This window comes from Rissa tridactyla, chromosome 9 (genome assembly GCF_028500815.1).
Source record: "Rissa tridactyla isolate bRisTri1 chromosome 9, bRisTri1.patW.cur.20221130, whole genome shotgun sequence".
In the NCBI taxonomy this organism is placed as follows: domain Eukaryota; kingdom Metazoa; phylum Chordata; class Aves; order Charadriiformes; family Laridae; genus Rissa; species Rissa tridactyla.
The window spans coordinates 9,785,251-9,856,714 of record NC_071474.1 but is presented as its reverse complement, the minus strand read 5'-3'; the positions used below and the strand labels follow the sequence as shown (position 1 = coordinate 9,856,714).

The window sequence follows — 71,464 nt, the reverse complement described above, 5'->3', positions numbered from 1 at the left end:
GCAGATCTTGATCAGTGTTTCCTTAAGTGAGACAATTAATCTTCTCTGTCAAAATGTCATCAGATTTCGGTGGATTTAAAAACGATAAAATGTTTTACTGGAGAAAGTAATAAAACAGGACATTTCTATAGCTTCACAGATGTTCATAATGCATTTGAGATTTTGTATGCTTGCTTTAGGAAATTTGGAGCTGAGGCTTTTAATATACCTAGAGTGTATGTCTTTGTCCCATAATATACAAGTATTCTGTCATGATCAGCTTTGAGCGCTCTCATAAACTCTGGCAGGGGACATCAAACTGAAATGGGATGACTGCTGTCCTGGTATTCTACCTTAGGAAAGAAGCCTGTTGGAGGCTTGATAGCTGTGATGATTTTGGGTATCAAGGATCCTAAACAATCACAGAAATCCTTGAGTCTTCCTAGCCAGAAATATGACACAGCCTTGCTGCTTTTCTGAAGCATACTTTACTCTCTGTGGTATCGCATCAGGAGGGACAGTCTATCCATCTCTCACCTCCATGCAGTCAGTTTCCCAGAAATTCCTAGTGAACATAGGTTACAGACCATGCTCCCTGCACTCTCTGCATAGGGAGGAGGAAAGGACAGAGGAGAAAGAGAGGTATCATGTTCCTGTTCTCTTGTAACAAATGGAAATCCCTTGGGTACCATCACACGTGAGCAGCTCCTACGCAGCTGTAGTCTCCATGAGGACCACAAGGACATAGAGAATGAAGGAACAGCAGAGGCCTGTCCATTCTCATTCCCACCATATCCCTGCTACATTTTATAAAACCGGATCTGGTCCGGCTCACACACTGTTTAATTTAATTTAATCTGAAGAAATTCTGGTGCCTGATTCCCTGTACTATCTTTTAACGTCTTGTGCATTGTACAGGACATATTAAAAACACATTCCACCAACTTACCAGAGTTACACAGAGCAAATGGCCAATGGAATTCCTGAGCAGAAGTACACGCAGAACAAGGTTGAGGATTTGGGTCGTTGACAGGTCTATGCTTGAGGAGAGTTTTGTCTTAACATCATGCTCACAGGTCCATTTTTGATTCTGCTGTAAATGTCTTAGCTAATGTTTCTTAATGTGCATCAGTTGACGTGGAACTTCAGAGGCCTCCGATTCCTCCTTTCTTCCCCATGACGCTTTTCCCTCTTAATCTTTCTCCCCCTCTGCTCTTCACGCTGTTCTGCTGCCCTATGAAGTACCTACTACTGAGTAGTGGCATTATGACATAGTTGATAAACTAGGAGATGATGACATCAGAGCAATAAACCACACCTCCCTCCTGGCTTTCTTCTCTCTGCTTCTTTCTTCCTTTTCTACTTGTCTCCTAAAAGAAAGAAGAAAACCGGGACAGTAGAAAGAAGCATCTTCTCCCTGTCTCTCTGCTCCTGATCACCCCTCTTGGAGGGGGTGATTTTATCCCTTTGTTTAAAAATCTCTAGAATTTGTGACAATAAATTTATGCCCCCTCAGTCTTCAATCTTCAAAGTGAATGCATGATAGAGTCTTTTATTCTCACAGTAATGGCCATTTGACAATACTCTGACATCTTACAGGCTTGCAAAATTTTCCCCCCTTTGGAAAATTGCTAATGATCAGTTGCTACAATAAACACATTTTGCAAAAAGAGAGTAACACACCACAGCATAGAGCTCCAGACTGTGGTTGAATTTTTCTTTTTTTTTTTTTGCTTATCAAAACTCTGGTATTTCTGAAAGTCACACTTCCTAGAATATAGTGCCCCACATGTGAAGATGTGATGGGTTCCTGCGTACTTCAGTCATGAGCAAGTTGTGTGTAATTCAAGTTCTTCATAAGTACTGCTTTATAAAATCTACTTTACACTGTGCTTTGCTGCCTAACGTAGCATTCTCTAGAACCTCCTTGGGGATATTCATCTTACCTATTTTCTTGTCCTTACTGGTACAAAACAATATTTACACACACCACACCAAGCTCACTAGCTCCCGCAAAGAATAGCACTTAATATATTGCTCATATATTGCTGAATATGTCAACATTAAGTTATGTCTACATGACAGGCATTGATATGGCTGTTACAGATGTACTCAAACCGCCTTAAAACAAAGCTTGGCCACTGCTACCAGTGTAGCCATTGAGCCATGTGGACAGCAAAACCAATCAGAATAACTCAATAAATATTAGAGACACTAGCCTGTGCCAAATGCTGGTTTTAACAGTTAGAATACTACCGGTAATCAAGCCAGCTCATGAAGACCTTGCCCTGTGTGTCTACCTACACAGCAGCAGTCACAGCATTGAGTCACGGCTCTGGCACATGAGTGCTGGTGGGCTTAGCCACAGAAGGATGAGGTTTCATCATCCCCCTCTGTCTCTGTCTTTCTTCTCCATGAGAAGTTTCCGCCATCATGGAGGGGGTGGGAGAAAGGGATGGTAACCCAGCTTATAACTCAGCTGTCCCAGGTCACAGCTTAAAGCTGTGGTGGAGATGCATTGGTGCCAAGATGCTGGACTCTCAACTGCGGTACAGGCACACAACCTTTTGTGCTACTTTTATGCTGGTATCAATAACATCCAGCAGAAAATACTGGGAGAAGCACTGATCATTTACAACACTACTGCTAAATGTGCAGGAGCTGATCTGCCAGAGCCCTTGCTCTTGGAAGAGAGGAATCGGGAGAAATACAAACCATAAAACAGAAGGTTATCTACTAACAAAACATCCCAGTATAGTTCAAAATCAATATTTAGTCTTGAGTAAATCAGAGAAAGTAAAGCAGAGAAAATCATAAACCTCAAAGAGCTACGTATTAATCCATATCTAACACAAAAAGTTACTTCTACAGGATTTTGTTGCTCCAGTGCTACAACAGATTTTCTGCATGATCTTGGGCAAGATGCATAATTTCTCTCTCCCATGGTGTTAGATAGTTCCCTACCTTATAATAGCTTGTGTTGGGAGTTGCTGAGTGTCACAGAGTCCTCATTAGATAGGATTGTATCAGGTCCTGAAGAAGGGGGAGGGCCTGCAAAAGGCAGATAAAAATGGGATGAGTTCAGTTGTCCTTGGAGTCAGTGGGAGCTGAGGGCATGGCAGATGCTCAGGCATTCTCAGGCTCAGCCTCTTGATAAGGAAGCATCTCCCTAATCAGCATACAGGGAGCAGGTTTAGCATAGGGGCAAGTATTTACACTCTTAATACTCATTGAACAAATTGATTAATTGCAAAAAAGTGTTGTTTGATTCCTCATTGGCACCACTTGTAGAAAATATTTCACTGAAGTCAGGACTGATTCTTCTCCTGAGGACTGAGTTCCTGGTAAGGTTTTGGGAAATATTTGAGTCAACTTTCTAATGAGGCAGGTCCTGTGAATGATGGGGCGACAAAGGACAATACTGCATAAGCTTTGCTTGTTTAGCAAGGCAGCGTAGTTATTAAATATGCAGGGGCTGCACCAGCATAGGGGTCCGTGGTGGTGAAGAGTCTAAGTACCTAGTGACAAAGATGGAAGACGACAGGGGTGAGCATTAGCAGATGGCCAGGCACGTCAGTCCTTGCAGCGTTGTGTATATTAAATTGAATAAGGCACAATGGGAAACACTGGAGAGTGCCAGCATTTGGGAAGACACCAGTACTTTGAATTCATTTGATGGCTGAATCAACTGGCTTTTTTTTTAGAGTGGGTTTTATACCCTTTAAAATGATTTCCACCTGTTAGCAGTGTAATAACTACAGACAGATCAGAACAGCAACACCAACCATTTCTGTGCACAGGCAAGAATCTTCCACCTGCAGTTGAGTTCCCTTCCCTGGCTGTTACCTTTATTGCCTTATGTATACCAGAGAATCAACACTTCAGCTTCGCAGCACTCTTTGTCATGTCCAGGTAATTAAGAGTATGCCACTGCACCTGGTAGAACTATAAAAATGTCCTTATAAAAGTCTCAGCAGCATTTAATATTTTATTCATTGCAATGTTGTTGTGTTTTGCCTGCAGTAAAACAGCCTGATGGAAGTGAGACGCCACCACTGAGGGCTAACAAACATTCTCCCTTCAACACGTTTCTTTAGCTCCGTGGCTTTTTTGTCCTTCCAGTTTTGGCTCCTTGTTTTTAACAATCTTTCTGCTTTCAAGAAAGAAAAAAACATAACCAGCCAACTCTCTTTTGCTAGAAGCAGGGAACCAGAACAGGCAGTGTTTAAGCTTTCATCCCTTTTCCATAGTTGGAAAAGACTGTCTGAAAACTTTATTTCCCAGGGAAATATATTCCATGTTTTAATCTTGTAATGCCTGAATAATTGCTTTGCATATAACTATCTCTCCTGTTAGTGACTCAGGAACTAGAAGGAAAAATAAAACAAAAAACTTAATATATACAAAACAACATTGATAGTTTTATTACAGAAGGTGTAGGAAGCCAAATCGCACAAGCACAGACATAGCTATTAAAGGAAAATTAGAAAGTTGCCGACACAAGCTGTTCAGAAATAAATTTTCAGGTCCCTCAGACTTACAGACGTTTGGTTTTCAAAATACAGGTTCGATGTGTCCTTACTTGTCTTCCCTTTTTGATATGCTGGGGAGTCACATGAAACCAGCTTTATTTTACAAATGTGGAGGCTGAAAACTCTTCGTTTAATAGAGATTCTTGAGTGCTAACGTGACTCCAGAATTGAGAGATTTCAGAAAACTACCACCAAGGCCACATGGCCAGCAGTGACCAGTTGGAAGATTTAGCATCACTAGTCTATTCAATGCAAGCAAACTAACCAACGTTCATCTATTCAATTCAAGCAAACTAACCAATGTTCCCATGCATGTAGTTCCCTGTGGGCATGCTATGTTTTTCCATCCAGCAACCTCGTCTCAGAGAAAAAGGACTCTGTCTAGGATTTACAGGCATCTTGTTGCACAAAGGGAAAGCAAAAGCAAGTTGGGACATCATGAAATTCCCATTATGTTCTGTGGATGCTCAGATCATCCATAAGTACATATGCAGTATGTCTGACTCATCCCCAAATCCTGGATGTGAGTATAGGAGCCCCAGGTGGAGATTGTGCCAACAGTGCAGTAAGAAACATGACTAACATCTATCATATGTAGTTTGTTTTCTTGTCCTTTTTTTTTTTTTCCCAAGGGAAGGACCGCATGTCTTGGCAGGTACTATTAGCGCTCTCTTTGTTTGCGAGAACACAAGCTCTAGGAATTGCATCTAGCACAGGAAGCAGAAGGTGGTGACGTTTGTGTCAGCCACGAGCCCCCGAGGGGATTCGTTATTTACTCTGGGATGGGGCCTGTCCCCTGCCCAGACAAGCTGCACTGTCATTTTGCAGAATCCCACTTATCCGAGGGACGCGGCTGGCAGCTAGGTGTTTAGTCTGAAGGTTTGGGTGATGGGGTACGCCAAGTACAGCCCTCTGAGCATCTTGCTGTAACACTCAAAATTTACGTCGAGGGAGAAAAAAAAAAAAAAAAAAAAGGAAAGAAGGCTTGGAAGAAAAAAAAAAAATCAGAAATACATTCTGGCTAACTGCACCAGGCTGTGTGAAGGTGAAGATATGAAATGAATATGCCAAGCCCACGCCGACTCAGTGGCAGAGTCAGCCACAGGGGACAGTCCGCCCTACTGTGACTTTGATCCAACACCAACCCATTAATACAATATGAAAAAGTCTGAGCAAAAGCAATCTATATTTTCCTCAAGTAATTTTATGTATCCAAACACTAAGTCATTGGTGCTGATGTGAAAAGCAAAACCCTCATTCTACATCGAAAAGGAAAAAAATCACTCATTTAGTTTCACTGAGTACATTCAGTAACAGCACCAGTGTTGCCAATTCTGGCCATTAGGTCTTAAAACATTCCCTGTTTTTCTGAAAAAAAGAAATTATGTGTAGCTCATGAAAAATGAATGCCTTGAATTTCTAGCCTTAATGGCTGCAAAAAATAGGTTGAAAACCTGAAATGGGTGTGCCTCACAACCTTAGAAAAACCCAAAGGCAAGGTGAAAATATGCATTTTATTGTTTTTGATCATCCTTGTGATTTTAAGTCATGCATGACTTCTCGGAGGCCTGACTCACAGCTTTTAAATGTTCTTGTGGGGCTGCAGCGTCCCAGGAAGAACCAAAAAGCGACTGCAGGAGCTGCACCCAGGTGCCAGGTTAGGGGCAACCAAGCGTTTTGTATTTGCCGGCAATTGCTGCTGCGCGTTGGCAAACACGAGGAGTCTGACCCTGCTGGTGTTTTGTGGGAGCAGAGCAAGCTGATGAGGAGCAAGGCGAAGGGCAGAAGGGTTCCTGACTAACTCGAAAATAGGTGAAAGTTGATCCTGGGGAAAAAAATAAACTGAATCTAACTGCTACCGCTGTGTTAATGAACGGTTGGGAAGACAGCGAGGGAAGACATGTGTTTATATCGCAGAGCTGGTAATAAGGGATTCTTCTTCTCATGCTGATTCTGCCACTGACTCATCCAGCAGGGCTAGGCCTACTTCGGTTCTCACTTCAGAGTAGATTAGACTTAACTATAGACCCAGCTGCTGTCACATTTACTCAGGTGCAGCAACACTTTCTTCCCTGGTGACACTATTTGTGAAGGAAGAAACTCCACAGGTCACAGCAGGCGAATGGCTGAGCCCCACTGTAGAAACAGAAAAGAAGCATCCGCAGCACAGAGGTGCTCTAAGGCTTAGCTGATGAGGGCTATGCCAAATGCGACTCTTTAATTATTTGAGCCACATGTAGATATCAGGATCAGTTACTGATCTGCTTCTCTCCAGACTTTCCTTTAGTAATAAACAAGCAGGAACTGAGAAAGGTTTGGGAGTTGGGATTTGCTGTTGGCAAGCCCACAGACTCATCCCGAGTAGCTGGCGAGGTGGCTGAGGGCCACCTAGCCCCTCTCCCATGCTTAACTCTGACCCAGCGACAGAGAGGGGGAAGAATTCACAATATCTTTATGGAGATACTTCTAAACATCCTTGTACTTAAGTCTAAGATGCTCTGCTCCAGAACTGAGCTGCGTTTGGAGCCCTGTTTGTAGAAGTTCTGCCAGCCTTGAGCGCACACGGTGTACCAACACCCAAACTCGGGAGCAACCCCTGACAGCACTGGAGTGCTATTCGCTCAACCCTTCCTGGCAGTATTTTCATGCTTAACCAAATGTTTGATTGAAAAATAAAGTTTTAAAATGCAATCAATCAGTTGAATAGATCCCGGACATCATTTGTCCAGGAAATTATTTGGTTAATATTGATGAGTATTGTCAACATTAATATATATATTATTTAGAGGTGCCAATTAATGTGATATATCTGCTTTTACCAATGCCTGTACTGTGCCATGCCTCCATTCCCCCTTGGAGGCATCCCTTGTAGAATGGCTGCAGATCTGGTAATAAGCACTAGGTTAGAAACTAAGTCTCACAGAAACTACATCTGTTATAATTGTATTATTGTGGCTAAGCTGTTTAAATACAAGAAGTGAACTTTTCTCTTGATAACCCCTCAGACTTCAAATAAACTACATTTGGAGGGAATTCAGGCCAGTGCTTCATTTGTGCTCTTAGAGACGCCCTTACGTTTTTACTTTTGATCAGAAACATTTTGCGTGATCTCAAAGAAAACATTGCCTTGCTACACTTCCCGATTCCTAAATTATCTAGTTCACATTTATCGTCATTAGCCTGGTACACAAAAACCAGGCTGGGCAGCTGAAGATCACCCGCTATTAAATGCGCACTTCAGAACTTACAGCCGCCATAAACCCCTCACCTTTAAGCTTACTGGCCCAAGAACTTCATGCCCCCCCTTTTATTACACATCCATAACTTACAGCAACGTAAAAAACACATCATTGTTTTTCCTGATAATTTTGCCATCCTGCTATTTTATGGGCCAGCCGGTTGGTCTGCGAGTACGCGCACCAGGTACCGTATCTTGACGAAAGGGTTGGATTATGGCCAAATAAAACAGTCGGGCTATTATTACAGCTAATATGCTAGAAGCGTTTGCAATGGGTTTTTAAATAATCCTCTACGTTTGTATTGCGCCATTCATCCTAAAGAGAACCAAGGTGCTGTGGAGACTGATAATGGGTCTTTTTGCTCATTGCTAAACCCTAACTGCTGCTAAGCTGGAGAAATAGTGACCACCCTGCACAAACAGTGTTAGCGAGTGCAGTAGGTAATGAAGCAAACAATAATATTGCCATTTGAAATTGCAAGCTAATTACTTGATTTGGAATTTGATGAGGACATAAGAGCTGATATGCTGCTGCTTGTAAAAATATGCCCCAAAGTATTTTTGGGTTGTTTCATCACTTGTGAGTGTTGGCACTTCCACCAGCGTTAGGTTCCCCGCCATCACACTTGGCACACTATTTCCAACTGAGCTCCCGGACAAGATTGCGACTTGAGCAGTGAAAACTTCATTTCTAGTAGCTTATGAGTTTCTCTAAAACATTTCCTAAGCAGCCCAGCGGCTTGCGAAGCCCAGCTGCCTTTGGCTTAGGAGAACTTGGAGCATACACAGCTCTACTCACTGCAGCCCCAACACAAGATATGCGTGGGAAGGTGCGTGACAGGCAGCCTTCAGCCAGGGACGTGTAAGCACTTTGCTGATGTCTGGGTTGTAATGCAGATAACACCACGCTATTTAACAGACAGCAAATCTTTCCTAAATGCGGTAGGAGGATATGTAGCATTCTACTGGACTTAAGAGAGATGCATCATTAGTGCATTCCCACAGTCTGCTCTGACTTCTGCTTTGGGGCTGGCTCTGCCATGTATACTTGAAGGATAGAAAGGTCAGAATATGGGGAAGGTGAGAAATTCTTCTATTATGTCTTTTTTTTTTTTTATTGGCTGTGTTGCTATATGTAATGATGGAAGGGCTTAGCTATTATCTGAAATAGCAGACAGTTCCTGACAGACTGTCCATATCATGTTGCCTATAGAACCTGTCATTAATGAATGGAATTGTACTGCAAGTGAAGACAACTGATCAGACCTTCCCTGTAAAATTTATTGCCAAAGGCAGATGGGAAGTACCAAAACACCATACACCAAAGCTGAAATCTTGCTTACAGGGAAGATATGGGAAAAATTCACTATAGAAGTATTGGTTTGTGTCCAAATTGGATCCAACTCCAAATTCTTTGCAAATTAAAGATTCCCTAGACCCTTCAGTTGAGTGTCATTTTTAAGGCCAGGAGCCCAACTCAGTCGACAGTCACCCAACTGGACTCCTGCATTCCTAGCAGCAGGATAAAAGCTGGACTCATGGCAGAGGCTTTGGATCCATTACAGTGAGTACCGCTGTCCCAGGACATCTTTATCTTAACACCAGTCTCCTCCCCTCCCTTACAGTACTGGGAACCAAGGCATACACATTGCAGTGCTGTATTTTCTCTTTGGCTCCCCTGCAGGAAGCATAGTGTGTCAAACAGGTTCAGATGGTGCTTGTTCTCGGTGCTTAACCAAAATCATTAGGCAAATTATTTAGCAGGGTGCACAGGGATTTAGCAGTAGGATTCCCATTAATATGGCCAGACATACACGGCTAAATCTCTGCACTTACGTTTCCCTGCACAGTATTGCCTTAATAATCTTTTTAACTTCAATAGTTTGTTCTGTCTACACAGAGATGCCGTAGACAAACTGAAGGTAAGGCTTCCCAGATTTTAATCACTCAAAAGTCAATACTCCCTTTCTTCAGGTTCCTCAAGCCAGAAGAAACCCTGTGATGTTGCATGACAAAAGGACAATGTGCCAAATTAAAAGCACTGTAATAGCTGAAACCAATTGTTATTGATCAGTTCTTTGTAGGCTGATAACTCAACTGCGTTCTGGAAATAAATTTCTACAAATTCCTTAGGAGTCAACACTGACAGATTGAATCATTTACCCACGATAACAAGAGACAGCCTGTGCTGACTCAGCATTGTTGCCAATTTAGATGTGTCAGAGGTACCAAAATTCCAAACTTTAATAAAGGGGGTACGGGGACTAGTGCCATCAATATTAGTTTGTCTAGGGTTAGAGAGTACAGAATAGCTTGTCACTATATCCTGACTCAAGTAAGTACAGGGTCGCGTAGGAACGCGAGCAGAAAGACACCACCAATGAAGGTATTTGGCTTTAATGGTGAACTTCTTACCTATCATTTCGGTTGTTTAACCACTGAACCTGCTGCAAAGCATACCAGTGGTACGGAACAAACTCTCACTCAATATCAAACAGGTACCTCAGGGTGGAAAGACGGTTTACAACATTACTGCACCACCATTCAGAGAGGTCCAGAGTCACGTGCAAGAATCATCTACTGAAGGACAAGCGGGACTGATTTACAGCACGGCAGCAAGAGAGATCTGCCTCCGCCGTAAGGAAGGCTCAGCTCTCGCATCACAGCTACGGCGCTGCTGCAAACCAAGACACTGGGTATTAAGGATAATTTAAATTGGTGTTTGTCCACCTTGATCCGCTGAGCTCCAGGTTGCATAAGTTCAGATTCTAGTTGATGAATATTGGAGCTGCCTTTGCAGGTGGGGGAGAGGTGGGAGGGAAGGACTTGTGAGAGAAGGAACCACAACAGTTGGTTGCAAAGCAAGTCGTCAGCGTGTGTGAATCAGAGCGCCCGTTCTGGATTGTTAGATCTCTGCAAAACCATTAAAAGGAATGAAAGGATAAAGCTGTGGGGGATTCATCTAGCCAGCAGAGCCTGTCTCGCTCGGAGTTACGAGCTTACGCAGAAGGTGGTACTAATTGAAATTCTATGGTTTGTGTTACCAAAGAGGGCAGACGAGATGATCCAATTCAAATAGCCACACATTTATCAGAAGGAAGGAACCTATTTTGACCTTATTCTCATCCAGTTGCAACCTGGCTAGTGTAAATATAAAGCAGGGGCAAAACTCTACCAAGCCACGACTGCAACACCTACCTGGGAAAACGACTACATGGGCTATAGGGCAGCCGACCTAGAGCATAACCCCTTTTTATAGCTGGCAGCTAAGAAACAAATACTGTATTTTTGCTTGTAAACTGAGCACATTCGGTCTGAACTCAGAGAGAGCCAGTAATCCTGCAGCTTGGAAGTGACATTTTTACTGAGTCACTTTTCACAGCAGAACACTTTCAGTGGATTATTAGGGCCATAAACGTTTGTCTCGGCACTCCTGTCTTATTAGTATCACCAGGAATCAGGGAATGAGTTTGCTAAAACTGAAGCCTGTTCCAGAGCGGGAGCTTCTGGACAACACTTTGTTATCCAGCCCTGCTTCCTCAGAAGATGTCAGAAGTTTTCATAACACTTGAGAACCGAGGTGGCAGCTTTGCAGGTTGGATCCTGCAGCTGCGCTACCTGCCTCCACGCAGGAGGATGCGCCATCAGTAAAACTCACTCAGGTGCACATGGGGCTGTGGGACAGGGCTTTAAATCCACAGAAAGGAAGAGAGAGGATTGGATTGCCCAGATGCTTTAGGATGAAAACATTAATGTCTCAGGATACGCAATAACTAGAGATCCCCAGTGCACCTAAAAGGCCTCCTGATTTCACAAGAGGCCGTGGTTAATGTAGACAGCCTTGTCTGGCGAGGAATTAATACAATAAAACCCTAGTTATTTTCTTTGTTGGGTATCCAGCTGGACAGCACGAACAGAAAACCTGACTACATCATGCAAGTGTGCTGTGCTTTTACCTTCTAAGGGAGATCAGCTTCTATTAGATTACAAATTAATTAACTATAAGTGTAGTTTATTGCTATTACAATTATTTCCAATTTTCCATTTGCAAAACATTACATACTGACAAAACTATTTCTTTAGTTTAAACTGAGATTTTTACCCTTTTATGAACTCTATCATTTTAAACTATTTTGGAGAGCTACACAACAAATTAATTCAGTACACTAAGCACTAAAGGATCTGACCATGACTGATTAGGAATCCACTCACAAATTGACTATCCAGAAAGAGTGATTAGGAAATAACAAAGGACAGACTACAAAAACAATGTTGTTTACACCAATTTCCAGATTATACAAAAGTAGCTTCTATCTAAGTGGTTAAAAAAAGAAAAACATTTTCAGAAGCAAGTACCTTGGATCAAAGATCAACGCACAAGAAAACAAACTGCCTCAAAGCGTGGTAACACAGCTTAATAGAATAATTTTACAGCTAGCAAGCCTTACTGTGAAAGAAAAGCGATTTGAAATGATGAACTTGATAGAACTCTCTTTCAGATTGCCTTGCGAGCGCTCAGTCTTTTGTGACTTAACCAAAACATGTGTCCAAAGAATTAGGAGTTCTATATCTTTGGCACCTCCGAGGCAGATCTATCTGCTATCTACAGCGTCACACGGGAGAAGAGAGGTGTATACACACACAGACATATATAAAAATGCCAAACCCAGCATCTCACTCCATAACACGCTACATTAGCCTGTGTATTAAAACTAGCACCCAGGCCTGGCTGGGATGAAGGTCCCAGCGCACTCACTGCTGTACAAATAAACAGCTCCACCGCTTCTAACAAAGGATAGAAGAAAACAAATATTAGGGCTCTGACTCACACCCAGATGGCAAATAACTGGAGTGACGCGCCTTTGAATCAGCTCTTACCTGCTTCAGCTCAGTTTGGCTCATGGCCACACACTTGTTGTCATCCATAGCCTGGACTAAGCCATCACAGCATGACCCAGACCAACCAAGAGAGACACACATCAACTCCCCCAACACACCTCCCTGGGAAGGCTGCTAAATGAGGCAAAAGACACACACCTGAATGCAATTGTCTAATTTCCTCTATTTTAGAAGTGGGGAACTGAGCCACAGAGAGTTTTCTCAAGGTCAAGTAGGAAAGCAGTCGTGTCAGTAGAAAAATGATGTTGTATGTGCTGAGTCAGCAAACCTTTTGGAGAATTCCATCCCGCAGATGGGGAAACCAAACCTCAGAGAACTGAAGGGGCCTGCCAGGCCATAGGAACACCACGTTTTATACTGAATAGAATGACTCTAGATTTTGTGGCTTGCCACCTTTTGTAGAGAGCGCTGGTCCCTGCCAATACACGCAGCTGACAATTGAGTTGTTCTCAAGTGCGACAACAACTCGCAATCCCCAGGAGGCAGCCAGAAAAATGAACTCCCTCTGGAACTGCAGCCGTCATTTATTCGCTCAGGAATATAAAAGAGAGATGTAAAGCAAACTAATTACATTTGATGGGGGCTTTTTTGGATCTGGGTTCTGGGTTGCAAAATAGATTGGGAATGGCTGTTCATTGTCAAGCCTCCAAAAGGAGATTAAGGGCAAAGGAGACACAAGGATGTTGCTGTTATTTACGTTGCTTGAGCACTGGCCATTGGAAATGCGTTTCTCATTGAGTGATTAACAGTTATCCAGCACAAAGAGCAAATAAAAACCTTGTCTAACTCAGTCATCCCATTCTCTCTGGTCTTGCTGCATTAAATCATGTGAAACTGGCTGGTTTATTTACTGTCGCTCCTTAGTATCCTTAGTCTGCTGTGATGTCATGTTTCAAAATCAGGAATAATTAAGAAAACATAAGAGATCTTTAACTAAGGTTCTTTTCTCTTGAAAATCAATAACCTTAGGCTTCATTTAGCTCCCTGTAGATAGATTCACGTCCCTGCACAGATGAAGTTACCAAAATCAATAGAGCTTTGCTGAGGCACCGGGGCTCAGTCGGTGCCGAGCTCCTCTGACTTCATGAGCAAAGCACTTGCTGCTGGGTCCCAGTGTCCATCTGCATTCGGGTTTTAAAAAGTTTCTCGGCGCTAGAATACACTATGAAAGCCCTTGATTAAGTCATTCTGATGCATAATTCCCTGGCATGCCAAGAATCTAGTCCCAAACGGATACAAAGGCAAGTCTGCTAAGGACGAATGGGTGTTCTGGGGTTTTATTGTGAAAACTCAAGGTGACATACACCGAGCTGCTGGTATGGAGTTTGCTTGCTGTTGCTACCGATAGCCAATAAAATGCCTCACAGATTAAATGGAATCGTCCTCACTGTTGCCTAATGAGAGACGATGACGGTCCCACTCCTGCTGGTTTGTGAAGGCCGTGGGCTTTGTGTGGGCCCAGCGCTTCTCCCCACACACAGAGAGCTGGGGGGGAAACTCCCCCGGCTTTAATGGGGGGAACACCCAGCACAAGGCAAACCCCGACTGGGGCATCCTCCCCCTCCGCTCTGCCCTGGTGAGGCCGCATCTGGAGCACTGTGTCCAGTTCTGGGCTCCCCGGTTCAAGAGAAACAGCAAACTGCTGGAGAGCCCAGCAGAGGGCTACAAAGATGATCAAGGACCTGAGCACCTCTTTTATGAGGAAAGGCTGAGAGACCTGGGTCTGTTCAGCCTGGAGAAGAGAAGGCTGAGAGGGGATCTCATCAATTCTGATCAATACCTAAAGGGTGAGTATCAAGAGGATGGGGCCAGACGCTTTTCAGTGGTCCCTGGCGACAGGACAAGGGGCAACGGGCACAAACTGAACACAGGAAATTTCAGCTCAACATGAGGAAAAACTTCTTTACTCTGAGGGTGGCAGAGCCCTGGAACAGGCTGCCCAGAGACATTGCGGAGTCTCCTCTGAAGACATTCAAAACCCGCCTGGATGCGTTCCTGTCCAGCCTGCTCTGGATGAACCTCCTTTGGCAGCGGGGTTGACTAGATGGGATCCTCTGGGATCTCCAGAGGTCCCTTTCAACCCTGACCACTCTTCTGTGATTCTGTGATTTAGGTGTTGCTTTATTGCCTATAACTGCCAGCACAAATAAGTAAGCTCTGCATTGAGGTCCCTTCCGACCCAAACTATTCTGTGATTATTTCATAGAGTCTACAAGAACTCTGCTTTCTGAAAGACAGAGCATTTTAGCAGGCACCGCTATTAGCATCATTGCCAACATGCTTATAGCGCCCATGCTAGATGAACCAGGGGCTCTACCCACAGCCACGGCAATGAAGTGACGGGCAAATGTAATTCAAAGCACAGAGCACTGTAAAGTTACATGATTAAAAAATGAGCTCAAAAGCAAATTTCTTTCTGCTTTGGTTAAAGAATGGCATCAGGTTTGGATAACTAGTCATGGTAGCATCAGCTTCCTCCACACTTACTTAATGGAACGTCATTTCACCTAAAAAGATTGAGGGTATTACACGTATTACACGCTCAGACAGCACAGCGATGACTGTGGTATAAATACCTGGGGAGACAGATTAGTTAGCTATTTCTGCTCCCAGCCTTCTCCTAGGAGCACAGAAATGCCACTTCAACATGCTTTTTTTGGAGGATCAGAAAATCATAATAAACATAAGGATAAAAATATACCATGGGAGTTACAGCTAATTTCTTGCTATAATTTGCAGCAATTTACACATAATCATTGTGGGTTTGAAAATACTGCACAGCGCCAACAGCAGAGTGTCTGCTGGAATGGTGCAAATCAGAAGAATGAGAAATGCAGTTTGGATTAAAAAACCCTCCAAAAGGCTTGGTTGGGATATTAGGTTCTCAAGTTCTTCCTTGCAGTTGGCTTATGCAGGAAATTTCAGTCTCCCATACGCAGTCCGGTTTCTTAGGCTACAGGTGGATGGAATGAATTTCATACCAACTGCTTTTAGACTTCAGAGACGTGCTACCAAACAGCAATGTAGTCTGTGTCTTCCTTGTCTGTTAGATGAACCGCTTTTTTTTTTTTTTTTAAAAAAAAAAGGGCCGCAAAGAGTAGGCACTAGCACCACAACGTCTTCATGCAAATATACATTTGAGGAGGTAATAAAACCGTAGCAAAATTACTGAATTAGCATACAGGAATGTGTTTTAATATAAATATTTATTTCTAACATATGAAAATTACTGAAATCACATTACACATTAATTTCCATAAACATAATTTCCAGCCAAAGATCTGGATTGATTATAAAAGAGGAAAATATCTGTACACTGTAAATTTTTATTTTTGTCCATTTTCGTAACTTAAAATAATTCAAAACGATTTGAAAGGGGAATAAAAACAAACGTGGCCCCAGATTGGAACCCTGTATATAAAACAAACTAAAGATGAGTTATGAACCTCCATGAAGAGTGATTTATAGAAGAAATACTAGTGTTGCTACAACCTTCTTTTACAGGGTCATCAGCAGAGGGGATATCATAAACGGGGGGTAAAATGATTTATTAAAAGAATACGTTATCTTCTAAAGGAAAGATATTTAATCTATGAATCACTAACATTTGACCCAGTGCAGGAGCAGATGCAGCTTTGATTTAAATAAGGGAGAAAAAGTCCAGGAGCAGATACAGGCCTGATTGAAAGGAGGGAGAAGCGCGGAAGCAAGGACGCTCCTGGGAGGGCGCGTGTGGAGGACTGCAGACCTCCGAGGCATGCAGGTAAATTCTACCTGGTGAAGTGAGCTTGGATTTTAAAGCAATTTATTTAAAAATGTGAGATACATAAGCTTCCCTTGGAAAATCAAATAACAAAGAATGTAAAAGCATGCCTAACTTCAAATGGTTAGTGGCCTTACTGAATAGCTGTGATTTTTTTCAAAGGCACATAAAGGCACTTGGCACCTTTATCCTATTCACTCTCAGTGGAAACTCTTTACCTAAATCTTGTTCGTATTTTGAAAATCTCATCCAGTGGGACTCTCTGTATGCTGAGTAAGGCTCAGATGTGTTGCTGACATGCTGTCTCACCACATTTTGAATGTCACCACCACTTAAAGCACTGGTGCAGCCAATGTTGAATGCCTGCCTCTCATAATGGCATCATGTCTTTGGAACCCACGGTCCTGAACCAAAGCTGCAGATCAATATACAAATGGACTTTGCACATGGTCACGTTGCACCTGCCACAGCAGAATGAGCCAAAAGTCAAAACCACCCTTGACTTATGGGTGCAAGGGACACACAAACTTTTGGTTATCATATTGAGGCATGAGCTCTTGACTTCTTATTTCATAAATACTCACAAGCAGACTTGTTTTTGTTTTTTCTTCTGGGAGCAAGTATTTTCACCAATGAAGCTGGCTTCATCAGACAGTGTTTCTGCTGGCATCCACAAGATCTTGCTAAGCTTCTACCAAGATTTTACTTGCTCATGCTCCATTGTCTGGGAAGCCTAGGGAGCCTTACGTTTCTGTGGCTCACTGCTGACAACGATGACTATTGGTTCAAATTCTCCTAATCCTGGATAAACATTTGGAAAGGCTTATGAGAATGTAGAGAACATGTGTCTACACACATGCACATGATGACACATGGTACATGCATGGTGGAGCGGTGTGTTTGGCTGCCTCCTTGACTCATGATGATGAGAGAAGTTGGGATGCAGCCAGGCAGAAGGTGAGTTCTGAGCTGAGATGAGTTACCAGAGGAAGTGACGAGGCAGCAGCTGAACCCTGAGTGACACAGCCAAACCTTGCCCTCCCTATAGTTCCTTTATGTCGCTGGAGTGCTGTGGAGGAGTCATAAGGGGAGCGGAATGGCCTCTCAGAGAATTCTTCTCATGCTTGAGCAATGGAGAGACACAGTGTGCATCTTCATGTGTTCCATCCTCCCAGCCTTTGCTGTGTGCTATTTTGGGAGCAGGAGAGACCTTATGCCATATTGGTCAGCCCTCAGTCATTCTGGGCTGCACCACAGCTCAACAGTAAGTCAGAGTAGCTTCTTGCTTTAGTTTATGTTGGGGACCACTTTGGCTTTCCATTTGGCCCAGAATCTCTCAGATGGCCCAGAAGATGCAAAAACCAGCTACATCCTCCTATCCTTCCCAGAGCTTGTCTTCTGTGCTACAGCTGCATTTCTGGAGACACAGAGAATGTAAGCTGGCTCTAAGTCTCTCCTTCCATTGCCACAAACTTTTGAGATCCAGGATCTTGCTACAGGTATTTCCTATTCTGTCTCCATCCTAGAAAGATTAGGAGATGGGATGAAGTGCTTTAGAATTAACTGCTCCCAAAACTTCTTATGGAGATGACCTGTCCAAGCTTTGGACTTGGACAATTTGGTGCTTCCCAGCTGACAGAGTTCTTCGGGAAACGCGATGTCATTTATTAATTTAGATCATTACCGCGGGAGAGTCACAATGCTATTGTATTTGAGGGGTTTTTTTCCTGCATATAGAATATCAAAGCACAGAAGATCCATGGAAATAAAGGGGGTTTCTCCTTCCTCTGCCTGCAGCCAGGCTGGCTGCGACTAGGTGGCAGCACTCCACTGGGCAAACCCGCCTCTGCCTTCAATACCAGCTCTCCATTTCAGCTCACAGAAAAGCCAGCTCGCATATTCCAATTTTAGGAAAATAGAGGGTAAATAAAAGTCACCAAAGCCTCCTGAAGTCTTATATCAGGGTTGTACAGGACAGCTGGAAAGCTCCAAGGGAATTGAGCCGTTCTTTTGCAATGAAATCCAAATACTGCACAAAAAATCGTCCTGGTTTAGACATCAAAAAGGGAAGAAAACCAGAAAAAAAATCCATAAGAATTTTCTCCAGGCCTCAGACTGTTCCTCCAGGCAAAGCTCAGCTGCCTTAGAGGAGCTCACAGTTCCCACATTCACCTGGAACTGGAACAACTCTGGCAAGGCAGATGCAGCACGAATAGCTCAACGAAGCTTGTGTCATTTTGGCTTAGGTTTGTCTCAAACACAATGAGATAACATCGTCTCTCACAAGTCAATTTTATGAGGATCTGTCAACTCAGTTCCCATCTGTTCTGGAAAATAAGCCTTTTCAGGTTAGGGTAGGATGTAGGATCCACAGAGAACGGGTTTAAATTAAAGTATTTGAAGCCCCTTGCTATGCCAGGTAGGAAGGGGAGGGTTTGCATTTGAGCTTCCATGTCAAGCTGGTTTCTTCTGTTTCAAACCTTTCATTAACACTAATCATTCATAAAAGACAAAGTATATACAGAAAAGAGGAAAAAAAGAAAGAAGCAATACACTGTATGAGAATGCAGTCTGTGCAGCGCTGGGGAGATAGAGCCGGTAGGAAGAAAAGTGGAGGTTCGTTAAGTTAAAGGCATTCACTGACAACTACAAAATGTGAATGAAGTCTGGTAGGAGAAAGGAAGCCCCTTCCTAATGTAGAAAATGAGAATCAGAGCGTTAGAGTGGCACGATACAGGCAAGAGACCCCCGAGCTGATTTCTGACAGTGCTCCGAGTACAACCATTAAACTGGGCTATGTAGATACATAAACTGTCATTGCCACCAAGAGCTGGCTGTTTAGGGGCAGCCTAACAGTCTAACATGGAATTCGATAGAGGTGGGGCAGCTTCAACAGCCACATCCTGGGCTCCGGTCACCAGCGTCCCAGCTTGCCGTTAGAGATGTCTGCTGGGAGCTGCCACCCGCTCCCAGGAGCTGAGCGCTGCGCCTCTCCTTACAGCCCTTCAAGAGATCAAGAGACTGTAAGTGGCAGCACTTGCACCAAAATTGCCAAGGTATTAACATTGATTTCTTTCAATAATGGTGACATAATCATAGCCTTATTTCATTACCCTCCTCCGAATCCTAAATGCGCCACTAATGAAGAAATATCTGCTTCTGCCCGTGCCTCTGCCGCTGTCAATGGTGAAGAAAACAAAACTTGTCTCCTTAGGTATCGTTCACTATTCTCATATTCAACTATTACTTATATTCACGAAGAAAACAAAAAGCTTTTCATTAATCAGTTATCAAGAAAATAAGGAGTGATCTGTAACTTCCCACTGTGCTATGTAGAAAGAGGATTCCTGTGATTTTTCCTCCACCGCCTCTCTCAGCTCTGTTTGCAGCAAGTATCCAACAGGAGGGTAGAGCAATGCTTTCCCTCTGCCTCAGAAGCTTCTGCCCAGATTTACCTGAGTTGGGAAGAGTTAAGGACTGTCACATCCTTTTTTGTTTTTTTTTTTCTTTCTCCATTTGCATTTCTCATAAAATGTTGGCAGTTTGCTGAAATCATTGAACATAACAAAGGCAAAGCCAGAGCAACGGCTCTCTCTGCCAAAGCAGCAGCTGCAGGTATTGGATAGAGGACACCTCTGAACTTCCAAAATGAGCTTTGGTGAGAATGTGCGTGTGTACAGTGGATGGAGGAGGGAAGAGCCAGCTTCCCACCCCCAGCCCATTCCCAGTCCTACCATCGCATCCTTCCCTGGGGGTAACATCTAACATAAGAGTCTTTCCAGCTCATGCTGTCCTCCTAAACCCACTCTCTCCCAAAGGTGAACGCAGCACCAAGCCACCTCTTTCTTTGCCTCCAAGAGAAAGTGAGGGAAATATTTTCCTGAATCGCCGAAGGGACTGATGTGCGTGCTACACTGGTGATAGCTTGAGCTTTCAAACCCCGCTGTGCATGGAAGACTACTGTGTCATTCTGAGACAGGCTCACCACATACAGAAGAAAAAAACCTGCGAAGGTACTGGAAACTACCCTGGTCTATCTAACGGGTTTCTGCAAAACTGCGATGTCAGAGCAGCAGCATACGCATTTTGGGGGGGGCTAGTGAGGCTTAGCAACATACTGCCAGCAGAGCTGTATCACAACCCAGGTATGCTTTGCTCCAGTACGATTAGGTGCCAGTGCTACCCTGACATCTGAGACTCGAGCCCGGTGCTGGCCACCAGACATGCAGCCTTGCCCACCTTCACAGGTCTGGCCATCAGGGAGCAGCCGGGACTGGCATGTGGCTCATTGCCCTCCCTGGAGCAGAGAGCTGTTGGTGTGTGGGGTTGGGAATTCCTTTTGCTTTCCGAGAAGGAAGAGCCCTGGATGAGGGACGGGTCGATCACGATACTTCTTTTGTTACCTGTCATGAAAGATTCAGATGGTATCACACATCACAAGCTTGGCCCCGTAGTTTCCATCCCATGTTCTGACATGCTGACTGCATTAGCATTGTCTGTTACACTAATAATGTCTTTTACAGCAGAACTCCCCGTGGGGGGAAAGAAATCTTTGAAGCTACCCATTCAGATCTTCAAAGAAGGACCTTGAAGAACACTCACAGAGAGAGTGTGGGAAAGTTTGGATCAGGGGATAACGCTATAAAGATGCTATAAAGCTGGCTTTCCCCTTTTCCCATCCGGACTCGCACCACTGTTGTGTTCCCACTTTTTGCAGTTATGTAAAGCTCCCCGAGTGCTGAAGGAAGTTTATCCATCCTCCCATCCTGTTGGAGATGCCTACCAGTTTCTTCAAAAAGTTGCGAACCAGAAATAACCCTTAAACCCGCAACACAGATTCCAGCCTTAACCCCTGGCAATGAGGAGATTGGGGGGGATGGGGGGCTGCATGCTCCTCTAGCATACACTTTTTAGGCATGTTTTTTCAAGCCGAATGCCTAACCTTTGCTAGCTCACACCATTCTCAGCAGTTTGTAAGCCAAATGCCAAACCTCTGCTAGTGTTACATAGCAAAAGTCCCTAGGAAATGCCAATTGATACTGCTGAAGAATGTGGTAAAAGCTGGTAGATTTCAGTTGTGGAATCATACTATTTAGAGAAATAATAAATCACTCAGGACGACATGTTTTCTCCCCTTGAGCAGCCACTTTTTCTTTCGTTTCCGCTGTGACATATTCCACAACCCACACAACCATTAAGTCACTAGGTCTTTACAGGAACTTCTGTGTTAAAAGCAAAGAAATTCCATCAAAACCAGACGACACAAAGCTGTGAGCACGTCCTGTGGCTGCTCATTACTGACCTTGATTAAGAGCGGTGCACTGCTCTCTACGGTTCGTTCTAAATGGAAACTGCTGAGTTCTATTACGTTTATTACTTAGCCCAAGATTATCTGCAGTATGTGCTACAGGAGACACATCTTGGACCAGCCCAAACCAGGGTTGCTCACGTCTTGCGAAACATTGCATCTTCGCTGCAAGATCAAACCGAGGAGGCTCTCAGACCATTCTTGGACAAAATTGATATTACCTCTGTAGCTGTTGCCAAGAGAATTTTCAATGGTGTCATGGAAGAAAAATTTGCTGACGGAAATACTAACTGGGGACGAATTATGACCATATTTACATTTGGAGGTCTTCTCACTAAGAAGCTGCAAGAGCATGGAGTTCAGCTGACTGTAGAGGAGAAGGAGCAGATTTCTTATTTCATCACGGAGTACATAATAAACAACAAAGCCGAATGGATAGATGCTAACGGTGGCTGGGTAAGTTTCTCATTTTCCACCAAAGTCCAGATTAGGAGATTTTGTTTAATTAAGGGAAACTATTGTTACAGACACTGTTAAAAACATTTTGTTCAGGGTTTTATTTGGTGGTTTAATATTTGATGTCTGGAATGTCTCCTTGAGATTAACAGTGAAAGCTTTGCTTCTGCTTTAAATAGAACAATGATAAAAGCTCTCCTTTCAAAAAGCCACCAGCTGTACCTGTAACAGCCACAACCCTGGAGTTAGTCTTGAATCATAGCATCATACAATAATTCAGATTGAGAGGGACCTTAGGAAATCATCTGGTCCAGCCTCCTGCTCAAAGCAGGTTAAACTATGCATGCCATCCAATTTCCCATTATTAAATCTAAAATCCTAAAGCTAGTGCATAGGACAGTTGGTCCAAAATACTAAAGTTCAAGGTAAGAGAAAAATACCCAGGTGTGATCCTCACAGCTGAAGTCAGTACTTTTGCTGTGGATTCCAACAAAGTCATCATTTAATCTCCCAAATCAGTTTTACTTCAACAAATTTGCAGGTAAATGCAACTGGGGTTAAATCTTTTCTGTTTATTTGGACTGAGATAATCCTAGAACTTCCATATATCAATGGTCAATGCTCAGAAAAGCATTTGTCGGTATGTGGATTATTTTGCCAAGCTGCTGAAATTCCCTTCTGCCAGTGGAGGGGACGCCCCTTTTGCTTTGCAGAGTTTCATCACGTCGATACTTTTGTCTTTTGCCATTAGGGGAAGCTGAGAATCAATGACATCAGAGCCAGTTATTTCCTTGGTACTTTTTTCCTTTACCTATATGTAAATGTTACTTTCTCTTTCCACCCTTCTCTCGTCCCACTTCTCTTATATTCCATATTTGCTATTACTTTTTCTCCTCACTTGTTTTCTAGTGTCTTACTTTTCCTTTTTTCTTTTTGCTTGTTTTGCTCCTTCTCTGTCTGGTAGCAATAAAAAAGGTGATAGTGAGTCAGGGACCCTTGATGCATCGGATTTATTGTAAAGGCCTCTCTTTCCATCTCCTTCAAAGAGAGTCAATTTTATTTAAGAGAAGTATCAACTCCTGGCAACATTCTGTCATAACGCGTGGCTCATCACAGTAGAATAGGGAGGCTTAAAGGCAGCTATTTATAAGTATATTACTACATCAGAAACATAGTACTTGTATCTTCCTTGAAGATGTGGGCTCAGATGATACAGTTCAAGTTCATTTTCCATTTACACAAGGAGAGCAGAGTCTTGACTTGGAGATAAAACAAACATTCAGGGAGGTGCAGCTATTTTCAGCTACTGTTTTTAAAGCCCTATTCATCTTTTGGAGGTAGAGCTCTGAACACCTGCCCCTCTGTGCACAATGCTGTAGCGCTCTGTTAATCTGACACCAGCAGAAAGTGGTGCTTTTTTCCTACCCGTTATTTTTCAGCTGTCCCTAACTGTGCCTGTTCTTTTCCGTAGGAAAATGGCTTCCTCACAAAGTTTGAAAGAAGATCACTACTATCTTTCTCCAAAATTACGGCCATGTTCATGGCTGTTTTTTCCTTGTTCAGAGAGTACTACTGAAATAAATGGACCTGCCATTCGTGTATAATCTAGATATTGCCACAAGCTTCATTGCTAAGCTTTCCTCCAAGCAATATCAATGGGAAAGTCATTTTCTTCCATCATTAGTTTTTAATTTATTTGTATTTATTTTGACTAAATACAATGTTTAACATGCTGTCCTAATTGCCAAACCTGAAGATGAGATCCCTCCAAAGAGGAATCGACATAGCAGCAATTCAAGTCACCCTTTCCAGGTGGGACTGCTTCCAGAGAGAGACCGTTCTCCTTATCCAGGCAGCTCTTGGAATCTCTGTTGCACCTCCATGAAAGGACGTTGTTGTACTGAAATACAATCCAATGGGTTAAGAAACAAGTTTAAATGTCATTTGTTTTGTAAATGAAATACTACTGTAATGCATTTTATTGCAACCTTTTTATAAGCAAAGCTGGGGAGGGGGAAGCTCTATGAAGAAAAAGGAAATGCAAATTCCAGTGTAAAAGTGGGTACAAGTTACGGACACGGACTAAGCAATTGTTATGGGAAGAACAATTTGTGGAAGCTAGCAACTTAAAAATGTGCACTCACTTACTGTTAATGCAATGGTATGTGTTTCTTTGTTGTATTTTTTTAATTGCTTATATCTACACTGAATGTTCTTTCGAGTTTGTGTAACGTAGTCATCTGGCTGAACTTTTTTTTAAACTAGATGGTTTAAAATTGGCAAGTACAAAATATTTTTAAAACGAGAAATTTATGTAAATACACTAATATTTTTCAAAAACACATTAAAATATGTATTTTAAAGTCCTATGATTGGTCTCATTTCTTTAGGAAAAAAAAAAGAGGACGATGGGAAAAGGTCTACCTGAATAAGATAACTCCTAGAAAAGCTACCACAGTGCTACTGGAGAATCCAAGTGGTACATGGGTTTGACCTGAAGTCCATGGATGTCAAGACTTTAATTGCCTATAGTACTTCTTAAGCATTATCTGGTAGCTTGTATAAGAAACAGACAGATTGTAGCAAAATAAATGAACTGGATCTGCTCTGAACACAGTAACTAGTTTTTTGGGATACACCACAAAACTCAGCAAATTCACAAGTAGGACCTAACAGGCTTCCAGGCTTTTAGTCTGGGGCAACTATTTTTTGCCCCACATTCCATTAGCTTTCAAAGGTTAAACAGTAATTCTTCAAGAATTCATTCTAGAAGGGTATTCTTTAGCTGTAGTGACTCTCCTACATTAGGGAATTAAGGCTGGGTCTAAACACTCTTCTTCTTTTGTAGACGTGTTGGGATGTGAACCACGCTGAGGCAGCGGTTGCCCGTGGCACACAACAGCATTGTTCTCCAAGACAAATCCTCTAGGCAATCAAGGCTCCACGATACCGGGAGAAGAAAGCAGCCTCCTCCTGGTAATGGGATCTCCATCTTTCATCCTTCTGGTAATGAGTTCTCCATCTTTCATCTCAATGTAAGATTTTTTTTACAGCAAGAACAATCATTTACTCGAACAACCTCCCCACTGCTGGAGGTTTTCAAGAAGCGATTGGGCACGGTGCTCGAGAGTTTTGTCTAGGCCCCCTTTCCCAAGGGACCAGAAGATCTTTAGAGGTCCCTTCCAACCTGGGCTGTTCTGTGATTCTAGGGTATAACTTGGTGGGTTAAACTACAGAACTCAAACAGATGTTAACATTTGCTAAAACCTGTATTTCTCCCTCTCCCCTTCCCCAATGAAAACAAGAAAGATTATCTAGCATGTATAGCAGGACTTTCGAGATAAACTTTGTTGCTGTTGAAGAGATGGCAGCATCCTGAGGGCAAGGGGCAACTAAGGGAAAATGCCCAACTCCAGAACACCTATAGAAGTTCCTGTCAGAAATGACATTTTAAAACACATTTTGACATGTATTTATTTATTTGCAGTCTAAGTCTTCATAAGAACAGCAATTCTTACTCAGTTCCTTTTTGTGCACTATTCTAAGCGCATCGTGTAGTGACTAACACCACTATTAATACCACATTCACTTCCTTTTACACTAATCTAGCAACCTATTTCATACTGGGGAGTACAAATTTTTAACTAAATACAAAAGGCTAACCTAGCCTTTTCAAAATCTAGGTGATGCAGTAGTTTTAGAACCTGCCTTCATGCTAAGGCCTGGGTTTAAACAAAAGAAGCCTGGATCATTAATGGTCCAGTGGGCTCCAGATTATCTTCACCAGGACGAAATCTCCTTTTGCTCTGCATTTAAGAGCAAGAATAGCAGTGGTGAGATATACCATGTGGATTCTAAGCATAATAAAATGCCTGAAAAAAACAGTGCTATTAGCTAAGTCTTATAAAATAGTACAGATATGCTTTGTTAGCTGTAATGGAGTTATCTATACATGACACCGAGCGGTGTCCCAAGTCCCGGGGCACCACTGTTCAAGGGACCCTTACAGCTGTCAGGAGAACACAACGCTGTTCCTAGAGCAAAAGATGAGGTCAAAGAGCTGCAAAGTGGGACAGCTGATGACTTCACCAACGCGCACAGTAGCTAAATTGAGACGTCACCAAGTGTCACGTAGAACAGATTTATGAAAACAACTATCCTCCTATGGAAACCTCCCTTTCTGCGCTTAGAGGAATGTTAGATCATTAAATGTGCCAATACGAAGCCTCCAGCGGCTCCCTTCGGACACGGCTTGGCAGGCCAGCACATCTTCCCCGCGGGCTGGCAGGCCGACGGCGTCCCGAACCCCAGGCCTGTGCCACAGGGCCCACGGGCTTCTTCCACCACGGGCCCTCACCGCCCAGGCCCACCGGCGGGTGCCTTAGGGATATGAAACCATTCCGTGGACGGTGATAAAATACCCCGCCGAAATGTAATTTCCCTTTCTACAACAAAATCAGGAAAGGGGAAATCCTCTGTAATGCACGCCGGACATGAAAAATAAAGATGGGGTTGGCAGTGCCCAGGCTCGGGGCGAGGGGGAGCAGCCGGGCGGAGACGGCGGCCGCCCAGCCCTCAGAGCAGCGACCTTGCGGCCGGCTGACCCCCGGCCGTCCCCGGGAGCCCTGCCCGGCTGCACCACCGCCGCCGCCGCCCCCGGGGCGAGGCCGACTCCGCGGCCCGGCTCACTTGGTGCATGGAGCGGCCGGGGGAGGGCGGCGAGATGGCGGCGGCGACGCTGCGGGAGGCCAAGCGGGCGCTGCGAGGGGAGCTGCGGCGGCGGCTGCGGGCGCTGGGCGAGGCGGAGCGGCAGCGGCAGTCCCGCCTGCTGAGTCGCAAGGTGGGTGCGGGTTCCAGGAAGAGCCGGTCCGGGGGCGGGAGGAGGGCCGAGCAGTCGGGCCTGCGCGGGGAAGCCCGGCGGGGGTTTTCCAGGCCGCGCTGGGGAGCGAAGCCGTGACTCAGGGGGACAGGGCCTTCCCTGCGGGGGGTGAGCTCCGCCTCGGCCCCTGCCTCCCCCCCCTTCGCTCCTAATTAATGTCGGGGGGCCCTGGTGTGTGCTGCGGTGAGCGGTGCCGGCCGCCATCGAGTTGCACAGGGGGTGTTGGTGACAGCGGAGGCGAGCTCTGTCACCGGCCCCCAGCGGCCGGGTTTCTCCTGCGCTGGCTTCATGGACAGAAAAGTTTCACTACTGTCTCGATTTGGCCTCGTTTAACTGGCCGCCGTTTCCCTTCTGTGCCTTTTCAGTGGTATTCCTTCCACCTCCACCATTTGTTTCTAATGTAATTTTTGTACTTTAATGTAATTTTGTGCTTTAAAAGGTACCAAGCAGCGTTTACCTCGCCGGTATCCTAGCGCAGCGTAACAGCGGCATGTACTTTTGAAATGTCCTGTTCGGTTTGGATTACAAAGTTTTTATATAGGTGTATTTTATCATTTTAATAAACACAATAAAATATTATTTTGCAGTCGCTGCATGTAGTACAGCACAGTATTCCTGTTTGGGTTTTTTTGGTTTGTTTGGTTTTTTTTTTTTCAGCACCAGTGGGTAATTCTAGTTGATCTGCATTTATATTGTTATTGTCCTGCCAGAGGATCTCAAATCATGTTACAGACTCCACTTAATACTAATGCGTCGCCACTTCATGAGTGGGACGTGGCAGCACAGAAACTTCAGGTCATAGGAAGTTTAACTGGAACTCACATAACCTTTTTTTTGCTGGCGACGTTTTTTTTTAAAAAATACACGTAGAGTCCTACTATCATGATAATGCATTTTAGTAATCACACATCCAAGACTTAAATCTCTCAATTTTTAGAAGATACTGGCATGCATCCTCTCAAAAAAATGTCAACTTCATAAGCACCTAGCCCATGTAGTACCCAATTTTTAGGAGCCTTTCTCTAACTGCTGCTGGTAAGCTCAGCAACAGAGCACTCGTGTCTGCTCGTGAGAGCACACTAAAAGACATAGCTTTTGTTTTGCTTAAAAGAAGGCACCAGGAAATATGACATATAAATTGATGTTATCCTGCCATTTTTACTAATCTGACACGAATTGAAAATCCTGAAGCTTTCTTGAGGCAGAGTGGCATTGCACAAGTGGAGAAGGTAGTCGGCTTCCTTACAGAAGGGTAATAGAGCAGATGTGAATAAAGTTTTTGAAAATGCTGAGAATCTATTTGTAATAATATGAGGCTGAAACGTAGCTTTATAACATATATCAGCACTTGCAGCTGATAAAAGTGAGCAGGTTTTTTTATAACACCTGAACAATATTTTTAGTCATAAAATCTCATCTCAAAAGGATCTTTAAATTCAAAGTGAAATAGCTTCACAGGCTGACCTAGCCACCAGTATTTAATTAGCTTCTAGATGATTATTCTTTTTTAATGTTTATGTTCATGATTAAAGTCATGCTGTTTGCATGCTCTGATTCTGCAAAAATAGCTATCAGCTGGTGAACAAAGGGCAGATAATATTTTTTAAGTGTGGAAATTTTTTCACTCTTCTCAGAAACTGCTCCGAGTCATAGCAGCTTCATCTTCACGGTTCTGAAAACATCCGAAATTCTGCCTTCCTGCTTGCCTGTGGTTTTACATCTTCAACCTCATTTCTTTCGATATACAGCATAATCAATGTGTTACTGGACACACTGGAGCAGACTGGACCTGGGTGGTGCCCACAGCAGCACTTTGAAAGAGGAGAGTTTTGTGTCTCAGTTTCTCTGTTCTCTAAACCCAGGAGAAGGTTCAGCTCTGGAGGCCTTCAACAACATGAATCACAGGCATTGTCTGGAGTCTGCAATTTGACTAAGTAGTCTGTTCTTTCAAACAAAAGCTGCCATGGAAATTCTGTTGTTTGAGAGCTTAATCACTTAGTTGGAAAAATCCATGTGTAAGGTTGGGCAAATTACAAAAGGAAGTAAAACAGAGTTTTGAATTGTTAAGAGGTTTCTATGGCTATGCAACACATTACCATAATTTGGTCCAGAGTGTGTGGTATTTTGTGGTTTTTTTTTCCTTACAAAAAAATATCCATCGTCTGAATATTTCACCTGGGCTTTTAATTGCTGTGCTGGAAAGAAATTTCAAAAACGGAGTGAGAAGCATTACAACTTGGATAGGGACGTTTATCTCTCAAAACAGGGCCAGGGCAAAGGCTAAAGCTCAGAACGAGTTACCCTGCAGTTAAGCAAACACAGAGCAAAGGATTTGTTACTCTCTGTTCCGTAGATAAGCACAGTTTCTCAATTGTCTGATATTTTTGGCACATCTTTGTAAGTGTGCAGAATAAGAATAAATCACATTTATATGAGAAGGAACACATTTGTATTTGTTTTGTCCAGATGTAAGTAACAAAATATGTAAGGTATGAGAGAACAAGAAGACAAGCTTTTAAAAACCTCCTCTCCATTTTTAATGTCTAATTCACTCTGGAATGGGGCAGAGACACAGTGAGGTATGACTCTGCTAACACTTTTTCACCATATAAGCGTTTTTTATTTTCCTTCCTATATTCAGTCTTTTATGAGCCCAGCACAGAGAACCTCATGAAAACCAAAACATGCCAAGGCCATCTTTCCTTCAAGCTCTGAAAAATGTGCGGTAATAAGATCACCTATTAGAAGCAGGTGATGTTTGGAGTCATATATCTAAACTCGCTGTAGGGAAGGCGTTTCAGGTGAAAAAAAGAGGGGGGCCTGGTCTTGGAAGACTTTGTGCTCTGCAGTCGGCTGCTCTGATGCTAATTTTTTCTTGAGTTATTATCATTGATGCGCTTCTCATTCTACCTAGGCCCGGATGAGAGACGCAGCATGTAAAAAGGGTGGAAGAAAAGGAATGCAAAAACCTCATGCCTTGCATAAGCTGGCAGTTCTGACCTGCAGCATCTTTCTCCAGAGATGTTCGGCATTTGAGGATGTCTGCACTATATGGCACAGATATTTAAAGGATCAGGGGGTTGTTTCCAAAATTGTTTTTTGCTGGCCCAAATCTATGTTACAATGTTTTGTTCACTGGGTACAAAAATTTCCCTGCTTTGATTTTACTGATGGTAGAAATGTTGGAGTAGGAAGCAGTCAGTTTATTCTCTTTATGATGCATGGTAGTTGGTATCTCTGCCCTTTTCAATTGATATTTTGTTCCAGTGGTGTGTTTAATTAAAATAAAGTAAGTCGATCTTTTCATAAACTTCATCAACTGATTACATCAATTTTCCATGTAGGTGATTGGCCATCCCAAGTACCAAGACTCCAAAAGAATTGCAATCTTTCTGAGCATGCCAGATGAAATCCAGACAGAAGAAATCATTAAGGACATTTTTAAGCAAGGCAAAGAGTGTTTCATCCCACGTTACAAGCCTCAGAGCAATCACATGGACATGCTGAAGTTGTCATCAGCTGAAGACATTTCTTCACTTACTTTGACATCCTGGAATATTCTCCAGCCTAGTGATGATGACAGTGCAAGAGAGGAGGCTCTGGCTGGTGGTGAGTATTTTCTTCTTGCGTTGTGGGGTTGTTGAGCTGGAGTAGCCTGGAGGCCAGCAAGAAATAATCTGATAGCACGAGTGAAATGGAACGTTACACTTTGGTTTTATATGTTGTAGAGGTGCTTAAGTCGATGTAAGCAGATGCTCCTTTCTCTTGCCTGTTTTTGTCTACCCTGTGGCACCCCTGTGATATGCCATCAGGGCAGGAAGAGGACTGCACAGTTGATCCAGCTGAAGGAAACACAGCGCTCCAGATAAATCAGCTTCGTGGTCCGATTCGTGGACATCCTCAGTGCAGTCTCGGCAAGCATAACACAGAGGCTCGTGGAGGAGACAGGGACTTGCCGGGACTGGCTTAGGCTGACATTGAAAGTCAGGGAGGATTCACAGTTTTAGGACGCACTCTGAGAACTTCAGTTTGCGCTGCCTGGAAGATAGGGAACTTTTCAGGTGATGCCTGTAGGCTGACATGAGTATTTTCTGAAATCTTTGATCCTGCAAATCGTATTGCATGGATGAATCACAGTGCTGATACTGAGCCCACCCATGCAGAACAGCTCTCCGGACTGAGACCTTAGACTGAAAATAAAAGGACTTTCTTGTAGGCCTGGATGAATATTGCAAAGTGTTTTCCATCAGTATTCTCTCACATTTTAATTTTGATCTTATAATGCTGTCTCAGACACTGGATTCTTCACAGGGCTGAAAAGTTAAAAGTTCATTTATATATAGCAAGTGCGTTTTGGTCCAAAAATAACCTCTCTCTTTCTTCACCTAAAATTCCCCAACTTGTACAGACTTGTAAACAAACTTACTTTTTCTGTGTCTGCATTCATTATTTGCATTCTCGTTGTAAACATACTAATATCTTCCTGAAACATCTGCAGAAATGTTTAATGTTATTAATGGAAAACTCATGTTGAACACATGCTTGAAACCTCAGTCTGGGAGAATTTTCTCTAGGTGGAAATTTACCATGCAGACAGCTTCCACGCCTCACAGACTTACCCGCTTTTTAATGCTTGATAAAGAAACATAACATTTATATGACTCTGTTTGGTTGAACTTGAGTTTCTGTTTGCTTTGGGATGCCAATGTACTTTCCCAGAACACTTCACTGTGTTTGTTTCTCTTTTATTTTCAATCTTTACCTCTTTCCTAATTCAGAATCCTTTCTGTGTCCAAATTTTAGCGAGGAAGAGATTTCACTGCTTCATACAACCATCTTCTTTACATTTAATATTTAGCACTGTTACTTGTTTTCCTAATTTTTTGTCAAAAATATGTTTAAATTGGTGGGATTTAGGGTCTTTTGAAGGTAACCCTTAATAAGTCCAGGGTTCTGTTGACTGAGCTTAGTTCACGCACTTGGGACAAGCTTTTGTACTACCGATGAGCTGCCGTTAATTGAATTTAACAGGTCTGTTGAATAGATCTCAGAGTAAACACACAATATGAGGTATGAGGGGAGCAAGGGCTACCTGGTGTAGAGTGCACTGGGATGTGTCAGTTGGGGATGGCCCAGGTGGCGGGCAGTGAAGATGGGGGAAGGTAGGAGCAACCTTTGGTACCTTTAGTTCTGGAGCTGCTGTTTCATTCTCTGCACCAGGGTATGGTTATGGGCAGTGAGCAATGCCCAGAGAGCTGCAGCAGTCTAGAGAGTGACACGCCAAGAGAGCTACCTTGGTGAGATCTTGGTGAGACTGTGGTCCTTTATCCTTGGACAGTTTTTGTGGATTAGAGAATAAGTTTAGGTTTTTTTCACTATTGCATAACCGATTTGTCCCCACAGAAGCACACGCTGCATCTCAGTGTGTCTTTAAATTCCTTTTGCTGTATTTTTTATGTCAGTTATTATATTTTTTGAACTTTGGTACATTTGCAGGAATGCAAATTGCCTCACTACTACATCCAGCCTCCATTGTTGGAATTATGCATGGATGAAACATTTATCTCTGTGATGTTATCAAATACTGTGGTGATCTGAGGCATTTACATTGTTATAAGGAGATAACATGGTGTTATATTAGTAATGTTCCCATTGCTGGCATAAGTTGCAATGTAATTTCCAAGAAATACCCTGCAGGTACATAAATAAGTCATGTCACTTCTGCGTGTATTCATTTTGCATGACAAAAAGATTAAATTCACACTGTCCTTAAAACTTCAGGCATGGTTATTGTGAAGAATAGCTCAAATATAAGACTAGGTGTAATTTTTGCATGGAGTTTCGCAGTCTTTGGTGGTATGCACAAGCTGTGTTGAATAGACATAAACCCTTCCTTTTGGAAAGTCCTTCTTCTGTTGGATCAGGGTTTACCCATTTTCATCTCGGCAGTACACCACATTGCCCCTTGTTGGCATAAACAAAGGTCACTGCAGTTTTAGTAGTAGAAAGTCTGTCCTCTTCTTTACCATGCATGGGTGGCAGTAATTGTCATATGAAAAGTTGATTTCTTTAGGCTAAATGGACAGAATAACAGCAAGAGCAAAGGTGGAAGAATATTCAGATATTTTGTCTGGAGTAGGGCTGTACACAGGTGCATGGCTTGGTTCATTTCCAGCTATACCTGCTGAAAGATTTAGACAACTTTTGGAGCAAGCCAGTGGTACATTTTCTTAATAGGTACCAAATCCCATTTGTATCCTTGCCCATCAGAAGTATAAAAGTGCACTGGTATCGGGTTTTGCCCAAAGTAGTATTTTTGGTGAAAGTTGAGGCAGGTTGCAGTAATTGTTTACAGGAGTGTAGATACCTTCACAACTTTGGAAGGGGTAAAGCAGATAAAACCATGCTCCCTGTTTGCTTTTTATCACGACTCCTACAGAAATTTAAAGGACACTTCCCCAGCATCTCTCATTTCAATGTGGTTTAGGGAGGCGGGGTGATTCAGCGGGCTGGACATGGGTTTCCTCATTTGTAATGTTATTTATTATTACTTAAACCTGCTCTGAGAATTATGGGTGAAAAGCTAAGTTATTCCACCAAAAAAGAGAGTATTCTTACTGGGACTGAAAAAAATTGACTGGGTTGACTATCTCCATATGGTAAAATTCTTGGAGGTGGCTTCTTTGAAGGGAGGCAGGTGGCCAACTTTGGACTGAGGGATCTCAGCTGGAAGTCTTGGACCTGAGCAAACGTTATGCTTAGATGTTCATCACGGAACTGAACTATTGACAAGTAGTGGGAGGTGTACAATAAATTATAGACAACTTTTAAAACATTCACCTGGCTGATGGGGAGAGGGGTATTGGCCTGAATGCTTTTCTTTGGCCAAAAAATGATGAGTTACTAGAAATTATGGCTCTGAGTCTGCTTATTCTAATAGGTTGTGAGGAACTCTCCTAAGAAATGCAAGAAACGGGATTATGTGTACAAACTGAATTCAGCCTCTTTGTTTTACACTCTGCCTGTGTAAATTCTGCCCTGATCTTTAAGTACGTTATTACATAGTCCTTGCCCGTCAGATCTGGGCTTGTTCAAAGATGAACCCAGATGCAATTATCTGGGCTCTATGAAAGAGGCAAAAGATGAACACTGCTTGCTGTTAATGAATGCTGCTAACGAGTACGTGCTCAGTCATTTGTTTTCTCCCTGTTGTTCAGGTTAGAGCTGCAGGCCTTTTTCACTCTGCATTATTCAAACTTTGATGTGGAGACAGAGGTCTTCATTTCTGTATGGGCTCTTCATCACTACAGCGTTCAGTGACTTGAAGATATTAACTGGTGTCTGCTGATGGAGAAGCAGCAGAGGCTCAGGATCCTGGTTCCAGCCTGGGTTGTGCAGAGGAGCTGCCCCCAGTGAACACCAACTCTTTTGCTTGTTTTTCCAAACATTATGGTTTCTTCTCTGTTCCCTCCAAAATGATAATTTCTCAGACTTGTCTCGTCCTTGGGCTAGACCCCCTTTCCAAGCTTTAATTTGTCTGCCACCATAATGCCCCTTTCCATCTGCTCTTTGCCCAACCTATCTGAATCTCCCTCTCCACATGTCCTTCTCTGGCCTTCCCCCTTTCCTCCTGCTCTCAGTCCTAGCCTGTCATTTCAGGGGCAGCTGGGCCAACATAAATAGCTCGCCCCTGCCAAAAGGGAGGAGAAGATCATGTGCTTTGTCTTCTTTTACTTGTCCTCTTCCAGACGTACAAGATCCCCGTCCCAGTTTACTCATTTCCTTCCCCACTATTCTGGCTTCTTTCTCTTTTTTATTGGCTTAGAAAAACTGTTTCTCTGTTAAGTAGTACTTTTTGTACTAAGCAGTACAAAAAACATAGTTTTGTGATTGTTTCTTTTGGGCAATGCCTGATTAAATAAGCCTCTGCCCTCTCTCCTCCTCTTGGTCCCCACCTCTCCTCTCCTGTGCCAGCACAGATGCCCCTGCAGCCACATTGGGAGCTATACTGGGAAACCAGTCTTGGTTAGAAGTAACTCAGCACCAATAAAAGGCTCTTCTTCGCTCAGACAGGGCCACCACACGGGTTTGGACTGATGCAACTGGTAGGAAGCTGGTGATGAGGGATTGCATAAACACGTGGCATGCCAAAAAAAAATCTTAGTGAAACTTCAGTCCTCATTTCCTTCCATGTTTCAGTTCCCAGTCTTGCCCCAGTCAGCGGGACTAGGATTAGCCACGGAAATGACAGTCCTTCGGAGTCCTTGCAGTTGGGAGCTGGGATGAGCTGAGCCTGCAGCTCCCTGGGCTCTGTCTTTGCAACAATACTGGCTTAACGAGTTTTCCCTCCTCATGTTTTCAGCATATTCCTGCCTCTCCATGGTAAACTGCATCAGCTCGCTGCTCTGGATGACGGGTATTTTCCTCCTCTCCTGCACCCTGTTTTGGCTGGGATTTTTTTAACCCAGATGAGCAGAACCAGTTTACCGTGCGACTGTATCAGTGAAAGGTGTGTGGAGTGGGAAGGAAGAGCCAGGATGGAAGGACCGTCCCCTGGAAACTGGCACTGGCTCCTGGGGAGAGTCGTGGGGCCACCCATGCTGCTGTGCCTCCAGCAGTGGTACGGAGAGGGTGGCGTCTTCAGAGAGGCCCAGCGTTTGCCCCGACACATCTTCCCTAAGCCTCTGCAAACGGCAGGATTTCAAACATTTCCAACATTGTATAAGCCCAGCTCAATTGGGTTTGAACGGGGCTAAAGCCACATCATTGACACAGAGGATACTACGGGCAAGATTGCAAGTTCTTGCCTCAAAGCATGGAGCAACAAAGCTTTCCCCGTCATTTTTTCGTAACTTTCTTCTTAGAAACCAGTGAACCATTTTGCCTGAAATAAAAGAAACATAACCCCCCACCTCAGTTTGGCATAAATACCCAGGCTGAAAAATGGCAGCACTTGAAAATATAACATCTTATATGTAATGGGGAATGCTAAATAATGTTACTACTCTACTAAAGTGGAATGTATTTTTGCTCCCAGAAGTGAAGGTATTAAGAACTGGACTTGTATTTTGCAATTTAGTTTGGAGACTTACGGCATTTTCAGTACTGGAAACTTTGGTGGCCTACTGATCACAATACTAGTGTTGTACCCTTCAAGATAATTAGTGAAATGTTAACTAGATAATCTGTGATTTAAATGACAGTATATTTATTATTAATAATAAAGATCCAACTTTCAGACAAAGTGAGGAAATACTAACGTATCTCTAGCAGCAACCTCTCGCTGCTTCATTTTCACGTAAGGCTTTGGATGTTGGCTTGTGAGGTTTGGGTAGTTAGATCTTTCTGCCCTTAATAACTTCCAGAACATTTTGAGACTTGCTGTTGCATAAATTACAATAACGTGCTGGTAGTAGAAACAGGCAGGGACAGCTTACCTGCCTGGATTGTCCTTGGTTTATGAGGGTTATTTATTCCGGGACGTGTGACCCTCTTGCAAGGAAAGCGCTGGCTACCTCTAGGCTACAGTTCCTCACAACCTCAAGTAGTTTGAAATTATTCCTGAGTGGCTATTAGCCCTATTTTAAACTTTGCCACGGGGATCTGCATCGCAGAATTATTTTAGTCCGCAGAAGCCTCTTTTTCACCTGGCTTTGAACACCTGCTACTTATTCATACGTTCAAAGAGGCTGCGTTTGCTGCCAGGACCGATGGCCTTGTGATGCCATCGGTATTCTTACTTATTCCAAATTTTAGCACAGTTCTTTAGAAGTGCGACTGAAGTGGTGGCAATACCGTCTTAAGAGGAATAGGTTCAACTTAACAGCTGCAAAATAAAGTGGGATGTAAAAAAAGATAACGGGTTGGACACCGCCCCACCCGCACCCCCCACCCAAAAAAGAAAAAAGAAACGGGAGGATTTTGAAATATGAGGCACATTAGAGTTTAGAAATAAAAAGTGGTGTGAGGAGAAAATGCTGTCTTGAAGCACAGGGAAGGTCTAATACGCTACTTGAGCTCCATTAGATGTTGTATAGCTGTACAGGAGGCATAATGGGACCATACAAAATGATGCTAATCATTCTGAAAAAAGACATGTACTAAATAATGCTCAGGGGTAACTATGAGTATTTAAATGAGATATATGCAGATTGGAATATATCTAGAATAAATGAAATATGGGTATGTGAAAAGCAGAGATGCTAAATACTACTGCTTAGGAAAAAAAAACCAAAAAATACCCCAAACAAGATTGTAAAGTGATTGAGGGTACTATTAGGTTTTCTTTTCCTCTGGGAGACTTGATTAAAACTTACAGTACAATATATGTCAAGGGATAGATTATAATTTAAAATCTTTTTACACTGGTCATAAAAAAGAAAACCTGAGAGCATGGCACGAAAAAAAAAATGAAAATCGAGGCTTAGCTCTTAATGTAATTTATTTTTTAATGAAATGATTTAAAGTTTGGAATGAACTTCTGCTTGGAGACAATGAGCCATAGTATTTTGATCTGCATTAAGGAGGACAAATTCAGTGCAAGTGAGGCATTAACATTCTGGTGATGAGTCTTCTCGTGGAGGGAGGATGCTTCCCCTCCCGCAGTGCAGTGAGACATACGGTGAGAGAACCGGCTGTACAGTCCAGCATCATGTGTTTTATAAGAGTCAGGAAATCTCACAACTTGCACCCATGTAGCAATAGCTGAAATGTCTTCCTGTCTCTGCAGCTGCAGTCACCGGCTTATTCCCTTACGAGCAGGATCTGGTTTTTCTATACCTGTGGGCATTCGGAGCGTTCCTCTAAGCATCTCATTTTATTTGTGTTAAGCCCTTGGCTCCGCTGCCTTCTGACAGCTGTGAGTTGTACTGGTTAGTTAGTTGTAATGTGAAATATTATGTTCCTTATTATGTTAATATTATATTATGTTCCTACGCGACGTGACATATTATGTTCCTTGTGTTCATATTGAATTTGCTGCTTTCAGTTCAAGTGATACCTCATTCTTCTATGATGAGAAGTAAATGAGGGTGTTTGATTTAGTTTCATTATTCATTGTTTAGTTAAACCCGTATTATATCAATTGTATTTTTTTTCTATCAGACTTCATCCATTTTCTTATTTTCATATAGAAGCTTTTCTAGACCTGTAAGAGTTACAGCCGTTGCTCTTTCAACCTTTGCAGTCTCTCTGATGTTATTTTGGAGAAAAGATACCCAAGAGAACTTTTTATGCCCAGGTAAAGACATACTATGGAATATATGTAATGGCACTGTAGAGGTTAATTTTTTCTGTATGTGCCATAAAACTGCTATTCAAATCAGCTCACTGAGCAAATCTTTTTTACTGGTTTCCACATAGGTATCCCACAACAATGTGTCATTACAAAAATACCTGTCCTGGTATTAAAGATCCATAAAATAATTTTACATTATTCTACGTAGCGTGTTCTGTAACTGGTAGAGCCAGGAACATACTTGCTTGGAAATAAAATATTTCAGGTGTTGGACCCAGCTATGATAGCAACTGTTTCCCTCAGGGTTTTTCTGCATCCCAGCCTTCCGTTGAAAGATGTGGAACTCCATCCCCAGCGCTGGGATTGCTCTCCCTGCAGCTAGTGTCTGCCCTTCGCCCTTGATGTCAGCACCACCTTCCACAGCTCCCTGAAACAGCTTAATAACAATCGGCACCCAATTTGCTTGGTGAAGGCAGACACTTTTAGCTGAGCTTCTCCCTCTGCTTCTGTTCAGAAACAGGTATGGCATGATTACAAAGAGTGTCTTTCTTTCAAAGGCTTTTGAAAAAAATGCTCTGAAATGCAAAAGTTGATGTGTTTATTTGGCATCACTTTGTAATGCCCTTTGGTGTCCTTATGTCCTGAATTTCCTTGGTGCAGACTAAACTGTGAACACTGTGGGGTTTAATTTTAATACCGCCTGTGCCAGGGTATCCTGCAGTGAACCTGGAGGGCTGAGCGCTCTGGAACACTACAGCTTTTTGCTTTCATAAAGTTCATTAAGGCTTTAAAAGAGTGCTTTTCCGTGTAATCATCTTAAGTGTCACATCCATGTTTGCCTTCTTGCAGAGAACATTCTGCTTACACTCAGCAAAACAACTAAAAAGATTACTTCTGCTGTAATCAATTAAAGTTTAAAGAGAAGTGAAAGCGACATAGGCAAGGGCTTTAAATTCACTACAAGTGACTCTCAAGTGTTTTGTTTCAAAGAGGGCTAATTTTGCTACAGTGAGCGTGAATAGTAGCATTGTCATTTTCTTCATACTGTTTCCTAGAGACAGGAATCTCTCAGAAGCAAATAAGAGGTTGGGTTCATCTCTGGAGTGTGGCCTGAGTCTGTACAACAGGCTCATACGGGAGAAATGCAAACGTGCAGGTATCTCTGGCTGCGGTCATTAATACAAAAAAACATTTTTGTTTCCCTTTATTTTCATTTTTGTAAAGGAAGAGCCGGCACCAAGCTCATCTCAGTGCCTTTGTGCACATAATCAGGACAACCTGGAGAAGTGGAGAGGAAGCTTTTTGCTGCTGCTCACCTGTGTACGGTAGCGTGGACTGAAGATGCGGTTTGGTGAGACAGCCGAGCCCTGCCTGCCCTGCCCTGCTGACAGAAGGGACAGTCCTGCTGCATTTTTCTTGCTTCCAGCTCTGTGCTCCCCTTGTCCTCCCAACCTCGGTGCCATCTCTGGTACTCACTGCTGAGCAGATTCAGCTCATGAATCTGGCATAAAATTACTACTTTTTTTTTTTTTTTCCCTAGGATTGGTTTTCTGCCAGCTTAGCGGGCTATTAAATCAGGTCAGCACTTTTCCAGTTACAAAAGATTTGTCTTCCTGGCACAGTTAATCCCCATTGTCTTTGCTGAGATTCAAAATACACCGTCATCTCCCTCGTACAGTGGGAAATTCCTTAGACCTGGCCGAGAGCCGCTGGCTCTCAGGGAGCAGGAGACTCATGCTGCTGTTCGCAGTGTAAGGATAGCTCTTGGTCTTCATGTTTGGCATCATACCTGGATTCACTTCCTGCTTTTGCTGGCTCTTGGTGCACCTGAAATGGGAATAAGTGTTTGGGTTGTAGACAGAGGGCAATTTCCTGTCCAGGAGTGACATGAAGCCCTTTGCCGGCAGGTGTCAGTATTCCATAGATTTACTATGGAGCATTGGTGTCATTTAGGCTGTTTTCCTGTGATTAAAATCTCATCCAGGAATTGTAGTCAGACACACAGGAGAACAAGTGCTCCAGAGTAGCATCTCCAAAAATCAGGGGTTGGAGTGAGGGAGGTGGAGGATTCCAGGGACAGTTGGCTTTTTTAAGCTGTGCAAGCTTAAAAAGATAGAAGAAAATCTTGTGATGGAAGAAGCAGGATTCTCAGTTGTGATGTTAACACGTTCGACACTAACAGTGAAGGTGCCATCACCTCCAAACCAGCTGACTCTACATGTTCAATATACCCTGCCTGTCAGCATGCCTGATGTTCCCATCAAGTGGTGTAACTCCTCACAGGAGTCAGGTTTATGCACTGGCAAAGAAGTTGATGTCTCAACTGTTTATATTTCACAAGCAATTCTGTGTATTTTACGATAGGCTATCTGCCGAGTGCGTCAAAGGGCATTGGAAATATTGATAGCGATGCATGATGTATTGAAAAAATCCCCAAATGATTCACTTCTGTCATATTTTGATTTAAAAATATCCGGACGGCAGCATGCAAAAGAGGACCAAGACTGAAGAAATGAAGTAGTGCACATGCAGATGTATCAAGTGGAAGTATTTAAATAAGCGCTCAGATAAACACTATGGGAAGCGTAACTGATAAGATCTTAAAGAATATCACATAAAAACACCTGAAGATACACAAAGATGCCTGTATTTTAGTTAGTCCCTGTTACAACAATCTCAGTAGAAACAGTTCAAGCACCAATGCCTTGGGAGTTTCCCTACAGGAGCAGCTTTGCAGTCAGCGTTTGCTGATTTAGCCGGATGTGTTGATGTGCTGTAAAGTGGCTCTAATGCCGTTTGTCCTTTCTTTGGAATTGCTCCTTGGTACATCTTGTTTCAGGGTATTTTGGGGGTTTAAAATCACAGGAGAACCCATGTGCCTTTGAACCAAACATTTTTCATTGCCCGTATTTTCCCAATCAAGCTGTTCTAACTCTGCTCACATCTTATCAGGACTAGATAAGTAATTTTTCGCAGACTGATAACTAAAGCATTTCTAAGCAATTATTTCCTTTACTCTGAATTTGCAAAACCAGACATTTTTGTAGGTGGCATTAAGTGATTATGGTTTATTTACGGGGCTTACGCAGACTTGATGAATAATAGTGAAATAGAAAAGCTCTTGTTCAAATTTTCTTCTAGGTAGACATTTGGCAAATTCTGAAAATGAGACACTAGACCTCAGCTGACTGTAAGTTAAACCTCAGGGGAAGTGAGTGTGATGGTTATAGCCTCGCACAGTCTTCCCACGTTGTGAAACCAGCCAGAATTTGAACTCAGTAGCTTCCCTGATGACACATGAAAGGATATTTATTTGCGGAGCAGGATAGGTTTGTTTGTGCAGGGCCGGTATGCTACAGCTGATGCTGCGCGGTGCACTTTACCTTTCAAATGCGTTGGCACTAAATTGATAAGATTTTGTTTTAAATGAATTCAAAATGGGAGGGTGTTTGCTCGATAGCAGCTTTGTGGCACAGGAGCTGATCAAATGGCTTTGTTAGTGTGTTTTGCAGGTTTAATAACGACGGAGCGGCTGCCACTCCATTGTTTTAAACCTGTATGACTGATGGCTATCGTGTAGCTTCTCAGGGAGAAGTATAAATATTTTATTATGCTGTAGTTCAGAAGGGCAAGTGTGAACTGTGGAGACCAATGTTTCATGCTGACACAAAGCACTGACATGGATGAGTAGACAGATAAACGCTGAGTTGCTCCGTGCTTGTTTGTAGATTCTGCTGATGGTTCTATTTTCTGCAAAATATTTTATTGAAGTAATAACAGAAGCTGTCTCAGTCATGCTAGTGGACCGATTACCTGGGGCGCGGATTGTAGAGAGGATAGTCTCCTTGGCATCTCTGTGTATGTAAAAGGTAGATTGATGGGTTATGGGTGTGCATGGATGTGGGCAAAAAGTTTTTTAGAAGACAAAAGGACACAAAACCTTCCTGGTACCTGCAATTCCCATACACAAATAGGAATGAAAATAAAGCAAGTGATTGCCCCTGGTGCTAAAAGCATTTTTCCCCCAGTGTAGGAGACCATGGATGGAACCTGTGGGATTGGCATGTGACACTTCGATTTTCGATGCCTGTGCCGGGCTAGTGCGTGCTGGGTAAAAAGCAAGCATCTCCCTGGCTTTCCTTCTGAAGCAACAGATGCCTATGAATAGTTAGAAAACAGTGAGTCCTGCTGAAGGGCTGCGGTACTGCACAATTAAAGGTGGTCACACAGGGGAAACACCTGGAGGAAGAGCTACTGACTGCGGTATAAAATGGGCTGGTTTTTCAGTCTAAGATGAAATACAACTTTTAGTCCTGTTAGGTAGCCGTTTGGGATCATAAGGAGACTACAGAATGAGCGCTAGGGGAGAGCTGTTTATGAACAAACAACAACAGATATCTACAAGAGAAAAGAATTGATTTTTCTCAAACTTATGTCAGTAACTCAGAGTATTTTTCACGTAGTTCCCAAGGCTGGTGCAGAGGGGATTGGTGGGGCAATGCTGATTTACAGTAACTGAGGATCTGATCCTTTGTGTTGTAACTTAGGTTTCCAAGGAGATGAGGATTCATGCTGAGCTTCTGATATTGATTTTCAAAGGCTGGATCGTGTGAGCAAATAGGAGTTATCAGATCAGAGTTTTCTTTCTGTTTAAGGGATTGTATTTACATTTTAGGAGATTGGCTGCAGTAAAGTTAAGCGACATAACTATTTATGTCTGCAATGCCCTGTGTTACTGGAAGAAGTCAGCATCATTGTTTTGGATTAATGACTTTGTTTCAAATGCTTATCAATTGCAGCAAAGGGTAATGTTTTTGTCTCTTTGCACATTTCATTGGGGAGATAACGGTGTTTGGCTTCTCTGGAGCTCAGTTGGGATAACGAGCTAGTTTCCTCTGGAAGAAATCCCAGCCCTTCCAGGACCCTCACAGCTCGGTAGGGTCTGGATTCAGCCTTTAGTGAACAGATCTGGCATTTCCCTTTTTGACCTTATACCAAGGCCAGTGTTTAATAGCAGAGATGCTGCACTTGAAACCAAGGGCAGGTTTTTTCCAAAGGGCAGAAAACTTTTATCTGGAAGGAAATACCAAGCTGAATGTCCCAGGAGCACCTGGGACATTCTAGGGCTTAATACTAGTTATAAAGGGGAAGGGGTTTGTTTTGCTGCAGCATAATTGAAGTATTTACTTCTGTGGAGTTGTTTTCCCTGAGGTCTGGTGATTAAGCCAGACCACAGTGTTAGGTGCTGTGTAAATACAGTTGATGATCTGCGCCCTGTAGAGTATCTGTTGAGAAGCTAACACCTACCCAAGAGGCCTAACTATGCTGATGCTGACAGTAATTAAAGTTACAGTAACAACTCTGTCATTAATTAGAAAATTTTGAGTTATTCCAACTCATTGGCCCATACCCTACATGTCACCAAGGCTGATACTTTCAATGTTGGGGTCAAGTGATTTAAGTTAATTTTTTCTTCTGTGCCAGGGTAGCAGATAGAGAGGCAGCAGATGGTTACTGCACCCTTTTCACTCTGAAAAGTGAGGTTTTCCTTACAAAGGGTTTGGTTTTTTCTCCATTGTGGGCCTTGCTAGATCAGAAAAAGACCAAGGCAAACTTTCATTCCTTGTGAATGAACAGCTTTCAAATGTTTGTCAGCTCCACAGAGGTGGTGCGTAGACTGCTCTGACGCTGTTTATGGCGTGCATAACACCATAAACACTCCTTTCCCTTAAACAGAAAGCTGTTCTCGTCCTGGTTCTTCTGGCCCAGGACCTTATGTAAACCTTTACGCCCGAGGAGAGCAGGGGGAGTCCCTGACCACCGCCGCAGAGTGAGCTGTGCGGGGAGAAAACCCAACCGCTGAAGAGCCCATTCCTGCCCAAGGTACCAGGCTGTGAGGATCAAGCCATCCTCGTGGGGACAGCGTAAATGATGCATGAACTTGTGTGCTTGAGGGAGAAGCTCAAACTGCACAGCTGCTGCTGTGAGGAGCTGATTGCCCTCGACCTCTTACAGGGACACGGGAGCTGCTGCAGCTCGGTCTCTGCCTCATCCTCTTGTAAGTGCTTTGGAGGCAAGGATCAAAAGAGTCCTGGCTCCCTCTTTGATGGGTCTCAGGTGCTTTGCTGTGTCCGCAAAGCGTCAGTGAGGGATGAGAAGGTGGGATGACAGAGTATTTTGGTTTCATCTTCCATTAGGACCGTCTGGCTGTGCAGGGGGGGATGAATGACCCCACATGGCGAGTGGCAGGGGGTTGTGGAGCCTCTTCAAGCCTGGGAGGAGAGGAACCATGCTGGCTGCTCCTTCTGAGGGCAGGACAAGTCCCCAACAGTCTTTACATGACCTGTATCTGTGCAGTTTGATGGACTCTTCTATAATTAACCATTGTCAAGAACACCTCTGAAAATGCCGTCTGGCATTTCAAATAGGAACATCAGATTAAGGAGAAGAGAGGTAATGAGGTGCAAGGAGAAAATCCTTCCCTGGGGAACAAATCAAACCTGATATCATCATGAAGGGTAATGAGAAATGCACTGCCGAACTGAGGAGATTCACCGCAGCTGCCTAGAGGAAGCGAAACTGTATATTCCTATTTAAAACACCAGAGAGGGGATGCTCATGTTTTGGTCTGCTGGTTAAGTCAGGGGACGTGCAGCTTGCACACCTGCCTTCTGCATGTAGTTTTGCCACACGTTTCCTGAGTCCTTGGGCAAGTCATTTCACTTCTCTGCGACATAAGGTATGTCTACATAGATGTACACAAGTCAGTGCAAGTAGAGTGTGCCTATACACCCACGTGGCAGGTTTTGAAGCTATGACTGTGTCTACACTGCTAAATAACACAGGGCTAAGTGGCACAGACTAGTGCTTTCCACACTACCCAGAACTTGGCTTGTCTATTCTTTTTTGGTCTCATGTGGTGCCTCTGTGGCCCTAAGGCAATAGTGGTTTTTTTATTTTTTCTCCAGTTCGTAGTATCTTTAGTAATACGAGGCTTTATCGCAGACCACCGCAGCAGTATTTTTGTAGGATCAGTCTGAGGATTTGTGTTGCATATTCTGGCATGTGGCGGGAAAGTACCTGTGTCTGTCTGGAGGAGCAAAACCAGTTTTCTTGGTGTAGGAGGACTGCACAGGGCGGAAGGAGCCAGACCTGTGCTCTTCTGTCTTTCCTGCCCGTGGGAATCCTGTCCCCCGGAGCAGGCGTGAGTGTCACTCGGACCGGCAGTGCCAGGCAGTGTGCTGACAATTAAACAGTATTGAACACCTGTGATCCTGTAAATCAATTTGTTTTCTGGCCCAGCTGTATTTAGCAGTACAAATGAAACCTGTGTGGCCGTGTCAGCATGGCTGTGTGCCCACATTGATAGAGAGGTCAGGACATATTATTTCACGCACGGTGCTACACAGTTGAAGGAGCTGTGGCCACAAGAGCTCATGTTATAGGTACAGCGAGTATTAGGTGACTGTCATCGTAATTGCCAACCTTACTGGGATACCCAGTAGCTTGTTTAAAGTGTGTAAGAATCATTGATGTTCTCTGCATAGAAGCTGGAGCAACACATCATTGCTTGAGCCAGTGCTTTCAGCCTTTAGCAAATTGCAGACCACCACATGCGAGTATTCCAGGAGAAGCACCGATTACCTATAACATAAGCCTCTTGACTGTGGGTGTGCTTTCCTGGGCTTCTGGCATGTAGTCACAGGACCCTTGGGCATCCAGGAACCACCAGTTGACGACTATGGACACGTGGGGGACACTGGACATTACAAGGAGAGGGACAGAAGTAGGTGGCGAATGTGAGACCTCTCTCAGTGTGTTTTACGAGGCACTAAAAATTGATGTGGTGTTTGTGGGTCACAGAATCACAGAAACTTCAGAGTTGGAAGGGACCTCTAGAGATCATCTAGTCCAACTCCCCTGCTAAAGCAGGATTGCCCAGAGCACATTACTCAGGACTGCGTCCAGGCGAGTCTTGAAAGTCTCCAGAGAAGGGGACTCCACAATCTCCCTGGGCAGCCTGTTCCAGTGCTCTGTCACCCTCACTGTAAAGAAGTTTTTCCGTGTATTTGAACGGAACTTCGTATGTTCTAACTTGTGCCCGTTACCCCTCGTCCTGTCACTGGGAACCAATGAAAAGACTCTGGCACCATCCTCCTTCAACCCACCCTTTAGATACTTGTATGCCATAATAAGGTCTCCCCTCAGCCTTCTCTTCTCCAGGCTAAAGAATCCCAGCTCTCTCAGCCTTTCCTCATAAGGGAGGTGCTCCAGTCCCTCAATCATCTTGGTTGCCCTACGCTGGACCCGCTCCAGTAGTTCCCTGTCCCTCTTGAACTGGGGAGCCCAGAACTGGACGCAGTATTCCAGTTGTGGCCTCACCAGTGCAGAGTAGAGAGGGAGAATGACCTCCTTTGACCTACTGGCCACAGTCTTCCGTATGCAGCCCAGGATTCCATTGGCCTTTTTGGCAACAAGGGCACATTGTTGGCTCATGGATAATTTACTGTCTACGTCCAAGTACTTGCTCTGCCTTCTCAGGGACAAGGATGCCATTTCACACAGCGGTCTGTGGGAGCAAGTGGAGTAGGATGTGAGAAAGGAGCAAGCCTGCAGGGCATCCTGAGTGGCAACCAGTGGTCCTGCAGGGCTGGAAGGGCCTGGGAGCATGAGGGCCTCGTGCCAAGAGGGGTAAGATGTTCTTACACTCAGCTGCCATCCTGTTGATGTACACTCACTGCTGATAGTAATCTTATGTGTCTGCAATCTTGGTCTCATCTGTGTCTGCAATCTTGGTCTCATCTGTGTGTCACCTCTCATCCTGTGACGGCTCTTCCCCCGCGCTGCCGCAGGCACCACAAGAGGTTTTGTTGCTCCCCAAGTTATGTGGTGGGGAAACGTTTTCTCCATGCAGCTCTCTGCCATTCATTCTAGCTCCCGGGGCAGGATTTGGGGCTAATGCTGCTTGAACTGCCTTGCAGGGTAGCTGTGTCATTTCTCTACCGAAAGTCTTGCTTGGCATTTTACTTAAAGGTTGTGCGGTGTGAGCTGCGTGGATATCAGACAGCGTGTTGTGAGTCAGAGCAAAGGTATTCGGTATCACAGTGCTCCAGTGGAAGAAAAATATAAGGGTAACTATTACAGTATTTACAGCATCATTTTTCATATTGAGATTTGCACAATCTTGTTTGAGTTATTCAGCATAAAAAAATCCATGATTATAGAGGAGCTGACTCATTAAAACAGACTCTGTTTCTCTAGAGTACCCAGAATAAAACACAGTGCTTTAATGCATCTCAATTCACTCGAGTGTGCCCTGTGCTATCAGTTAAACTATACAGAAAATATCTTTCTTCCCTGCAGTGCTCCTGCCAATTCCCTCTTTCCTTAGCGCTTCCCCTGACTTGTCTTCTTCCTCTCTGTAATACAGCTGTAAGGAGAAATGGCACCTTTTTACTGTGTGGATTTGCCCCTTGTGTGCATTCTTACCTGCCAACAGTAGCGACTGCAAATGTTTCCTGCTTTTTGCCATGAGAGTCCCACAAAATGAAAACAGCTAAAAAAAAGTGTAAGGCGGAGTGTGTTTCTTCCTGCGCATCGATAGTGTTTGGTACATATTGCTTTCTGAATACCTGTGCAAAGCCGATGTGAGTCAAATCATGGCGAGGAGAAGTAGTGAGCACCAGAGTAAACTGGGGAGGATTTCATCTGCGGAATCCTTTACTGACCATGCTAACAGGGAGAAGATCAGCCTGTTTCTGGGTCCTAGTCCATAGGCCGGACAACTGGCAAATAGGTATTTTTACTTACAAACTGAGGAGATGTGGCATGGTACAGCCAACATGATGTACATGGCGATACCGTAAAAATGGCATCTCTTTTCAGGTGAGACCATACTTTGCCATCGTGCCTCTTTTCCTCTTTGTTTGCCGTTTGCCATTTGTCTGTCCTATGAGTCAAAATTGACTGCAGTGTGGTAAAACACTCGGACTCGCTTTCATTTCAACAGTGATGTTCTGTGGTCTGCCCTTTGGCTAATTCCCTCCTCTTACTCCTCTGATCTCTTTAAAAAAAACACGCTTCTTAACTCTGTGATGCCAGATTTGCAAGACTGATCTTCTCTAAGCATCTCACGTTGCTTTGTCTTGTATATTTTATGTGTATGTTCTAATTAAGTCATCATGTCACGATGGATGGATGTTCAAATCAGTGACTCTTCTCTGAATGGTGAACAGTGGAGGGAAATCTCCAGGAGCCTGGGAAGCATGTGCAAATGAGTTGGTCTTATGTGAACTTTTAACATGCTCTTCCAGGCTGAGTTCGGAATTGATACGTGATCTCACATGGGATTCCCTAGAAACTGAAAACCCCTGCTTAGCTCTGGCTCTTCCGGTAAACACTCCCACACATCTCCTTGAATGTTGGGCATCATTCCTCAGCTAGGTGTAGTGAGCCCTGGTGAAGGAGCAGAAGTCATAGAGATGCTGCTCAAGGCTAAGTACCATTCCTGTAAGAAGGAAGAAGCAGTGGACTGAGACGCAGTATTTGTCTTCTTTCCAGACTCGTATGGGCTGTGTTTTAGTCTGTGCTGGCTTTCCACTACCCTTCCTGCCCTTCTCTCCTTAAGTGTCTGTCTGCTACAGCAGCAAGCAATGAAAGACTTTCTTTGCATTGTGAAACTAGCGAGTGGGATGTTCCTGGGTTCGGCGGTCAATTCCAGGCCAGCCAAGCTCATTTGTGTAGAGGATGTCCTTGCAAGACTTCTCACACTTAACGAACAAGCCTTGCATAAGTAATGGGAATCTGCACACTGGCTGCCTCCGTGCCTGGCGGTCGCTCAGCGTGGCAGCCGCTTTCCTTTGCCTTCCTGGCAGCGATGTGAATCAACTCCTGAAACAAGCGGGCAGCCGAGTGTAAATTGTTGCTGGCTACCTGGCACGATGCCTTTCCACATCCGTTCACAGAGTATGAACAAAGCAAGAAAAAGGGCTTAGCTGACCTTGCCTTCTTATCAGGACCTGGTTGGTGGGGTCTTTTGTCAGGGCTTCACCAGCCGGTCGGGTCTGTTTTGTCCGGATGATTGGCAGCTTATGCAGCTTGTTTCAGTTTTTTTAACTGATTTTGAGTTGAAATCAGGTGCAATCTCAGAAGAGTCTTGGGGAGCCCATACGTCCCTCCAGAAGGAGGGATATTCAGTCCTTTGGGAGAAGAGGAACCTGACATCACAAAGAGACAAGCCTTCAAATCTCGATCTTCATAGAAGAGGGCAAATACCCACTTCCAGAATATATTGTGTTCAAGGCTCTTCGATTTTGGGAGGTTGAATGAGGGTTCATGACATCTTACAGTTGTGTCGAGAAGATGCTCTCTCTCTCTTACACATCTTCTTTTCATTCTTTTTTCCTTTTCTATTTTTGTGTGTGATGTTTAAGTTCATTTGATTTTCTGATTCCTCCAGCATTTAATTTCCCCGAGTTCAATCTCTGCCTGGATTTAGAGTCATAATCATTAGTATTTGGAAGCGTGGGGTTAAAATGATAAAATAAATTTGTTATAAGGTAAGTTTTTTTCCTTCTAGCTTTTCAAGGTCTAATTATTTTGCAGCTGATCTAGTATGCAATTGATAAGATGAAAATGTAAATTTACAGGTTTAGTATTCAAAGTATTTTTCATCTGATCAAAGAGAGGGAAGCATTTTGCAAAACACAAAGCTTGCATTTTTGCAAATGTCTGAAGTTATGTGGATGTAGTCAAGCCATCAGGAAATCCATAGTGCATCCACTAATGTTTATTTCATTTTTCTACAGGGGGTCTTGACCTTATCTTCATGCCAGGCCTTGGGTTTGACAAAAAAGGCAACAGACTGGGAAGAGGGAAAGGATATTATGACACCTATCTTGAAAGATGTATGAAACATCCCACTGGAAAGCCTTACACGATTGCCTTGGCTTTTAGGGAACAGATTTGTGAATCGGTGCCGGTGACAGAAAATGATGTCCAAGTAGATGAAATCCTTTATGAAGGCTCCTGAAAGTATCTTGATACCAACCCACCTTCAGAGTGACCAACCAAAGACATCAGATCCATCAATCTTGACTTTTTAATAGTCATATATGACTTTGGGAGTAATAAAATACAGTATTTGTGTTTGAACAAAAAAAACCCAACAGTGTAAATGTGGTAATAGTAGTGAGGATTGTATTGATTTGCTTCTAATTAGCAAATATCTGGTGTGAATTCTTATTCTAGAATCAATAGAAACAAGAATGTGTGACTGTTTATTACAATAAGGACCATTTCTTATCATCATACTTTTGAGGAACAAGCTACTTGACGCTTAATAGTCTTATTATTCCAGTGAACTGGCTACTAATGCGGTTCTTGATCCATTCTGGAATGAGATACTTGTTATGATAAAAGTTCTTAGTACTTAAATGTTATGTGCATCCATGAGCAAAACAAGTAGATGCCAGATAAGTCCTATAGTAAGCTGGGCAAAAAATGGTGATTGGAAAAGCCGTAATTGATTTTAGTGTATACAAGAATTTTACTGTTTACTTGTCTCCTTGAAGTTATCTTAAAATAAAAGGAGTATCTGTTAATAAAAAACAGTTCACGTCCATAGCTTTGATATATGGTTCTTTCCTTTATCTGAATACAAGATTGTAATGTAGTCTAAAATGAGGTCAGTGAGTTCACCAGCTGGAGAAAAACAGCTCTTTTTTTGTAAAATAATATTCAAAATTACTTTAAGTTCAATAATTTTGTACAGGGGCCATTCATAATGTCCCAAAATACTGTGTGAAGTATGGATACTATGTTAAAGGATAAAGAGATGCTAAGAATTACAGAGAGCAAGTTTTATGGATTGAGCAAGTTTTTGGGTGGAAGGTTTTTTGTTCTCCAGTTCTCCAGACCATCCTGGATATCACAAAGAAGATGGTGAATTTTCCTCTTCGTGCTGTCCTCATAGTAATAGGACACAATATTTCCAATCAGGATCAATAAAACTGTCAAAATTCTGTATTCCTCCTTCAGTGCAACTTCGCTTTTTCTATACATGTTTAACTTCTCCCTCAATCAATAAATCAGTGCATTTATTTTCCCCAAACTACTCTGTGTCATCATTAAAAAAATCCATGAATTCCTAAGGACCAGCTGTGGAACAGAATGACCTTAAGACTTCCTCAATGATAACTGTGTTGTGAACAAACCCATGCCTACGGTGCATGTGAACCTTTTCATCTCAGAATGCTTGTATTCAGTTTTATTTCCATTTTGCCAATGCTGTAACTAATTAAACACTCTTGCTCTGGGGTGAACATATGCTTAGCAGCTCCGGTCTCTCTGGCCTGTGCTCCGAGATGCTTCTCCATCCGGTGTTAACAAAGGTCCATCTGGCTGGGGTGAAGATACCTTCGGTGCTGGCCTGCTGGGCTTCCCGCCAGTCTGTACAGACAACCTGCAACCTGACGGAGACAGCTGGTAGCAGTTTGCAGTATGGGCTGTTGAGTGAAATGATGGTGATCGGACTCGGCCTTCCGTCGGTTCTTCATCAAACTCTCTCGTGGCACCGCATGAAAGGTGCAGAGTAAGATGCGTTCATGTCTCTTGCAGGGTTGTGCAAGCAGAAGTCGAGGTGACGGTATCGGTGCTGGTGCGCACGGCGGAGCGTCCTCCAGCTCCTCTCAGCTCCACTGCGCTGCCAGCTGGATGGAGGGAGACAGACTTGTGCCATTCGAGACCTTTGGGGAATAAACAAGATGAGAAAATCGGACCTCTCCTGGCAGTATTTTAATCCCTTCTTCGTTTCTGAACTTCTGGTGACATACGGAGAGCAACACAAAAAAGAGGGGGCAGGCTTTGCGTGTGGCAGCCCTGTTTCTAGGTTTGTCCGCAGGGCTGTTTGAGTTCACCCATCGCGTTGGGCTTGGCACTCTGCTGTATGGCACAGCCCTCCAGGGACATCAAGGACGCTGCACTGAAACCAGTGTTTTTCACCGTGGAAACCTGGATCCCAAATCTGATAGATGTTTTAAATGCATATATTAAGTCCAGCCCCATTCAACAAGCTGTCTGCTTCCACCCCACCAGCACCAGTGGGAGCTTTTAGCGGTGTCCTGCCGCGAGGTTTCACCACGGTGCTTTACCTGGCATCCTGCGAACACTTTTACATGGTTTTGGTTAGTGTGACACCAGGCGTGACTGCATGAGTGTTGCTCCAGTTCTACTTTAGGCACAAAATTAAGAGGCCATGTCAGCATAACAGAATATAATTGGAGGCTAATGACCTCTTCGTGCCATGTTCAAGCTGAGGGGAAGCCATGATGTTTGGTTTTAAAGCTGAATACTATTTTTTTGTGCTGTGCTTTATTAGGAGACCTTGCGCCACATAAATTAAATGGCTACCGTGAAAGCAAACTTTTTGTCCAAAACCTCTGCACCCTGTGGCTTTGCTTGTCTGAGACCTTCTTTATATATGAGGGGGTTTTTTTATTGTTGTTATTATTCTTTGCACTGTTAGATACGGGTTTATTCACAAAACTTTATGGCCCTTTTGGATTAGCTGTTGATCTTGCCGTCTGAGCTGCGATTTATTCACTAGAATAAGGGCTAGCCTGACTCGTACGTATTTCACTACGGGTGATACCAGGTGAACAACTGTCTGTAAAAAGGCCGGCATATGATGAAGAGATTTCAGGGCACAACTGTACAGAAACAAAGTGCTTAGAGAGAGACGAGGACTTGGTCATACGTTTTGTTGTGTGGGAGTTCAAAACGGAGAGGGAAAAGTAAAAAGCAAGAGTTTGGATGCAAAATACAGGCCCCCATCCAGCCCAGCTGCAGATAGGTGCCAAGCTTTGTCCTTGTGGGCTCGCTGGAGTTGCTGGAACTAATTGGTATAGGAAAAGCAAGCGAGCTTTGAAGGCTTTGGGGGCTTGAGGCGATGCCTGTCCCTGAACTTCGTATCTCGCAAATGGCATTTCAATACATCGTGGAGCCATTCTCTCCCGCTTCCACTCCAAACCGCCCTTTTGGCTACAGCTGGAGCGGGAAAGGATGAGGAGAGTATTTAACGCAGTGTGTCATTGGGAACAAGAGGAGCCGGCGCTTTGTTCCTTGCCGGCCTCTCCTGGGTCGGGAGGAGATCAGCACGGGCTCCTCAGCCAGGCGGGGGGAGCCGCAGGACCCTGGCTGATGCAGAGAGCTCTTCACATTTTGGCTGGTGGGGATAGTAAAACGATATTTATGTATATTGTCTTGAGAATCACGGAGCTAAATAAACGTGACAGCTTTCATTTGACATCCCCAGCCTTGCTGCTGTCGCTCAGGGTTTTTCTTTTTGCCACATAACATGAAATCACTGTCAGTTTGATAGTATATAGCAGTGTTTCTGAAGCACAGAGGTTAGGGGGTTGGTAGGTGCGTCAGAATTATTTACGTTTGCTATGCATAAAATGGCACTTGGGGAGCAAGGCAGGCTGCCAAGAAGGAGAGGAATCGGGGCTGTCTGGTTGCTCTCTTGCATTTCTCCACACTGGATTGTCAGGGTAGGATTTATAAAAATTGCTTCAAAACACTATCATCTTTCCTCAGCTGGACGTGCCCCCGTCTGTTGCAGTGAATGCCATTATTGCTATTCTCATGACAAAGCGTCTATCAATCTCTACTTTGTTTATAAACAAATCTGCCTGCCCTGCATAAGAAATGGATAGGCTGAGGAAAAATACCATTACCAAAGGAATAAGTTAATTATATTTCAGGATCTCAGCAGGGAATGCTATCTCAGAGTATTCAGTAAGATCTGACCAGTGGAGTTATAATTAAAAAATGTCCCCGGGGAGGAACTTGTAAATTATTTACTGTAAGGGGCTTTTCCAGGCTCTTGTAGTTTAATTACACACTCTGAAAGAGAAAGGCCTCAGAAACAAATTAACTAAGAGGTTGAAATGGCTTTGTTAAAATCACGTTCGTGGCTAAGCAAGTGGAAGACTGTGAGCAAGGTTCAGATATGGGACAAATCGTTGGAAGCTGGCATTACTCATGGTTTAAGAATCATATGGAAAGCACCAAAATATCTGTGCGTAGAAAATGCAGTCACCGGTTTTCTCCAGTATTCCCACTGGCCTCAGAAGACCTTGCACGTAGTCCGTGGGCTCAGATCTGACAGTGCCTCATGTCCTCACTGCCCTTTGCTCTGTGGGGAGAGGAACTGACTTTTGTGGGCTTTTTGGCAGGGTAGAGATGAAGTCCTAGCAGAGGGGGATGAGAGACTGGAGGTGATGGAGAGGCAGAATAAGAAGATTTTGGGACAGTGTGAATTTTCCATCACTCTTACACCACCTATGGCATTTTAGCTCAAAGCAGCCTGGCTGACCCTCAATGGCAGGTGGGCTGAATGTGGCCCTTGGCCCGCAGAGACGGACACCCATGCTGTTAGCGGTTGCGTCCTTCTCAAATGCATGGGTGAAACCTGACTTGCTTGCCTTCCCATGTCAAACACGGCTTAAGCATTTGTTAGCGAAGTTGGCCCCTGGAGTTGGCCTTTGCTGGAAGACACCTGGCCTGATCCCTGCTCAGATGTGGAGAATGGAAGTCAAGAGGCCAGAGCAGTCCCCTTATCTCAGCAACTGACTCATTGCTTGGCAGGGAGGGAGGCATTATCTAATATCTGTTTGCTAAGGAATAAGGCAGCCAGTAATACTATATCTGCCTGCCTGTTGGTGCCAAATTTTATGTATGTAATGGCCTTTCAGCTGCCGTTGTCCTTGCATTTATTTCTTCCTGAAAAAAACCCACATCTGCTGTGGCACCCTCACCAAAGAGCCAACTGGCTGAGCAAAGCAGCCAGCCAGGCACGGCCGCTGGTGCAGACGTGCTTATTAGCCCATATACATGCACATAGCATTTCTCTTTTCCTCGAGTCTCCTTTCTCTTCCGAATTTATTGCACTTCCATGTCTCGCTTAGATGGAAACTGGCCCAGAGTTAACCGTCTCTCTACCCCCTGCGTGTGTACAGTCTTCAGCACATGGCATTTGATTATAGCCTGAGGGTACCGTTATCTCGTCCCAAACAATACGTTCTCCACCTTCAGGCGAACTAGCTGAAAATCCGCAGATGAAAGCTGCTTTAGTCATTCATCAGGCAGATGAGATCTCTGCTTTTATTTTGTTATGGTGTAAATCTGCTGCTTAGTTTTCTAGTCTTTCTGAAAACTACTGAATCATAAAAATGCTTGTAGCAAATCCCAGCTTGTCTGTCACCAGAATAATACATTAAATGGCTTATCAGCTCCAAGAGAAGACTGCAATACTTTTGAGATGATTTGGATATATAGTTAGGGAACAAAATATGTTGACAGCTTTAGAATTGTCTTGATCAGTAGATTTCATTTTGTATTTTACTACAGCGTATCCAGTAGTACTTGGGGACAAAGAGAAGACGTCCCTAAATTTCTGTAAATGTACCTTATTGGTGGGGAAAACCGCAGAAGAAGAGTGGAGTAGAACATAAATGTAAAAGGAAGGACTGTTCTTAAAAGGGCAGAACAATAAGGTTTGAATAGTCTCAGCAGAAGTGTTGCCATTTAATTATTGGGAGTGGTGAGTCCGTATTAACCTTTATGGAAAAGTACTATAGACTATAATAAAGGTGAATGCTTTTCTATAGCCTTTTGTTACCACCTTGTCAAATTTAATAAAAAAATAATAATAAATTCTATTAGAATGGCTAAAAAAATAATGGAAATGATAAATTACTATTAAATAGTTTAGATTATCGGGTGATTGTTATTAGACCACATTAAAATGTGTATGACTCTCTCATTCTGGATACAGCTGGAAAATGCAATTACAGATAAACTATGAAGGGCCTTCGCTATTGTTGCCTTGCCCGTGAGCGAGCTTCCCTGGATGGTTTCCTATCGCTGCTGTCCTCCGTGCCCGGGCTGACTCGGCGCGGAGCTTGGGCCGACCCAGGTGGGACAAGGCAGGGGTGAGATGGTCTCACCGATATACTTTGGCTGGAGTAAGACACGATGGGCAGGGGAGGCAGGTACCATCTCTGACTGTGCTGGTTGAGGGAATCAGTCCAAAAGTCTTCTCTGACAGAGCAAATTACCTTCAAGTGATGCTGACTGATTGCGAACCCGTGCTTCGGGTGCACCGATGGTGAAGAACAAGGCTGCCAGCCCTTACCAGCTGCGAGGGCTTTGCTTCCCAATGCCTGGCCCCAGAGAACCCCAATGCCTCGCTCCCTCCAGCTCTCCCGGAGAGTGGTGGGAATCTCTTCTCCAGGAGGCCCCTGATGCTCATGGAGCTCCCTGTCCACGGTGGTGCATTAGGGAGGGATGCCAAGAGAGAAGGAAACTGCTCCATTTTGTCTCTTTAAGGTATGTAATAGGATCAGGCTGTGCGTGGGCTTTGAAAGCTACAGAGGCCAGACTTTGCTTTTCAGTCTTGTGTTTTTCACATCATTTCTGGTGTGGGGAAGGTCTGAGGTCCCCTGGGAGCATCCCTCTTGGAGCCTGCCAGTCCTTTAATACAGTTTGGGGTGAGAGTAAAAAAATCTCAAGAGAACAGTTAGAATTAACAGGAAGCAGGAGCTGAGGTGGGAATTCGGGGAAGTTTAGATTCAATCAAATCATGCTGGAAAAAGAGATTACCCGCTGCAAGCTGAATTGCGGTGATGTGGCGGGAGGCGGCAGGGATCAGCCTCCAGCAGAAGAGAGCGTTTTGCAGCCACCCTTCCTCGGGGATGCCTTGCAAGAGCCAGTGGCCAGAAGCAAACTACTGTCTTATGACCGTGATAAACACTTTGCAAAGGCTAAAAAAAAGCAACTTCCACTTTACAAGGGCTCAAAAAGCAACTTTGCAGCTTGTTGACTGGAAGAGAGTCGCCTCCCGGAGACTTTGTCTGCCCAAACTGGTAGAGCTGTAATAGACTTCATCTGCTGTAATGCTACTGGGCGCAGTGCTGTCTCCCTAACACGAAACGCTCATGTATGAACACTGTTGTTACAATAAATTAAAAGTAGTAGGAAAGGCCCTGGAAGTTAGCCATAAATCGGGTGGTAAGCGCCAGCGAGCGGCAGGGGCTCGGCTGTAGGTCGTTAATAAAGATGTTGAAGAGGTGCGAGGCGGCGCGGTGCCGGGGATGTTGTTACTCGGGTCACCACCACAGCAGAGCTGAGATTTGAGAGGCGCAGCACAATCAGTCAAAAGCTCTCCGCTGTTGTAAAAGTGATGCAGGTTGCTCTTGGTAAAAGCTGTTGGTGGTGGCGAGGTTGTTGTTTTGCTTTTATTTAAAGAAAGGAAAAGAGGCCAGCTCCATTTTTCAACATAATGCAAATTCCTGAAGAAATTCCCCAGCTCGTTGAACAGGGCTGCGAACGCTTTGTTTTACATAATTTGCACCAAAATTAAAGTGAGGTTTAAAGCTCTTTAGGGCACTGGTCTTGGCTTTGTACGCACCGTCTCCAGCACAACAGGCCTCTGGCTGGGATTAATACCAACACAATGCAGATTATTAAAGAGGGAGAATAAAAGAGGCAAGAGGAGGGTATTTTAGTGCAAGAGGCTTAAATCCGGTTTTGAGTACGGGCTGTGGAGCAGCAGCAGGACCACTCATGCTATTTCCTCACCACCTGAATAGTTCAAACGCAGCTTGGATATATAATTTTATGGCTGTTTTCCCTGATGGGTACCCAAAATTTTGAAACAGCTGTGTCTTCCTTCAACATTTTTAGGATACTCTGTGCTGCATGAGCAGAAACCGTGAAGGGTCGGCAAGTGTCTTGCTCGGCGTGGTACCCAGAAATGAAATGTTTTTCTCTCGGGACAGCAGGGAGAGGACCGCAGCCATCTGGGCATCGCGGCGGGGAAAACGGGGAGCTGCAAGGGCGGGTGGCTGGGGAGGAGAGACGGGACCAGCTCTGCAGCAGGGGCTGTCACAGACTCATCTCCTGTCAATCGGGAGGCTTTATGTACAGAGCCATGGGGAACACAAGTATTTGTGGCTTTTGGGGGGAAAACAGAATGTAAATTAGATTTTAAAGAGAGCATTTGGCTAAAATTAGAAGCCATGGGCCGGATACGCTATAGGCTGTGACAGGAGAAGTGGCTAATTGCAAGTGAGTTTCCACCCCACTTGATTATTGTTGTGACACACAGATCATTAACGTGATGGTCTAAACAGGAAACAAATTGTTTAAATATTAAACTGTCAAGTCATTCCTCTGATCTCTAAATCACTACCTAAAGTAGGGGGGATGTGTGTGTGAAAAATGAGGTTTGGGCTCTGCCGCTGTCTGATGCCGCGTTGCTCCCTGTCAGGGTGGCAACTGCAGCCAGGCGGCTGCGACATGGCATTTTCAATCATCGGCTTTGGTTGTGGATGCATTTAATACCTGATCACAGGCGCTTTTCTGCAAGCTCTCAGGCGGGCATGGAGGCTGCTGCCTCCCCTGGGTCTCCGGCACGACTGGCCCTGCCCAGAGACTCGGGGCATTTGAAGTGAGGAGATGGGGAAGGAGAGAGGCCATTTGCCAAACTACTGCTCCAGCCTCTGCTGCTGCTGCGGATCCAAGTGGGAACTGTACATGGGAGAACACCGACAGTGTCTGACTGCTTCACCTGCACAACGGGGCGGCCAGCGAGGAGCTCCTCGTGTTCCAGCAGGTCACGCAGGAGCTGGTTGTCCTGGAAAGCGCCTTTGGAGCAACTGCAGGTAACTTCTGTGCTTCCAGGTACTGTGTCTCTTTCCCTCCTGGATCTGCGAGATCCATGGGTTTGGGAAGATGCTCCAACTGTGCAGTTCCTGCACTTTCAAACAGCTGCCTTCAGGTAGAGAAGGAGGAGGAGGCCACCACAGACAGCCCCCCTTCTGACGCAGTAGTGTTGGAAGGGCGAGCGAGCCCTACACTACGTTACTACACTACTACTCCACATTTTCTTACCCCATGGAACACCACAAACATCCCCTTGGTGCTCAAAATACAGTAATATGCTTCCCAGAGAGGAAGAATTTGGCTGTAAATGAGCACCCCGCTTCTTTGCAAGGTCTCCACGATGGTGTTGCTCCATGAGGCGACCTCCGTTCAGTGTCACCTTAAAGGTGGGACAAGAGAGGTGTAAGCACGCTACGCTCCCATCAGTTACAGTTCTGCCCTGTTGAGTTTTATTTCCCAAATAGCTGTTGTGCCGTGCGAGGGGTGGTGTGCATAAAAGACCTGGTATAGAAACTGCTTTGCAAGAGAACAATGCTGTTGGGAGAAAAATACACGCATCTTAATGATGTTCAACCAAGGGATTATTAAAGGCAATGAGCCCAGGGCACTTATTTAGGAAACTATTTGTTCGAGGAGGAGTCTCTAACAGCTTTGGCTTCGTGGTTTCCTTCCCCTGTAATACATAAGAGCGCAGGATGCCAGCTCTTGAATTCGTGGGTCATAACCCTATCTGCTCAAGAGCTTGAGTAGGATCGATTTAAAATGAGTCCTAGCGCTGTTCTGCCTTTCCCCGAGAGCACGGCAAAATTAATCCACCATTAAAGTTTCCCTCTGTCTCGAACTAGAAAATACAAATAGAAGGTGAAATTTGTGCTGATAATTACTTTGACAGCCGTCACATGTGCGTGTTGTAAAGGATCAGCGCAGACACAGCTTCCAATATGAGGATAGCCCGTGGTAATAGCTATGATTAAGAGGAAGCTAATTAGAATGCATTACGCATTCGGTCCGCACAGTTCAGTGTTCTTTAAGCAAATTTGCACTCGGGAAGAGAGCCTTATTTTTAATATACACGAGTAGTGTTGCCTGCAGACTTCCATTGATTTACAGCGTAGCCATTTGTACCAAAGCATTTTCTTCGGTACCTCACCAAATATAGCAGCTTTCTTTAACACAGCAACAAAACTCAGAAGAAGATTTGTCCTAGTTCTCCTTGCAGACAAGCACGTACAAAAATACCAAGCGATACTTAGTGGGAACAGACATTTTAAAGGTTACCTAAGGAATTTTGTCCAATGCTACTTTTTTAGAGTTGCCTGGAACGCTACCTGCTGTCAGGGCAATATGTGGAATAATGGAGTGAGGGTAAGTAGATCTGCCTCTCGCACACGCATCCCAAAACCAGGCTTGGAATGAGTTAGAAGCTTTAGAATAGTACTTTGATTTCTAAGTCACGTAAGTATTTGCAATTTTACCCAGTATCGAGTTGCACATGCAAACAGACTAGTTTCAAGCAGCACGAACATATTCAAATTCTTTTGTGCTGGAGGTATTAATCCACATCTGGGTATTCAATTACTATCAGAACAAACTGTGCGACTGCACTAGAATCAGATAAAAATATGCAAAGCAGGTAGCTTGAGGCTCATTTATACTAAAATTCCTCTAGCTGTTTGAAGAGGCTTTGTAATGTCAGTATACTCCCACCTGAGTATATTCTGTATTGTGAGCATTGTGAAGTGGCCTTCCTGGATGCAAAAGTTGGGTCTGAATATATTCACTTCAAGCATGCAGGGTTGGGTTTTTCTTCTCTTAAGTAAAAAATGACCAAAGAGGAAAAGTAACCTAATTATTTTCTTTCTTTCTTTCAGGAAATTATGGAATTTATAGAGTGAGAATCTGTGAAAAATAAATTAAAACCTGGATTATCCCTTTCTTATTTTCTGCTGCTCATCTTTTATCCTTTCTTATCCTTGTCGCCGTTCCCCCCTCTCCCCCCACTACGTTATCATCCTTGCTATCCTTATCAGCTTTATTACTTTTGTTGGCTTCCAATTCAAAAACCTGCTGTCCCATCACGAATTTATATTTTCAGATGCAGGGCGGAGGTTTTGGATAGAATCCCACCTTTTGGGGGCCCAGGGAGATGCATGGGGAAAAAAAGAGTAGATAAGAACAGTTAAGTCTATAAATCTCCACGTCTATAAATCTTAAAATGGATTACCGATGGCAGTGACTCTTTAATGGAAAGAGTGACAGTCCATGTAGACGAAAGGCAGTGTAATTCATGGAGGCTATTAAATTTGAGAGGCCTTTTCATTCTCATTTGTCTTTCAATGTTATGTGTCGATTTCTGGGAGATGATTCTCTGGGGAGAGATGTGCCCTGCTCATCAGGCCCTGAAAAGCGCCTGTGTTTATTTGGCTGGCATTTGCCGCGGTGGGTAATATATTTGCTCCTCCTGCACCGGGGAGGAAAACCCCCAGGGCTGGAGAAGAGGGCACCCAACTGGCTGCCCTACTTGTGATGTGCAGGTCGCACCCACTGTGTTTTTAGAGTTGAAAGTGTCCAGAAAACCCATCACAGGGCAGTAGGACACCCATGGCCAAGTTCTCCACATCTGTTGATCAGCTGGGATGTGGCTGCGCCCAGGCAAGCCCTTGACGGCCTGGCGTGGCTGTCCCGGGACGGGGGGCACCTCCACTGCACGGGACGCGGTGGTGGGGCTGTTTCCTGGGAGCTCCTCTGCCGCAGCTTGGACATGGGACCAAGGTCTTGGCTGAGAGGTCAGGCCACTACAGAAATATACACCCGGCAGAAGCAGTTTGTGGTTTATAAATCGTAATGCATCCGAATAAGCGTGCAGAACAGCGAGCGGGTACCGGGGGAATTTACATCTAAAGGCACGCGCTTTGCCAAGGTTGCGTTCCTTCATTTTGGTCACGGATTGTGAAGTTACCGTGCAATGCGTTCCCAGGGGAAACTAAAGGCTAGCTGAGTTTCATCAAGAAACGAGTTGCTGCTTTGACTCTGAAGAGGCCGGAAACAGGATGCTTTCACTCCACGGAGCGGGAGGATTTACTGTAACGCAGTCGTTTCGTGCAGGTGATTGACTGTTACCGCTACCTGCGACAGCCTGAAATCTGTTGCCTTTGCGTCCTTGCTGTTCGTACAATTGTTCGTTCAGGGACTGAGACACCCTCGGCGCATCCAATTCCTCCCTCTGCAAGTGGATGCCATCCCCATCAAAATCAATTGACTGAAGTCAGGCCCTGCGTCTTCAGTTGCTAAGGAAAGAAAAATCAGTGTTGCTCATGAGAAGACCGCTGGTGCAGAACGTCACTTAGCACTAGCAGCTGCTTTATGGCAGCAGAGCCCGGCGGAGGAGATTCAGAGATGCGAGCGGAGGCTGGAGCAGGATCCTACGTTATGTAGGAGTCCTGGGGACATGGATGGGAGGAAACCTTCGGCAGAGGGTGTGGAAAATTCCCATCCATTTCTGAAAGAAAATGTGTGTGTGTAATTTATTTGTTTACTTATTTATACAGCTAAAAAGATCAAGGGCATTGCCATCAATCTACAGAGATCTGGATCCATACCCTCTCACTGTAGCCAGGGAGCTGACAGGGGCTCCAGTGCTCTAAATTACTTATTAGCTAATTAGCCAATTGCTGTTACTTATTAGCTTATTCCTATTAGCTAATTAGCACCTGGCTGGCCATTGCAGCAGCAAGAGATGCCGAGATGAAGACCTGCTCGCTCCCAAGGCTGCGTTCAGCCCGGGTCTGTAGTGGCAACCTAAAATTGCTGCCCTTTCCTGTGGGAAGCGGATGGGTTGGTCTCACCCTGAACATGTTGTACCTTTGTCACATCGTCCCGCTCGCCTTTTGGCATCCTCACTGTTGTTTTGGGGATGAGTCACAGGAGCCTGCGCTATCTGGTGGGGTCTAGGAGAGGCTGGGTTTCGGTGCTGAGTCACTGGCCAAGGCGGTGTGGGCAGCCCGGGGCTGTGTTTGTGTTGTACCTCCTGCTTTTTTTAAAGGGCTTTTGCTTATTTTCGCCCGTCGAAAAGGTCACGCATCCCTAAGCACTCCTTTGTTGATGTGCCTCCAGCACATCCAGCCAAGGATGGGTTTGCTGGTTTGCCGTCCTCGCCGTGTAACACGAGGGTTTCGTCGTGGTGCGTAACCCTCATCCGCATCGTGGCTGCCTCCAGCCTGGCTCTGACACCGAGACAGATTCCACTTTTTCCAAATAAAACCAGTATTATTATTGTTATGTATTATTTATACTGTGGAAAGATATTGAGAGGAAGAAGTGGGGAAAAATTAGCTCATTCTTTCTAGAATCTGCGAGCAGCTGAAAGACAAAGAATATAGAATTAAAACAAAAAACAAAAAAAAAGAACAACCCTCAGCTAATTTTGGAGCGTGTTTCGTCTTCACAAGAGCCACTCATTTTGTAGCTAACTCTTTACAAACCTTCCTTCCTTTTGTTGCAAGTTTGGTGTAATTTTACATCATACCAAGTTCAATGGAAGAAAAAAAAAAAGGAGCAATGGTTTGAATTATTCCCCATCCCCCCATCCCACAAGAAAAACTTGGGTTTGAAGATCACTTTTTAATATGCAAGGACCCAGGCAAGGACGCCCTTGCTAATCTTTCAAAAGGCAGCATTGTGCTCCTTCAAAGTATTAAAAGCTGCTTGGATTTTGACTGAACGTGTAACCCTGTATTAAACTTCTAATGGCTAACGAGACAGAACTTGGTTATGAGGACTAAAATAGAGAAAATATAAATCAGCAGCCCGGAATGAACACTCGTCCTCTTTTACTTTCATTAAACCCATTTTGAACTAGCTTTACCATTTATCTTTCATGAGATTTTCATTGCTTTCCCATCCATTGAGGGCAAGATGGAACAGTCAGTTTTATTGTTCATTTGTCTAATCTTCTCTTCGCTGTGGGTTATTCAGGCATTTGAGTGTGACGTTTCGCTGCCAGCCCCAGCTGGTGGCTTGGTCTGTGCTGTCCCTTCTCCTCCTTCTGCACTCTGCCTGTCTTGCAGCTGGAAGGCCGAAATATGCAACTTTTTAAAAATAAATAAGCCCTTCCAGTGTTGTTGTAAGGTGGAGCCAATCGTGAGAACGGTAAAAACGGCTTTTGTCCTCCCCGTTTCCCCCTAGACATTTGCATCCTCAATCCGTATAGATTTTTCCTAGCTACTAGTTCTCCTGTCCAAAGACGCGAAGCTACCGCTCCGGATGTCCCTGGGGTTGCCATTTCTGCAAGTCCGGAAGAAAGCCGGAGCCGTGGACGTCCAGTGGGGTTTCACTGGCTGAATCCTTCTCACCTCATTTTGGGCAAAGGGTTGCCTGAGTTACGAATGAGTTGCGTTATCTTGCGCGAATAAAGTAGCAAGGTCTGGTTCGGTAACGTCAATGAGATTTCTGGCTTTGGCTGAACTATAAATCTTTAATTTTGATAATGCATACCTATGAAATGCCTTGTAACGATGGTTCCTGTTACCTAGAAAACGTTTGACGGACAATAATAGGATTTATATAAGTCGATTGTGTAGTTAGTTTTGAGGACTGCACCGTAGCTCTGCTGGAAATAATGGTAATTCTGCAGTTATTCGTGTCAACGGAGTGATGTTATTCCCTGATCACTCTGCAATTAACTTGCGCCACTGCCGTAGCCCAGGAACGGAGTAGGTAGGCTACGTCGTTAAAGAAAACTATGCATTTTTAAGGGGTTCCCTTATGACCACCAGCCCCCAAATAGTCGTTCAGCTCAGGCAAGAGCTGGCTGAGCATTAGCAGAGAGGCACCACGGCTATTTTTTTGAGGCGAAGCTCTGCGTTCGGCTCAGTGTTATTGATGGGGTCGCGTGCGAGGGAGGCTTACACCGGAGGGAAGAGTAATGGCAGAAAGAGAGAGAATGGCAAATTGGCTGGGTGAGGAATTACCTGCGTTCAGCCCCGCTGCGTGGAGCGCTTATGGCCGGGTAACCCCTTCGTGCTCGGGGCTGGTGCGAGGGTAAGGCGCAGCACGCAGCCCTTCTGCAAAAATACCGGAAAAGCCATTTTTATCGGAAGTGTAAATACTGATATTAGTTTAAAGGGACAAGTCAAGGGGCATAAGCTGTTCCCTGTGAGGCGGGGTTGGATTGAGGGTGGCGGTTTGCTGTTTGCATCTTTAAGGGCTTTTATTAATGTTCTCGGGCGCCTGTGATTGAAGCGCGAAGAGGCGAAACCCACAGGTTTCAAGGTCTCAGAGCCGCTCTTCAACCCGAGCGCGGGGGAGAGAATTCGCAGGTGATGGATCCCTTCATACGGAGCGAGTTTGGTTAAAACAAAGCGTGGCGAGGAGGCTGGGTGTGCTGCAGGCGTTATTGCCAGCAGTAATTCCCTCACCTCCACGCCTGTCAGCTGCCTCCACAACGAGGAGCTGCCGGAGCAGAGCAGAGGAGAAGGTGCTGAGCGGTGACACGTGGCAGGGACAGCCTGTGGAATTGCGGGGGACAGGAGCCGGGACAGGCAGATCCCAATGGGAATCTCAGCGGCTTCTTAAAGCCGTTTCTGGGCGCTGGAGTAGACAGAAATAGGGTCGCAGGGCTGCAAGGAAAACGGGGGATGCTGTTTCTATGAAAACAGATGTGTATTCCCCACGTGTGCTGCTGTTTCAACAGCTGGATTGCGTCCTTCTGCCTATTGCTCGCTCTTGCACATTTAATATGAGGCTTTTTAATTCTTTTTATAGAAAGCCCTACCCAGTAATACATTTGCATGTGTGGGTATCAGGCTGGTTTCCGTACAGGGATGCAGTGCTAGATGCTGGTGAAGAAACCCGAGATGAAAGGCTTGGTCCCTCAGGGACACGATACAGGGACATGGGGCACAGGCTTGTCAGTCCAGTGGGCAAGGAATAAATCACTGTATTTTCAAGCTTGGCAGCTTGTTTCTTGTAATTCCTTGAGAGTTAGTAATTAAATATCATCGCATTAGAACCAATATGTCCCAAGTAGAGAACAAACTCATACTCATAATTATGTAGCCATCACATTAAACAAACGAGCTGCTCATTAAAAATAGATGCAAAAGATTCAATTAGATCTAATGCTGTATTAAGGATTTGATGACATGCTGGCTTTATTTCCATTGGTTCTAGGCAATAATGAAACAGCTTTTCATAGTGACCCAAGAGAATACGTTTCTTTTTTAAATACCCATTTCCTTCTTAATCTTAAAACTACTATTAAGCACCTTTTCCTTTAAGTAAAGAGGGGAGGGAAAAAAAAAAAAAGAAAAAAGGAGCTTTATTGTTTTCTAGCATTCCGGCTGGGTTTAAAGGCATAAAAGAATGAGGGAGCCCAATCTTTATTCTGTGTGCTACCTCTAATATAATTCAGACCGATGTAACAGGGAATCAAATCTCTGCGAGGATGATTATTGAATGTACAGAAAAGGATGATTATTGAAGGTACAGAATTTCTTCTGACCATTATCTGCCTCTCCTGTATGTGCACACCGTAGCACCAGAAGGGATGCGCGATGGTCGCTTCGATCCAATTCTCCTGATGAAACCGTCGCCTTTGGTCCCCACCTGGCTGGGCACTGGCCGCAGCTTCGACTTCAACTCAGCAACAGATCTTTTTCTCACAAACTGGTTTTATTTAAACCCTTGTCTGCGGCCCTGCCCCTTGTGTTTTAGAAGCACGTTACACTTTGCCAAGCAATCAGGATTACACTTGTTCCATCGCTGCTCTCCTTTCTCCGGAAAGGCTGCCCGGGGGACAGAGCTGTGAATTGCATCCCAGCTCCGTCTTAATCCATCACCTGGACCCGGCAGCAGAGTCCTGGCAAAGACTGAAATAAAATCAACTTTCATTTTTCCCTGAATCTCTCGCCTAGCTCGCAATACAGACGCTGTCAACTTTTAATTATGTGTGGGCAGATTATCCGGTTGCGAACGAACCACGTTAACACCAAAAATAAAACACTTTTATTCCCGTCGTTGACCTTTTTCTACATTGTCACTCTAGTTTTCACTAAGATTAATATAGAAAACAAAACATTTATTTCCACAGTCTGATTTACACTGGTTTTGTTTGACTGCGCTTTACTTTATTTGGGTTAGTTCAGCTCCCTCCCCGAGTCTGGATAATCACAAGTTGACTGACTCCAGCGAGGAAAGACACACGAAAATTTATAGTTATAAAATAGCCTGATGCGGCGTCTGCTGTAGATGGCAAAATAGATCGGATTGATTGGGCATTTGTCTCTGAAACAGAGGGTGGTTTTGATGTATGTGCATAATTTGTAAGTGGATTTGCTTCTCCCTGGTACTGCTGCGGTAGATGCCGCATAATTAAGAATTTCATCACCCATCTGAAAAGTGCCCTTCGCTTCGGAGTGTGGTTTGATTTCAAGAGAAATCACCATCTGGGCACGATGTAATTGGAAACCCCAAGAATCCCAGTTGCTCTGGGGTATTTGCTGCGATGGGAATTTAAGGGCTGTGTGCTTACGCGTGATATCATCATAACGACTCATTTCTTGACTCCACCTTGCAAATCGATATGTTCTAGCAAAGGGCACAAGCCTGAAAAGTTGTCCGTGCAGTATGTTAATCTGCAAGAGATATGAAAAAGGGAGTATGTTAGGGCGCTTTTCAGTTCAGCTTCAGCTCTTGCTACTGCGTCCAGTGTGTAGATAGCTGTGAAATCTCTCTGGCTTTTCAAGGTGTGTCGTAACGCGGGCAATCACTTGGCAATGCCGCCGGCGCCGAGGGGGAGATGGTGGTGGTGCGGTGGGATCGCTTGGCCAGCCTGGTGCCTGCTGTGTTGTTGTGCCCTCAGGAAGATGCAGACTCCTTCAGAAGCGTAACAGATGCTGATTTGGTCTGTAGTGCACAAAAACTTGTGTTCTTGGGTGGAGAACTGCAGACTGGAAAGAAGCAGACTGTCAGTCTCTGCTGAAACTTGAAAACGTATTTTTTTCCACTTTTGCCCACATACCTTTCCCTGGCCAGCTCATTTCCCTTTTACAATATTTTTTTAAACTTTTTTCTTCTTTTTTTTTTCTTTTTTTCCCCCAAATGAGTAACAATTCCTCATGCACCATTTTGCTGTATTCTCCAGGAAGGAGTTGCCATGAAAGGAGTGGAAAAAAATCTATCTGAGCTTTTCTTCTGATAAGGGGAAAATTCTGACCGTCCTTAGCAGAGCCACTGTTGGCGTTTCCTTTCACACCACTCTCTGTTCCGAAAGCTCTTGAATGGAGAAAAAAAGGCATGCGAAAAGTTAGGTTTTCTTTGCATTTATAGAGCCTTTCATCCCCCAACGACTAAATTTATTTCAGCCATGAAACAAGAGCCTCAAAGGATCCCACCCTCCGGTACGTGGGGTGGGTTGATTTGTATTCTGCTGCTGCTTTCTGTAAGATAACAAATACAGGAAGAAAACATCAATCCTGATTTCTTTTCTTTCTTTATCTCCCCTCCCGTTCTCTGTTGTGCCCCGACTGCTAATAGCATTCTGGTTTAGCGGTGGGTGTAATATGATATGGATGCTGGATGTTGTCTTGTTCCACCTGTTGCACCTGTAGGAGCGCTGACTGCAAGCTTCCCTCCTCCTCTTCTGCGTCGCTCTGAATTGAATTAATTTACCCCGAAGTTACAGAGCCGTAGTCACAAATCCATTGGGTCAGAGACATACTTAGAAAAAAGATGTAGTCCACTCACCCCTCCCTCCTATATGCTCTTACATTGTTATCACTCCCTCACTTTACTTTTTTTCTGAAAAAGAGGGACAAATACTCCATTTTTTCACTTAAATTTCAGATCATTCACTGAAGTCATTGTGTGTAACCAGCTTTAATTATTTATAAAGGTGAGACTTTCTGTACTTGTAATAAATTTCTATACTCACAAAAAGCCAGGGATTCATAACACCCAGAACTAAATTATTTATCAGTCAGAAAGATGGTTGGATCCACAGCACAGGGTGCTTCTAAGGACCTCAGCTGACCAGAAGGGTCTTCTCCTTTGGGTTGAGAAGGGATTTGACGGTGCTCTTTCTGTTCCCTAGAGCTCTCCTGACAGAGGAAAGTGGTGGGAATTATTCAAGCACAGATTAGGCTTTGAAAATTATACATTTACTAGGAAAAATGTAGCATGGAGACGTGATGTAAAAGTTAGGACCTGGATATCTGTCCCTCATCCATCAAATGGGAAGAGCGAAGGTGACCGCCAGAGCCACTCAAGGCTGGTGGTGAAGGGCAGCGCCTTCTGCTGCTGCTCACGTTTTGCCCAAACCCACAGATTTTACTGGTGCTGCGTCACCTGAGCTCACGTTGTGCAATCTGTCCGTGCTGTCGGCACGGCGTGGCCGGGTGGGTGTTGAAAGGCCAGCCCAGGGCTGCTGTAGGTGGGCTTGAAAGTGTGGTTTTGGAGAGGGAGGTGGTGCAGATCCCCACAGTCAACAAACTGGTGTCCTTGGTGGGCCAGGCTCCTCGCCCACCCTCTGTCTCACCAGGGAGCTCCATGGAGACCCATCCCTGATAAGGCTTCAACGCCCCGTGTGGTTTTTTACCCATCGTGTACCCTGACCCAGAGCGCATCTGCCTTCGCAGCAGCGACGTTACCCAGTGCTCCAGCCCAGAGCCTTTGCCCATGCAAAACCCGTTCGTGGTTTTTTCATTCTGTTGATGAAATTGCAAGATAAGATTTTCCACCTGTGCCCAGGAAAGCAGAATTGAGAAAGAAAAAAAACAAACAAAACAAACAAAAAAAAAAAACCAAGAGAGAAAAACAGACAGAAGAAGAAAAAGAAAAAAATTTCCACTTACCGGCGCTATTAGATGAACCTCATCGCACATTCATAGCTCTGCCTTTCCCCAGCAGCAGCGCTTCGGGAAAAAAGTCTCCACGGCAGACAGCAGCACAGGTGATCTAGTGCAGAGAATCAAGGGCAGGAAGTTTTCTCCAGATTTGTATTTTTATAAGTAACTGAGATTTTCGGTTTATTTTCGTGATGAAAGTAGTGATCAGGAAAAAAAAAAAAAAAAGAAAAAATTCCCAGCTCCTTCCATCATGAAATACATATTGTGGCAGAATGCTGCATGCCTTGTGTCAAAGGATCCATAGTATTGATTTCTTGAAATGAAAAATAAGTTTAAGGTGGAGTGCTTGGAAAAAAAAAATCAATAAAATTTCAAGTGACTGAATAGAACTATCAATTGTAATGACAGCAGTCAAAAAGCCTTATCCAGTTCCATAACATTTTGGTGTCTGGACCTTTATTTTCATTAAATTTGTCACTGACAGAATGCTGACCTTACCTTACCAACCTGTCTGAAATTAGATTAAAATTAGTGCGGCTCAAAAATGCCTGTTTTCATCCCACAAAATATTTGTAAGCAACAAATGGAAATCACAGAGCAGAAGTGTTAAATGTCTGCAATGCAAATTGGGATGCTACAACCCAGTCAACTCAGAAAAATATTCAAAAATATCTCCTGAGATTTAAGGAATAGCCTCAGCCTGCAGCAGCTGCCACCAAAATCATCTCCCGGTCTGTTTGCAGGAAGGCCGGAACATGAGAACCTGGGTCTCTTCCAAAACCCCTTGGTTTCTTGGTTGCTTTTCTCCTTCTTTCCTGCAAGAATTGAATCATCAGCAGTCAATAAATAATGACCCCACATGGGACCAAGGGCTTGCAGCTCCTTGGGGAGGTTTCTCCCTGTCCATCTGGCTCATGGTGTGGGACTTGCATCTGAGCCGTGCCCACCACCGTCATCATGGGGCTCTTGGGTGGCCAGCAAGGACTCACTCAAGGCTTGTGCCACCTCCAGGGCCCTCAGCGTCCCATGGGAAGGATCGAAGGGTCTGTCTGGAGGCAGTTTGCTCTGCTTGGTGTTCCCAGGTACCTCCCGCTTGCCTCAGCCTGTCCAGCCGAGTGTCTTGGGAGCAGGGTCCAACTCATTTTGATCCCTCTGCAGCGCCGAGCACATTGCCAACATGCAGGAAATAAAAAGCACATTAAAACTGCAGGATGGAAGGAGGCTGCTGGGGTGTTTGCAGAACAAATGCAGAAGACAACTGAGATGTCTGAGGCAGGAGGGAAAGCTCATGGTGTCTCGTGGGCTGCTGCAGCGCAGCGGGGACAGCCAGCCACCCCACCTGGATCGAGCTCCTGGTACCCCGTGCTGCAGAAATGTTAAACGTGAACGAAGGTCTCGCTGGGGAAAGGTGCACGTGGGGAGACGGGGTGGAAGCAGGCACTTTGCTCCTTGGGGGTGTCAGGTTTGTGCTGCGGTCCAGTCAAGATGTGTAGGAATTCATTATTCATTATTATAAATCATCGTATCTCGCCATAAATCACGTAAACAGCAGCATCCTTTTCCACAGAGGATGCTCCCTGCACAATACATCGCTGTAACC

The 71,464-nt window shown here is 44.2% G+C and overlaps 2 protein-coding genes across 2 annotated transcripts; both read left to right on the top strand.

Annotated features, from left to right (window-relative positions):
- Window positions 1–21,605: 21,605 nt before the first annotated feature.
- On the top strand, window positions 21,606–24,510 carry BCL2A1 (BCL2 related protein A1). Its single transcript, XM_054214587.1, has 2 exons — window positions 21,606–22,175; window positions 23,647–24,510. Exons 1-2 carry the CDS (start codon window positions 21,756–21,758, stop codon window positions 23,749–23,751), a joined length of 525 nt encoding a protein of 174 aa, XP_054070562.1. The 5' UTR covers window positions 21,606–21,755; the 3' UTR covers window positions 23,752–24,510.
- Window positions 24,511–26,770: 2,260 nt separating this feature from the next.
- On the top strand, window positions 26,771–50,912 carry MTHFS (methenyltetrahydrofolate synthetase). Its single transcript, XM_054214848.1, has 3 exons — window positions 26,771–27,015; window positions 30,399–30,663; window positions 50,098–50,912. Exons 1-3 carry the CDS (start codon window positions 26,872–26,874, stop codon window positions 50,319–50,321), a joined length of 633 nt encoding a protein of 210 aa, XP_054070823.1. The 5' UTR covers window positions 26,771–26,871; the 3' UTR covers window positions 50,322–50,912.
- Window positions 50,913–71,464: the final 20,552 nt, after the last annotated feature.

What these genes read in the sequence shown, in the direction of transcription:
- BCL2A1 (XM_054214587.1), top strand. Translation starts at nt 21,756, where the DNA reads ATGGAAACTGCTGAGTTCTATTACGTTTATTACTTAGCCCAAGATTAT. An exon ending in TAGATGCTAACGGTGGCTGG is followed by an intron (nt 22,176 to 23,646) that starts GTAAGTTTCTCA and finishes TCTTTTCCGTAG; the next exon opens with GAAAATGGCTTCCTCACAAA.
- MTHFS (XM_054214848.1), top strand. Translation starts at nt 26,872, where the DNA reads ATGGAGCGGCCGGGGGAGGGCGGCGAGATGGCGGCGGCGACGCTGCGG. An exon ending in CCCGCCTGCTGAGTCGCAAG is followed by an intron (nt 27,016 to 30,398) that starts GTGGGTGCGGGT and finishes TTTTCCATGTAG; the next exon opens with GTGATTGGCCATCCCAAGTA. An exon ending in AGAGGAGGCTCTGGCTGGTG is followed by an intron (nt 30,664 to 50,097) that starts GTGAGTATTTTC and finishes ATTTTTCTACAG; the next exon opens with GGGGTCTTGACCTTATCTTC.